This window comes from Falco cherrug, chromosome 7 (genome assembly GCF_023634085.1).
Source record: "Falco cherrug isolate bFalChe1 chromosome 7, bFalChe1.pri, whole genome shotgun sequence".
Taxonomy (NCBI): Eukaryota; Metazoa; Chordata; class Aves; order Falconiformes; family Falconidae; genus Falco; species Falco cherrug.
This window is the reverse complement of record NC_073703.1, coordinates 69,702,722-69,773,803: the sequence shown is the minus strand read 5'-3', so window position 1 is coordinate 69,773,803 and position 71,082 is coordinate 69,702,722. Positions and strand designations below refer to the sequence as shown.

The 71,082-nt window shown below is 40.1% G+C and overlaps 2 protein-coding genes and 1 long non-coding RNA gene across 7 annotated transcripts in view; 2 read left to right on the top strand and 1 right to left on the bottom strand.

Moving 5' to 3' along the window:
- Window positions 1-4,379, top strand: part of LOC114015737 (uncharacterized) — a 4,760-nt gene extending 381 nt beyond the window's left edge. Inside the window, exons 2-3 of the long non-coding RNA XR_008733027.1 lie at window positions 2,642-2,740; window positions 3,376-4,379. This is a non-coding gene — a long non-coding RNA (uncharacterized LOC114015737). The remainder of the gene's footprint in view (window positions 1-2,641; window positions 2,741-3,375) is intronic.
- A 17,093-nt stretch (window positions 4,380-21,472) lies between these two features.
- GPR65 (G protein-coupled receptor 65) lies at window positions 21,473-30,203 on the bottom strand. 3 transcript variants are annotated; one of them, XM_055716682.1, is made up of 3 exons: window positions 30,111-30,160; window positions 27,965-28,054; window positions 21,473-25,069 (listed from the first exon to the last, which is right to left on the bottom strand). In XM_055716682.1, exon 3 carries the CDS (start codon window positions 24,946-24,948, stop codon window positions 23,908-23,910), a length of 1,041 nt encoding a protein of 346 aa, XP_055572657.1. In that variant the 5' UTR covers window positions 24,949-25,069; window positions 27,965-28,054; window positions 30,111-30,160; the 3' UTR covers window positions 21,473-23,907. The 3 variants fall into 3 exon arrangements, with proteins under 3 accessions (XP_055572657.1, XP_005438860.1, XP_055572658.1); XM_005438803.4 differs by lacking the exon at window positions 27,965-28,054 and having other exon boundaries at window positions 30,111-30,203; XM_055716683.1 differs by lacking the exon at window positions 27,965-28,054 and having other exon boundaries at window positions 21,473-25,066; window positions 30,105-30,193.
- Window positions 30,204-33,740: 3,537 nt separating this feature from the next.
- Window positions 33,741-70,737, top strand: GALC (galactosylceramidase). Of its 3 annotated transcripts, none has more exons than XM_055716162.1 (17): window positions 33,742-33,983; window positions 34,966-35,034; window positions 37,601-37,664; window positions 39,079-39,192; window positions 40,585-40,724; window positions 42,972-43,010; window positions 51,404-51,534; window positions 56,519-56,674; window positions 58,458-58,582; window positions 59,792-59,919; window positions 60,392-60,481; window positions 61,743-61,832; window positions 62,175-62,319; window positions 62,813-62,993; window positions 64,398-64,561; window positions 66,298-66,374; window positions 68,112-70,737. In XM_055716162.1, exons 1-17 carry the CDS (start codon window positions 33,816-33,818, stop codon window positions 68,253-68,255), a joined length of 2,025 nt encoding a protein of 674 aa, XP_055572137.1. In that variant the 5' UTR covers window positions 33,742-33,815; the 3' UTR covers window positions 68,256-70,737. The 3 variants fall into 3 exon arrangements, with proteins under 3 accessions (XP_055572140.1, XP_055572137.1, XP_055572138.1); XM_055716163.1 differs by lacking the exon at window positions 51,404-51,534 and adding an exon at window positions 47,539-47,666; XM_055716165.1 differs by lacking the exons at window positions 66,298-66,374; window positions 68,112-70,737 and having other exon boundaries at window positions 33,741-33,983; window positions 64,466-64,561.
- Window positions 70,738-71,082: the final 345 nt, after the last annotated feature.

Here is a 71,082-nt window from a genome sequence, read left to right as displayed (position 1 = left end):
ATAAGCATACTAATGGTGTCTTCCAAGCCATTTGTGTAAAGAGGCTGATAGCAGGCAGTCTTGGCTCTGCACCTTCCCTTTCACTGCATTAGTTCAAATTGTTGATTAACAGCTATTGATAAGGAGGATGAGTAGTAAAGGTTTAAAAGGGTTGGGAAGGATTTTTCACAGCGTTTTTGTTGGCTAGGTTATATCGTAACATTACTGTAACTCTACATTTCAATATTTATATTAAAATAGTCAGGGGCTTTTAGGTTTAGAAGTGATTTTCTGTCTATATATTTGAAAGTTCAAAATGTTTCACATGATGAAATTGTAGTTTTCTGGCCAATCCTAAGTATTATTTGCACGCACACACGGCAGAGGAAGAGAATGAAGTATAAATAGACATTTGTGGGGGGATGTGAGCGGATACAAAAGGGAGCACGCACAAGCATCGCTGTGGATTAAACGGCAGTGCAAGCCATGGGGCTGTGTGGGGGCTGAGAGACATGAAAACACATATGGTGCTCGAAGAAAATTATTAAAATATATATTTGACCATATGACTTTACATGAATTGTCTAGTGTGTCTTAAGTTTCTCCTTCTTCAAAATGGAAGCGATGAATTCACTCTGTGGAGCATGTTGAGGTCTTTAAATATTTGTTCCAGGTAAGGGGAGGGGGAGGGGGGGGGGAAGCAGAACAGGGAGTCTCTCTAGCTGCTATTATTTCCTTCTGTTGATATAAAAATGTAAAGATTCCTTATGACCAAGTCTATAATTTTTAAGTTAGTCTTGTTCACCTTAATAGGCATTCTTACTTAATTATTCTTAAAACATGAACTAAGTATATGCGTTTTGTAAAGCTACAGGTGAGATTTATTTGCCTAAACAGAAGAAAAAAGGAGTAAAGGGGAGAGGCACAGGTATGTGAAGTGATTATTGCATAATAGTTTGGCTGAGAACCCCCACCAGAAACAGAAGAACTTTCTAGACATGTTTTGATATGTAGTCCTGTTTTGGGGTTTTTTTTTTTCCCCTCATTCAAAACAATCCTTACTCATTTGCATGTCATTATACGATGCTGACAGGCTCCTTGGTGACAGGAATTGCATAAGCCCGCAGGTTCAGCAGTAGTTCAGCTACACAGGTAGATGTTTGTTCATTCTTAATAGCATTAGTTTGGGTGACATTTGGCTTCCAGTGCACATTCTTCATGCTCAATTATGCTGGAATAGATAAAGAATTGGAAGACAGTCACATCTGTGTCCCTGAATGAAGAGTCATTGTGTCATGCTTATAGAGAATGAAGTGTCATTCAAGTGAATTAATTATAACAATCTGTTTTCCAATTCAATCTGGCAATTATTCCCTTTTCACAACAGTCAGCTTTGGTTCTCTTTACAGATTTTATACTGGCTTTGCCACAGACCCATGACCATGTCACCAACTCATTGCCCCTTGGAGGGTATAGGAAGAAGCTGTGCAGCTGTGGAGGTGACAGCGGCGCTGAGCCTCGGTGGGGGGTCTCCGTTCCCTGCCTGAGAGCATCAGGGCGAGTCTGTCTCCGACATGGGTCGAATCTGGATATGCATAATGAAGGAGGCACTCCAAATTACTCTGGTTCTCAGTCTTTCCAGTTCTGAAATCTTAATCTGTCTCTCTCATGCATAAGATCTGCTTTATGGAAGTGGTGGTTAATGTAATTGTTTTTCAGAAAGCATTTTGACCCATTTCTGTTGGAGTCTATAGGGTAAAAAAAGTTGAATGTGGCTCACGTCTGTCAGTGTGGATGTATGGAAATAGCAACATCATTTCTTGTTAGACTGATGTTCCTTTTTAAACTCGTAAAAGCGTCTTGTAATGTTTGTTGCTGTAACAGTTGTCTTCAAACTGCAGCTGAGTTTCACACATGGTGCTGCGGTGCTTTTATCCTCAGCTCCCTTAGAATTACATATGTCTGTGCCAATACTTTTTTTTGGCCTCCACATCACGACTTTAGAACAACTCTGTCCCTTTGGACATTTGAAAGTTAATCTCAACTATATTTTTTCCTTCTATAAACCTAAATAATAGTAAAATATAACAATTATTAACATACTTTTCCATTTGTGGGATATCTCCAAATTAATTCCACAAATAACTAGTACTAAACTTTGAAGAGCTGAAGACAAATTCTGATCATGAATAAACAGGATCTGGATTTTCATCTCATTACAGTGAGTCTGAAACTGGCTCTTATATTTCCTTAATGTCCAGCATAGTTTAACTAAGGGTGGTCTTCAATCAAGTGCTGGATGGATGTGTGCCTACACGTGTACGTGTATGAAACTACGTTCTTTCTATCAAAAGAGATTTCACTGGATTTTTCCAGAGGAGTGAAAAACTGCAGGTTGAGGGAGGAATTTTTTTTAATTGAAACATGTTAGGTGTGTCATGGTTGTTGAGTGAGTGAATCCACCATGATAGTGCTGTCTCCAGAGCAACTTTGAAAGCTACTACCTAGAAAGTTGAGCAACCATGTCCTTCCACCTCTGCTTGTACAATATATTTAAAGAATGGCAACTGCATGTAAATGGAAATAGTGGTAAACACTGGGGTTTTTAGCCCTTCAGTATACCAGTCATATTAATCAACTACTTCTTTCTCTCTCCTAATAGATGAATTATGAAAAGAAAGTGCTTTGAATACAAGGAGAGGTGTTGTCTTGCCGGCGTATGTCCCTTTGCTGTATGACGTCCAAGTATCTTTACGAAAAGGTAGGTCTTTGTGCCATCAAGAGCAATCTCAAAGCAAAGAAAGTCCTGGACTAGGTAGGTGCCTAGCACAGAGCAGACCTTCTCTGGTGTGTCTTGGGTTAATCAGCAAGCACTGCTAATTGCCAGCAATGGCAAAGATTCCGAGCCCTCCCTTCAGCCCTGTAAGAGAAGAAAAGATTTTTATAGGTGAAGGAACAGCATGAACTGCTGCAGAAGTGATTCCTTTAATGATTCATGGATCTAATTATTATTTTTATTAATGATGATACTGTGCTTAGAACCAGTAGTACAAATCTTAAACAAATGAAGGGCAAGCATTTTTTATAGCCTGGAATTACGCCGTCTAAGGGTTATTCATAACTAGAGAGCTGCATTACACAAATATGCATTATGATTGTTCTATCAGTAGGTTCTGCTGAATTTGTCTCATTTGTGGATTTGCTTATAAATCTTAATTAGCCACTGTGGAATTGAAAGCAAATAAGGCATTAAAAAAAAAAAAAAGGTTTAGATAAAATCTGTTAAATTATGAGAATGAATTCTGTCACTTATGAAGAATAATAAGTTAATCGACCTTAGGTCTTACCACAGCCATAGTACAAGAGCACTTTTTCATCCTGATTTTCAATGTTCAGGGCAAGCTGGCTTTGTATTTGCATGGAAGCAAGGACCTAAGAATACAGATTCTTCTGGAAATGCCATCAATATATATGGAAAAGAAGCTGTGGGTTTGGCAATGTCCTCTACATCCTCTGAAGTTAGACGGGCAAGTGTCTTCAGAAATCATTTGCTTACGTAAAATGCAAACTGACTTTGCCACTTTCAGCAGGAACGGGTTACGTGCACCAACAAGTAAAGATACAGTAACTGGTTCCTTTAAAAATTTTGGAGTGTTGATGAGAAAAATCCCATCATCAATGAAGACACCAGCAAAGTGACTGAAGGAATGTTTGTCCTCAGCAGAACAGGAAACCTTTTGCTACATTCAGGACGCCCATCTAGATACCAGCAAGTACCCGGCCCCTCGCATCCAGGGGAAACACCAGCTGAAGAGCCCAAGGGGAACCAGCAGCCATCAGTACTGCCGGACAGATGGAAACTCAGAATGAGTGGGAGGCTGGAAGACCCCCGGTGCTCTTGGGTTCTGAAATGCCTCAGGCCTCCTGGATGTTAGCCTGTAATGTATTACAAAAAACACCCCACAGCTCCAAAATAATCTGTTTCTTCTACTATAAATAGTCATAGCTATAGATCACTCACTGCACATGCCAAGCCTTGTGTTCTTTGGTTTTTTTTCCCATCCTCAGTATTGAGTTACTGAATTTCAGCAGTTGCGGCTGTAGCTGTGATGCTGAGGGAGCAGCGGGAATGAAACTTTTCCGAGACACAGTGTGTTCTCCCCTCCACGTCGACCAGAGCAGACAGACTCCCACACTGGCTGTGCAGGAGAAAGGACAGCTTGAGCTCCCACAGCCGCCCTGGAAAAATCTCTTTTTGCATTCAGGATATGTGGTGAGGGTTCACCAACTCAAGGACCAGCAGAGCCTGTCCTGCTTATCTAATTTGCAGCCTTGTATGCAGAATATTTACTGGAAAAAATGGATTATCGCTTTTTTTGAAACCATCTTGCATCATTTTAGAGACTGCTGCCTAGGGAACTTAAGTGATGCTGAAACTCCTCTGTCACAAGGAAACTTGGGCTTTTCCATGTGTGACTGTCAAACTGCACCTTCTAAGCCACTTGGTCCTGCGATGCCTTTCTAGCTAGCCAGGTGGAGAAGCTGCCTCCTGTCACACACAGGTTCTCCATGTCTAAATGTATAAGGAAGTGATCAAAATTACTCCTCAGCTTTCTTTTTGGGTAATCAAATATATTGAATCCTTGTGACATCCAATATGGGTTTCTAGCCCCTGGATAACTTTTGTGAAATTTAGACGGTGCAGCAGAAAGCAATTCACATCTTTTAGAACTTGACACGCAGTTAAGATTTTGTCATACAAAAACAAGCAGCAGAGAGATGCTTTTCTCCTATTGCAGGCTCATCTGTGCTTCACTCCTAATAGATTAAAATCTCTGTTTGCTGGTGTATTGCCAAAATGTCAGAGCTGTTGAACATCCCATTTATTTAGCCTTAGTGTTGCTCGTAAGACTTGCTCTTGCTAGGAATTACCGTGCCACAGTTAGCGGTACTAACAACGGTTTGGATTATACCTCAGGTATTGATTTCTAGGAAAGCCAAGAGGAATGACATTATTCCACAGGCATGCCTCCTCTCGTCTTATTAAAGCAGACTTAGACTTCAGCCTTTTTTACCTGAAAGGTCAGTAATTTAGTAATGTCAGCTCATTGGCTCTTTTCTTATTAACTCGTTAACATAACAAAGGGTGGCTATACACAGAATGGTTATTATGGAATATATATTATGCCCATCTGTTAGAGTAGCATATCGAGAGCCTGGAGAGGATGATTCATAATTCTGAAGCAATTTCCTACAGACCACGTAGAGCATGGTGGCAGATGGAAAAAGACGAATGTGAGCAGATGGATCTGGGTGTGGTTCATCTCGCACATACTGGTTTACACTGGGGCAGAGCACTGGAGTTGATTCCTTCACCAGTGGGAACAGCCTGCGATGTGGCACTCGGAGCAACTGCCAGCCATTGCAAAAATCATCCAGCTGAGAAGGCAGGCGTGCGCATCCCAGCCCCAGCGCCGGCAGCGCAACCACGCAGAAGAGACCAAGGGCAGTGGTTTACTTCCCAAATAGTATGCCAGAGTGACAAACTGCCTAATGTGTTCAGGTATGACTGCTGATGGTAGCTAGCTTTATTTTGGAATGACGGATAGGGCTTCCCAGACGCCCACGGTTACGAGGCAAAAAAAGTCATTCTGCAGTGACAGCGAGGTGACAAGCACGTTGATGGCAGAATGTACGGCACCGTGTTGTCTACTGACATGGTTGTCTAGTACAGAAATGCCAGAATTTGCATGAAGGCAGCAGCTCTTGGTAATGCTAAAGGTTACAGTTAGATTCGCAACACAGTGTTTTCAAAGCAATGGAGTAATACTTGAGAGACTCAAAAAAAAAGCAGCCTAAGCAAATAGAACATTTAGCAACAGCACTGTTTTGGAAAAGCAAACCACACTGATTAAATACTATTGTCTATTTAAAATTTGGACTTGCCGTTACTGATATCACAAGTGCCACGCTTTGTGAGATAGGACATAGCCCAGATCTCACTGAAGTCATTAGGAATCTTTCCTTGCAGTCCAACAGGAGATAGCTTATGCCTTTTGTACACTGATACTGATTTTGGGAAGGAAGCTGCTCCTTGAAAAAGACATTCGCAAGATGGTGAGAACGAGAAATAAGTAACATGCCTTACTACAGTTATTATTAATCACTTCTCTAACCTGATTTCTGTTCAGTTCACAAACTGCACTGAGTCTGGCTTTGAGGGGGAATATTCCCAGTGTACCCTCTGCAGGGGCGTTCAGGCAAAATTCAGTTCTGGATGATGGTGTCCATTGCCACTAAACCGACTTAATTGAGTCTTTCCACTCAGAACTACATTTTTGTGCTTTCCTTGGAGCTGCAGGTGGCAGCCATCAGCATCCATCAAGCATATTTTAATAGTGGGGTTTGGCAGTACAAATATGTGAATGGTCATTTCGACAGCCTTCTGGAGGTTATTCGTTCACCATCATCTGCCTGCAAAGAGGCAGCTTGAGCAAAGAGAGAAATATGTTTGAAATATGCCAAAAAGATACCTGTGCCTAAAGGACGTCCATAGCAGCCTGTGTTGGGCTCCAAGGGTAGACTGTGATTTAAGAGGCATAAGTTTGGTATGGGGCTTGTACATTTTTGACAGCTCTCTCCCCACCATGCCCAGTAAGAACTCCCATGCTCTGCTTTCCTCAGTGCAGGTAGCAAGACCCAGCTTCTGCCAGGTCTGAAGCATCCGACAGGAGCTCAGCAGCCTCCGTTCCCATTAGCGCCATGTCGTCTGGGATCCTGCTCTTCAAAGGTTCTGGATAAGCTGTAATTAATGACTTAACGGGATTTCGAAGACCTCTCAGGATCTTGGCAAATGGACTTTTCAGCTGGCTCAGAACCACTCGAAATCAGCTTGTCATGAAAACCAGCATTCTAAAATAGGCTATATTTAATAACTTTGCACGCGGCTGACAATAGTATAAGGTTCAAGAGAAGCTCAGAGAGCAGGAGGCAATGCATGTTGGTTCTATAGTCACATTTGATACCTCCTTCCCTCTCCTTTCCCTTCAAGTGGATTTGAAAAGCTCCATTTCCCATTCTGTCCCTCCTCCCTTTGTGCCTACATTATAATCCCCATGGCCCCGAGCTGAAGAAATCAGCTGTCTAGCAGCCTTGTCTATTTTAGGAAATCTAATGATTTACCTATAAACAGAAAGGCACATGTCTCCGAGGTTCATCACAGTAAGCCTTGTGCTTCTAATAAAATATTGATTTCCTCTCATCCAATAATTTATGTCTTCAATTGGCTTGATCAGGCACCCTGCTATTTTTTCACCCGATACAGCAATCACCAAGGGAGTTAAGGTCTTTTTAGAATAAGAATGTGCTGTTGTGGGTTTTTTTGAAAGCTGGTGTATTCATATGCAGCTTTGAACAGAGTGTTATTACAGATAGATGAATCCCTGCAAGGCAAGCACTGTTGCCATACCCAAGGGAAACACAATTTTATTTTTACACTCAGCTGAATTAATTTATTGAATTGGTGCACGTTGCAGTTAAAGGTCATTCTGTACACATAATTTCTAATAGCTGCAACTTTTTATGTGAATTCTCAAGCACCATAGATAGAAAAATGAAAGCTGGGTTCAGGATAATGGGGTTTTCCCATTCTGTGCTGAGATGAAGTCTTCGTCAATACCCTCTTTATCAGAATCTCGGTGCCTCAGCCCTCACACTGAACACTCATTACCTTCCACCCATGGCTGGCAGCACGGAAGGGCTGCAATCACCTCAGGACAAAGAGATTATTTTCAGAGCTCTGCGTTGTCTGCTTGGCATCAGTTTTCTATAATACCTGGTATTGGCATGACGTATAAAGCACGTATATAAGGGGACTACTTGCTGCACTGTATTCAGACTCTCATCTTATTTATATCTTTGCTGTAGGAGGTTTATAGCCACGTCTGGTGACTGACCAGCATGGCCGTAGCCTTTTTTTTTTTTTTTTTTTCCGTCCAGTGCAGTCACTGGTAATGCAAATGCTATGGGCAGCAGCAGTTCGTTGATCATGAACATAAAAGAAAAATGGGTATTTGGGAAAGAAAGACCGTTAAAATCTGTATTTTTGTATTCATTAGAAAATAGAGACTGTCGGTGACCTATGTTTAAGATGACATAATACTGGTTGGGTAGGGGTGGCCATGTGATACAGAACCTATCTTGTCATGGTTTCCCATAATTCAGGAAAGGGAATTTTCTTGTCGATGGTGATTCCCCACAAAGCTATTTTCCAGCAGCCTTACGTATCCGTGACTGCGTGTGTATACCTGCACGTGTGCTGCTCCCCTGCATCCTCAAGCAGAAGCGATGCTTGACACAAAAGAGCAAAGCACCATCCCAGAATGACAGCATGGCAGCAGAGGGGACAGCGTGGGCACAGAGGCTCTGGCCCAGCAGATAAGCCTCTACCTTAACCAGGAGTCCTGCATGCGGCTTAGTATGAATGGCAAATACAGCTGCTGATGATGCCAACTACATCAGCACACAGCTCCGTGCAGGATCAGGCCTGCACCTTCCTTTAGTGTCTGTTACCTTTGATCATGTTCCCACAAGACCAGAAATTTCAGATACCTTCCTTATTAACAAAACTTTCCGGCACATATTTTCTCATTCTGTCTTGAATACTACAGAGTGAAAATGATTGGGATGTCTGGTTTTCTTTTGGTGAATTACATAACCACTTGTTCTTGAAAAAGATTGTGTTAGTGGGAAATTCTAATGATAAAAACAATAATAACAATAGTAGCGCTGGTGGGACCTATTGAGAACGTTAGCAAAATATTTCTGAGATTAAAAACTAAATCTGGTTCCAACTCTAAAGAGTCTTGCAGTGACAGAGCCCAAAGCTGAAACTGTGTTTTCTTGCCAAGGATTTGTATTCCCAGAAGCTGAACGTACCACTGGTCCTCCTGACCCAATATTGATCAGTTCTGTTTTTATTCTTGGTATGTGTTGTTGGCATTGTTTACAACTATAGACCATGATAGAGTCAATACTAATTGAAGTGAGAGCATGTATTCTCCCTGCGTTCAGCTCTGGCGCAAATTACCATTCCTTGATTGCGAACGGGAAGGATGAAGAATGTTTTTCAAGTTCTTGAAAGGGAAGTATAAATAGAAGAACTCAAAAAGCCTCCATTTCCTTGTTTTAATTCTTGATTTCCTTACTTTGTCTGATAATGAGAAAATAGATTTAGTCTGTCGGTAGGAATGACAAAACTAAAACAAAATAGCGTGTGCATTTTTAAAGCAACAGCACGCTTTACGGAAAACACAGACACCCCCAAGGAGCTGATGCATTAAAATAACATGAGGACACAGGAATGTGTGGGGTACTGAACGAGGGGCTATTAACACATGATTGTTTCCTCTTTCTCTCGTTTATTGTATTGGCTAGGGAAAATGCTGAGTTTCAAGTTTTCTTTATTCTCAGAAGACTTTGGTAACTATAATTTTGGGAATTTTCAGATGAGCAGTAACAGATTATACACGTACAAACCAGTTCTGGAAACGTCTGTGTTTCTGGTGGTCCTCGGAGACCCTCTGGCAAAACCTGGAGGTGGAGTATTCAGTCCCAGCAATGGGATGTAGAGCTACAGCCTACGCCTCTTCCACCTTTGCTACCTGCATTCTCTCCTGTCATCAAAGAACAAGTTTTGTCACTGCTCGATATGTGAAGTCACGGTGTGGGAGAAGAACGGGTTAGTGGCAGATGTCACTGATGTGTCAGCAGATGAAGCACCCTCAGCACTGGCAGCTCCTAAGCTTTTCGAAAGCTTCCTCTCAATGTCCTCACGACTCCCCCCAGGATGTTTTTCAGCTGTGTGTGCTGTGCTGTACCTGGAGGCTAAGCAAGCACTGACGTGCCACCTCCTGAGGGAGCTGGAAAGGCTTTTTGTGGATCTTCCATCAAGCTCCACACTCAGCAGCTCAGAGAACTGTTAATTAGGTATAGGTCATCTAATCCTTTGAGCAACCGCACTGCAACGCTTGCATAGCTATGAAAACATTTTGAAGCAAATAAATATATTTAATATTTTCCTTGCTGCTACTCATCTGAGAATATGAAGAAAAATTCCCAGTAGTGAAAGCTGATTATAGATTAGCCAACTTGATAGAAATTTCTTCACATGGGACTTTTGAAATGAGACTAGGAAAAGACAGTGGGGAACAATTCCATAGGAGAAAGGAATGACAGTGTTATGTCGTTATTAATTAGTGTGATTGTAACTCGAGTTCTGAAATGTGGATATTTACTTTTATTTTTAAGAGCCTAGATGTAGATTTCATAGTTATATGTTAGGAAAGCATTACTGACTACTTAATTAGGTTTTCATTGGATTAATGGGGGTTTTGCTAGTGAATTTAGCTCATGCATAATTAACTTATACTGGTATCCCCACAGCCTGATTCATGGCTGAATTTCAAAAACATGGTTTCATTTGGTACCATAGCTTTTATGAAGCGTCTTTTACCTTCACGACCGCTGCAGTGATGGATTTGCTAAAAATAGCTTGTGAACTATATATCAGTCTTTGCTGAGTCAACAAGACTAGCGGAAGACTCTCAGCCCAAGAGAATTACACTCAGTAGACGGTGCAGGACAAAGAAATTTATTTTATTTTAACTAACATAAATCTGCCTCATTGTCCAGCAGTTCTTTTTTTCTTGCCTTTGACTGCATAGAGGAAAAAGCATCCTGTTTTAAATAGGCAGTTGTTATTCCTGCCCAGCATAGCATCCTCTAACTGTGGGTTAATTATTCTAACTGTGCTTATTCCCATAGAATTATTAATACGATGTAAGGGCTCAGTGAGATTCTTCTCATTATCCTTCCTAACCAAGAGCAAAATGATCTACCGAGAGCTAAGGCAGCGTGTGGAGAACAGTGTGGGGCTGGAAGGTTAAGGGTGTGTCCTGCTGGTCCTCTGAGGATGCATGTGACAATCTCCCGGTGACGTGCACCACGGCAGTGCTGAGTGACACCCAGTATTTGCAAGCTGGAAGCTTTCCTGAAACAAAAGCCTGAGGTGAGCTGATGGGAAGAGTCAGAGCTCCTCACAGCACCAAGAGGAGGCTTTGCTGTCCCAAAGCCACCTTCATAACAGATGTAAAGCTGCCTGGCTCCACCAAAAATGCTTTCGTCCTTATGCCCAAGATTCTTCATTTTCACTTAAATCCAAAAGCAGATTGCGAGCTTTAGATGGGTTTCCTGGCAGACCACAAAATCGATGGAATAATTTTTTTCCTAATTAAACAGAAAAGCAAAAAGTTGACCTTAATGTTTTTTCTCAAATAGAAATGTCTCATTGTGTCTTTGAGTTTTAAAATATTAACAGCTAGCACCATACTGGTAAAATAGGAACGTCTTTAGCAAATCTTACAAAGAGAACACATTCAAATAATCTGGCATGCTTGTTTTAGAAAATGCCAAAAGAAAGTAGCACTGTTTTTACAGATACTGTCTTCTAAAGTATTTGGCTTAAACTGATATGAATTCATAAATGTGTTCTAGTTATTCGTTTGTGTTTTTTTCTAATAAATACTGGTTTTCTTTTGCCTAGCTCCAAAAAAGGAAACATGTAAGAAACACCAACAGTTACATTGCTTAGGAAAAAAAACCAAACCAAAACAAAAGGTATAAAAATAGGAATTTATGTAAGTGTAGACAGCACATCTCAAGGAACGTTAAACGGCTATAAATTATCTTTTTTTTCTTTTTTTTTTTTTTTTTTTTTTTTGTCCATATGTGCATTTGTGCTATAAGCTATTCTGCATAATGCTTCTCTCTTATCTGGAGATTGGAGACATCAAGCAGACAGTAAATTTAAGACTGGTTCATAATTTGAAACATTATATTACCCCAGAGACATCTAGTATGAGGCTTAGGTACACACAGGGAAAGAAGCCAAGACCTGTGTGTAGAGGATGTGCACCTACAGCCATCATGATTTGTCCTCTGCATGTGCACTGGGGAGAAGAGTTGGGAACTGCACGGCTTGTAGATCTTGGCACCATGATTCTGATTTGGAGGCTGAAAAAAGGGGTATTTACAGGATCCTTAGCCAGCCAGGGTGAAGGGCTGTAGCAGCAGCAAGGTGGGCTTCCCGGGGTAGGCGGTGCGGTGGATGTCACCAGTGGCCGTGGTGACAGCAGTGTGCTGGCAGAAACAGCAGCCACGCTGCTCAGAAGCACAAAGTGCTCTTGCCCGGTTTTGGGGAAAGGCACTTGTGCCAAACTGGAATCGTCGTAAACAACTGCTGCTAAGTGGAGCTGCCTGACCTCCGAGGAGAACCCGTTGGCTTGCTGGGAAAGTGCCTCTGCAGGTCAGCTGGGGTAGGTGGAGGTGGCTGCAGGACCTAGAGACAGCCCAAATGTGAGAGGATGGCAGGTTTGTCAGAAACCACTCAATCCAGTTAGTATTATGTCTGAACTCGTACTTTTCTGAGCAAAGCTGATTTATCTAGCTATAGTAAGTTCTTGAAATTCAACATGAATTTAGATCATAGTCATAGTATTCTCACAGTCATAGTATTTATTCTAATAAGCAACTTTTAATGTTAAAACCACATTTTCTAAGTTACTTCAGTTGTATATTAAGTTCTTCAAAGAAGTAATTAACAGGGGCAAAAATAACACAAATACCAGGAAAAAAAAAAGGGGGGGGGGGGGAGGGGGAAACCCTGAAGGTTGCAGTGAAAAGGAACCTGGATTACATCACATCAGTTTATTTTGTCACGCGATGTGTATGAGACTTCATGGTGGCTGGATCTCGAGTTCATTCAAGCTCTGAGACAATTCTTCTGAATCCTGCTTATGGATTTACCTCATTGCGGTAAATGTGTCCTTTCCAACCCAGCCAAACTACTGGATGCTTAGCGAGCTTTTTTTTGACTTCCCCAAAACCATAACACTTCCCCATACTGTGGAGTGGGTCAGGGTTGCTTATGTTCGTAATAAAGATGTGAGAGGTTGAGCACAGATTATAAGTTTTCCTCTGGACATATAGAGGAGCAAGGTGGAGCAATACAGAAGAATGAACTTGGGAAAAAGATAAAAAAAAAAAGAAGGGAATGGATGGGAAAGACTAGTGTAATGGAGGCAGAAGGAAAAGGAAGAAGAGTTTAATGTTTCCCATTGGATGGCCTTGTACAACATAACATTTAGTTCTTTTCTTTGTTCAATTCAATACTTAAATACATATGATTGAACCAGTAGAATGAGAGTTGATGGTGTACTGCAGGACATTGTTTGAATTTTAGTGGCCAAGTATGTCCTGATGGCAAAAAAGAGAAATACATATAATTCAGTGCAGGGTTTATTAGCTTTAATTCCTTGTTTTAGTTGCAGACATGTGGAATCATGTCAGAATATAATGTTTTTGAAATGTAATATTTTTCATATGAGTAATATAGCTTAGAATAAAAACTGAGCGCACAGGAGCAACATTAATAAAAACTGAGAATTTAATTCATTCCATACTGCTTCCTGAAACACATAAATCACTTTGTAACCAAGATGAAAATTGTGCAAAGAGCTAGCTAATTAATGATGATTTTGAATTCTAGGGTTGAGAAGATTCATAGGTATCACTGCAGTAATGAAAGAAACTTGTGCAGTTGTTCTTCCTGGTCTTAATGAACAGAAAAAAAGAAAACCGTGAATATAGCAAAGGACGAAGGAATATTGATTGTAGTTACGGGGAGGAGAAGAAAGTAGTAGCATCAACTAAAAGTGTAAGTAGCTTGGTGTGCTGGTTTTGGCTGGGGTAGAACTCATTTTCTTCATGGTAACAGCATGGGGCCACGTGTTGGATTTGTGACCAGCGCTGGTCCCCAGGGTGCTGCGGTGCCTGCTGAGCAGGGTGACACAGCGCCAGGGGCTGCTCTGCCCCTCCCCCCTCCCCACCGGCGAGCAGGCTGGGGGGCACCAGGAGCTGGGAGGGGGCACAGCCGGGACAGCCGCCCCCGCTGAGCCCAGGGGTGTCCCACACCCTGTGGCCTCACGCTCAGCACATACCGCGGGGGGAGGAGAGGGAAGGGGGATGCTCGGGGCGATGGCGTTGGTCTTCCCCAGTCCCCATCACATGTGCTGGAGCCCTGCTGCCCTGGGGATGGCTGAGCACCCCCTGCCATGGGCAGCGGGGAAGGAATTCCGGGTCTGGCTTTGCTTGTGTGTGTGGTTTTTGCTTTCCCTGTGAAACTTTTTCTCAACCCACAAGATTTCTCTCCCCGCTCCCACGAGGGCAGAGTGAGCAAGCGGCTGGGTGGGCCTGAGCTGCCCACCAGCTTAACTCACCACAGATGGTAACAGTTAACAGGAGGAGCAAGCCTAGTCCTTCTGGGAGCAGGTATGCTGAGTGTAAAGCACCTGAAAAGCTTTACTCTAATGTAAGCTCCTGGGAGAAACTGGGGAAGAATCAGTACTGCTCGGGACATGAAGCTGGATACTGCAGAGATTAAAGAAGTGATGTGGAAGAACGCGATGCTAGAGCAGCAAGTGAAAGGTCTGATCATCGAGAGAACGTGCAGGTGGAAATGGTTTATTGTACTTTGGGGAAGTGATTGCTTGCAAAGAAATCAAAAGGTAAAGCATGATTTATTTACTTATTTATTTGTTGGGGTTTTTTTTTTTGGGGGGGGGGCGGACGGACGGACGGCGCGACAGTAATTGAGTTGTATTCTGATGTACTTGGAGGCTGCCCAAAAGCGAGCCGTAGCCTGCGGAACTTGCCGCTATAAATGCTCAAGGAGAGGAGCAGACCGACTGAAGGATGAGTTGGACCTGCTGGTGAAACGTGTCATACACTTGCTGGTGCCAACGTGCAGCACGGTGTGGTGGCTGTCACCAGGCAGCATCGCGGGTGCTGGTGGTACCCTGCGGTTGGTGCCAGTCCCAGGAACAGAGCCTGGCTAGGGCATGAGGAGGTGGCCAGCAGGATGAGTTTGGGGATGAGGGGCTCATCAGGCTAGGGGCTGGGAGAGCCTGCTTCGTTCAGCATTATAGATGCCTGTGGCTTGTATGTGTATGTATTTATATTGGGAAGAAGATGACACAATTAAACAAAAAAGTCGTTACAAAGAAAACTTAGCATAAAGCAGCTGTTAATAAATCCAGGGTGGATGAAAGCTCAGTGTTTGACCTTTTGTTTTGAGCTCTGAGTCTGATGATTCCCAGCCCAAGAGCTGGGGCCAGCTGGGAGAGGAGGCTGAGAGGGTTCTGCTGGCTCTGTCCCCAAAGAAAAACGGGATTTTTTTTCTCTTCTGTAAAGCCTGGCTAAACAGACCAGAATCGCCACCTAGTGAGGATAATCTCTCAGCTCACTCCTTTCAGACAAGCCTGCTGTAAATACAGTTGGGACAATCACCTCTGCAATATTTTGCTGTGTTTCTTTGAGTGAAAATGCTACATTACACTTTGCAAGAACAAACCAAGTGTTGAAGCAAAACTGAATTTGTTGAGGTGACAGGAAAGTGGGCATTTTCCAGAAAATATGTATCCAGGTGTCGGAATTGCTACCACCTCTCGCTGCAATCATTAAGGTTCTGGCTTTAATGCCTTTGGAGGGTATTTACAGGGGTCTTGAGTGAAGGGTGAGACTAACACCTGCGCTGGGCACCTTATGCCTCCTGCACAGGTAGTGCTTCACGGGGTCTCCGAGTTCTTGGTCCTGGCCTCTCTGAATGAATTGCTAAAAATAAATAGACTGCATAATTGGCTAAAAACCCAAAGAAGCATTCAGATGTGGTTTCACTTGTGATATGTCTGTAATGAATTAAAATGAATGCAAATGAAAGAAAAGAGAATCCTACACGAACCAAGTAAGCCCCCCCTCCCCCCTTTTTTTTTATTTTTTGGCGAAAGCTTCCAGTTAAATCCATTTTGCAGGTTCCTTTGGCTTGACCTGAGTGACTGAACAGGCATTTGTAGTCTGCAAAACTTTTCATAGCTACCAATTTATTCTTGAAGTTTATACCTTTCTATTGTTTCTACCCCGATGCCCTTTGTGGTTTCCTTCCCGTTACAGTAAAGAAATAAATGGAAAGTTAAGCTTTAAAAAAAATGATGCATAGGAAGTCACTGTTAAGATTTTATTAAAAAATAATGACATTTAAAACATACCATATTTTGGATCCTTTTCCCCACCCCTTTTCCTACATTTAGGTATTTAAAATTCACATTGTTGAAACTCTTTGTGCAGTGATAAACATAAAACACAAGAAAAGGTAAAGGAAAATAATAAACAATAACCTCCAGACACAAGAGCTGTGGCTGTCAACTAACCACAGGAAAAAATTCTGAAGAAATCATGAGTAGAACAGTGAGACAGGAAAAAACTTTCTTTGAGAAAAACAGAACTGTTATTTCCCTTTACTTCCTTTGGTAGAGATGGAGTTGTGATGCTTACTGCTGATAAATTTTGCTATATCTTTTTGAAAGTGCGTATGCCAGGCTCATGAAAAGTAAAATGTTGGCTCTACTAGTGATGTAATAGGGATCAAAAAAACCTTCAGGACTGAATTTTTCCTTTCCAAAAGGAGCTAAATTTAAGCTGGTAAATGCTACTGCCTACATTTATTTCCTGCTTTCCACAAAAATAATCAGCCTCTAAGTGTGAACCCTGAGTGATGAAATGCACTACTCAAAGAGAACATGGGGATATACAACAGCCGCAAATCTCAATGTGAGGCTGAACGTTGAATCATGGCAATGCCTTCAGAATATGTTGTAGTATCTTACTACTTCAGTTATATTATGAGGTCCCATAGTGGCACGTGGAGTGGATTGAGCCACTGCATTGTGCACCATCAGCTGTGCAGCTGGGGCTGGGGGGGGAAGACTTGCACTGATCACATCAAAACAGGTGTCCATGAAGTTACAACCTGTATTTCACCCGCTTCTGGCCCTAGCTCTGTAGCAACTGTCAGTGCAGAATTGTTTCCCTGTACAACATTTCAGTATGAAGCTCTTTCTTGGGTTGGTTACACTGCACAGAACCTGTAGTAGTTTCACAAATGCCGGCTGAGCTGGCAGACAGCCACGTGTGCTCATTCCCTGCATGCCAGGGCAGCAGTCATCTGAAGTTTGACCTTTTCTGGGTTTTTTGGCTGTGCTGCATTCTGAGAAAGTGCAGAATCTGTACTTTACTGAGGATTACTCGTTGTGTGGCGCTCCATGAGGATAAGCAAAGAAAAAGGGTGAAGCCATGTGTTTATTCCCTCATTCTGAGAATACAATGAATTTCAGGAATTACTTCACAGATCTTTGGCATGGTAAGATTTTCTCTTGCCCTCTAAGAATTAGGGCTTTTCACCTTTCTTCCTATTCAGCAGTCCTTGGATCTCCTAAGGTGAAAAGATACCCCAGTAGGTGAGTTGCCATAAGGCAGCCCGCTTTGTGAGACCCTGGAGATGTCATATGTGAGACCTGGCACCTCAAACTGGGATACTAGTAGGAGCAGCGGGGCATCAAGGGAAGGAGAGGACAACAGTGGGAAGAGCTGTGTCCTGAGCCCACTGGCTGCCCACTCTCATGCTCAGTACCATCCGCAGAGAGTCTGGATGGACTGCAGAAAGCTGAAGTGGAAGGGACCATAAGAGCTCTGGAGCCAGGAAGGTGACCTAACGTGGGTGCCATACTGCTTTGGCTCTGTTTTCCATCTGTCATCTAGTGGTCCATTCCAGGGAACACGAGGGGAGGACGCATTGTCACTGGAGTTGTCTCTTCCAACCCTACCTTCTTCCTTTGCATCCACTGGAGTGGAGCCACTAATCTCTGCAGCTTCCCCAGAAGACACAATCTCCCTGGTCATGCCGCCTCAGTCTCACCCGTTATTCCTTTTTCCAGAATAAGGAATTCTGCTTAAGCTGTGTTTATGGGATGAACTGCATGGAAGGTCCCTTCCAGCCCAAACCATTCTGTGATTCTACACAGGGTCAGAAAAATAGCCGTTACTTTGCACAGCTGTTGTTAAAAGGGAGGAACAGTTTGAACAGTGAGAAATGACAGGTAAGGTTCAGTTGGGATGAGGTAAAGCACAAGTCTGGAGATATGAGGACCGGTTCTTGGGAGAAGTTTGTGAAAGTTGTTGTTTATGATAAATGAACTCCAGTATCTCACCTGAAGGGCAACGTGCCCCAGCCAGATCTGAAAAGCCATAGAGAAACTGAAAAAGCACGAGCTGCACCCCTGTCTTGTGTACTTTATCTTCAAGTGTAATGAAGTTAAAACTAAATGTGTTGTTTATACATCTATATGTGTATGGATGTATACACATATAGATGGATATGATATGTACAGCATCTGGGTGTCCTTTTACCCTATCTGCCACCCCCTCAATTATTCATCCAGCAAAAGATCTTGACTTTACTAAGTAAACAAAACTATGGAAAAGCAAAGAATCTTTTGTTCCTAGTATTGAATCTTTAACCAAGTAGTTGCTATAGCAATAACATTTCTCAAAATACTAAATTTAAAGTAACAGCTCCTGAGAGCTACCTCAGCTCTTGTAAGAACATTTTTTTCTTTCCAATTTCTCCCACAAGCCATTTAAAGAAGCTGGGAGTCTGTATTCCCATCACCAAAATACTCAAAGTTAATTTTAAAAAACAGAGAAAAAAAAAAGGAATGACTTATTTTCCCACCTTTTTTTTTTCTTTTTTTTTCCTGGCAGATATTTCACACCTCCCATTGTTTTAGCATTCCCATTCCACATCAGTGATGTGATTACTATGTATGTGTGTGCTCTGATGCTCAGTGAGATGCTATGGCACACGTGCTCTAGCTGTGCTGTACGCAGGCTGCAGGTGACATGCTCTGCTGCCTGTGCCGCTGGCTTGGCACAGCCGAGGATCCGTCAGGCTTGGGCAGTATCCTTGTCATTCGCCTGGATCAGGCTTTTTACATGTCATTTGACACAACATTTTCTTTACTGGTTTCTGTTTAGTAGTTGTTGTTCTGTTTGGTTGGTTTGGTTTTTTTCCCCAAAGCCGCAATCCAGAATGGATTTTATGCCTTACGAGATTTAGGTGAAATAGTTTTAATTCACAGCTGAGGAGCCAAAATCTCCCCGTGTCAGCTTAGGCTAGCAATTTATTGGTAAGGCAGCTTGTGGTGCAGCAATAGAAGAAAAAGCTACAAAACATGCACAAAGTGTTTTGCTCTCTTGCCCCTTATCAGTGCCAGAGCATCACTTATCAGATGCTGCCTTAGGTCCGCACTGTTGGAGGTGCTGCCGGTGCTGCAGAGCAGGCAGCCTGGGGCAGGGGCAAGCTGCATTTTGCAGGGTGCTGAGCACCGCAAGGAGCTGCCATCTCACACGGGAGGAAAACCTGGGCAATAGATAACACTGATCTGGGGGTGCAGCAGCTGCCCCAGCCCTGGCTGAGCTCAGAGCCACGCTTTGCCTTCCCTCCCCGCAGCCTTGCTCCGGGCCAGCAGGTCTCTGCCACTGTGGTCGCGCTGGTCCCAAGCGCCCCGATACTCCCACCTGCGTTACCTTTCTGTTGTGTGGAGGTGGGGAGCACATGAGCAGTTTGCTCCTTTGCCACCTGAGAAAATGGAGAACAAGGCCAATAGTGCTGCTGATAAAACTGGTAAGTAATATGGCAAGTGGCACATGGCTAAGCTACAGCCCAACACCCCCTTCTCTACTGGCATTACGTTCAGCGGGATGCTGCTGAAGACTGTCACTATGCTTATCAGAATTATTTTAGTAGCGTCATTCTCCGTCAATGGAAACAGGAAGTGGAATGTATCAATCTCATTTTTCAAATTCACACTTCACTTTTCTCAGTGGCTCTGATGTTGGCTGTGTTAGAGATTCCCCTCCACCCCCCCCAAAAAAAAAAAAAAGAAATAAAAAAAAGAAAAAAAGGTATGCAAGAGTCTCTGTTAGCATGCAACCATGTAAGACGGGACTGACCCTGCTGACATTAACAAAGCAAAACCGTTGTGTAGCTACATCAGAAAAGAATAATGATCTGCATCGTGAATGTGTGATGCAGGTCGTGGCTAAGATTCTAAGAAGAACAGATTAAATGAAGTCTGAAATTTCACCAGCTAGGTCACTGAGGTTCACTGAAAAGTTCCCAACTTAGGAAGCTGGGCTGTATCTTTGCTGGACTTTTGGCAGACGGATTCTGCTTTAAGTGGATTATTGACATATAAATTCACCTCTGCTGTTATTATGCTGACAGCAACATCATTTTGGCACTGACATTTCATACCCTGTGGATATTAACTAAACGACCATCACAGCCCTTTTAATTATCCATATTCTTATTTTATAGATTGGGAAGTGAGATAGAAACTACAGTGACTCACTGAGTCCATACACTAATGATTTTAGGCATTGCCTGTGAGGAAAATGGAATTTGAATGCACCCATTTCTTCTTGCCATTAAACAGAACAGGTTTTACACAATCTAAATGCCTGTAAGGAATGTCCTTGCTTTGGGAAGAGTTCCTGTAAATTTGCACTTGTTTGTTGCCTGCAGAGCCATCGGGAGTTTTAAGTGGAATATTCAGTAACAATAATACAGTGTGTGGATTAGCGTCTGTGTGAAGACATTTACTTTTCACAACACCAGTTTTGTGTAGTGAAACATACCTCTCCTGTAATGCTGCAACTTTATAGAGAACATAGATGTTCACTTTCATATGGTAAATTTGGTCCAGCTGGGACAAACTAATTTGGAAAGACCATGAAAAAACATGTTAGTTTTCAGCTATGTAAGAATAATGAGGTAAATATACAAGTGATCGAAGTACAGGATGTCGTAATCTCTGCATCTGAAAGTTTCGTTGTTTCTCCAGAGGGCTGTGATTTGAACACCCAACCCGAGCACTTCAGAACAACCTAAGGGATTAGGTACCTACATTTTATTATTATAAAGTGACAGGACCCTGAACTTATCTGAGCTTTGTTGTGAAGGCCAGCCTACGGGCCAGCCATCGCCATTGTTTTCCTTTATGTTGCACTGCATCTTCAGCAATGCAGGGAGGTACTATAGGAAGTGATGCTATGAAAAACATACATGCATACCAATGTAAACTGGTCCAAGCTATGACTTTCACAAACGTTGGTGAAATATTAAAAGGTATGAAATCTCAGGGTCAAATTTTGTGGAAGTTAAGCTCTTTGCACGGAGTCAGGGCATGAGGTCAGATCCCAACCTTGCCTTCCTGACTCAGCTTCCCAGCTTGCCCTCAGACCTCCCCTGTCACTACGGATTTGTCTGGTGATCATGGAGCTGCTGGCCAACGCCGGTTAGCATCACAATATGTGTTCTGTGTGCCTTGCTGGTGTGCCACGGGACTGCCTGGCTTCTTGGTGAGGATGCTGCCCAGCCAGCCTGGCTGTCACCCCCAGCTCCTGCCTCCCCATCCCTTGCACAGCACTCGGCTCTCACTACTCCCTAACACACAAGGTAAATTTGACTCAGTTTTGTTGCTTAGTTTTCATTATTCTTTATTTGAAATAAATTAAAAGTCCAAAAGAATTAACTTTCTAACCTTTCTGGCATATGAAAGGTCTAGAAGTGAACCACTGAGTACTTTTTTTCCATGAAGTTACAGTGAAGCTTGGTTCTGCTTTTATTCCAGTGCTGTAGTGAAATTTCACATTCTGTAGCAAAATATATATATTAGCACAGGAAAAAAAATCTGTGGTGAAGTAACCTGCATGCTGCTTGCATATTTTTTCCTTTGTGATATATAAGAAGGTATTACAGAAAAAAACCCTACATCAAACCAAAGTCCAGCAAATGGAAACAAAGAAGGGAAGCGAAGATGCTTTCTTGGGGAGGATGGCAACAGCCAGAATCGTGACATGCACAGTTCATAGGATCACAGGATAATTCTGGTTGGAAAGGAGCTTAGGAAGTCTCTAGTCAACCTTCTGCTCACAGGAAGGTCAGCTATGTGGCCAAACCAGGTTGCTCAGGGTTTTGTTCAGCTGGGTCTTGAAAACCTGTCAGGATAGAGCATGCAGAACATCTTGGTGCAACCTGCTCTGCTGTTTGGCAGTCCTCATGGTTTGGAAGTTTTTCCTTATATCAACTCTGACCCTTCTTGCTTCAAGTCATGCACATGATTTCTTGTCCTGCTGCTACATGCTCTGGCGAGGAGCTTGGCTCCATCTTCTCAATCCCCTTCTTGCAGGTAGCGCAAGGCTGCCCTTAGGTCGCCCAAAGTCTTCTCTTCTCCTGGTTGAACAAGCCCAGCCTCCTCAGCCTCTCAAATTCCCCTCTCAGAATGTGAAATCAAAGTATAAATAGACATAAAGAGGAACTAATGAAAACAACAAAAGTGGCTTTTCGTAACGGAGATGTTCATAATTTACATGCTAAGGGATCTTCTCAGAAGAATTTCCATGTTGCTTGTGACCACTGTATGCTCCCCCTCTAAGTATACTGCCAGACCTAGAAGCAAGTGCTGGTCAAAAATCTTTCCACTACACAGACTTGCTAGAGGGGGATTTTTTTGGTGGTGGTGGTGAAAAAAATAATTTCCTAGGAAACTAGACAACCACCATACCCAAATATTCTTCCTGGCATGACAAAAGGGAAAAGTGGTGAGAGGATTAAAAAAAAAAAAAAAAAAAAAAAAAAGACTTTCCGTGGTGTTTGAAGTCTTTTCAGAGTTTGGGTGCCCGCCGCTAGCAGCAAACCACACAGCCATTGCAGGGGCTGCGCAGGAGCTGGTCCCTGAATTAAGAGCTGTGCTTTTGATGCATGCTGTCTTCAACCCTTTCAAAATGTGTGTGCTTTTGTTGCCGTTCTTACCATTTGTTGGTACACACATGTTCTTTGCTTGTTTGTCAGTATTGCTTGCAGGTTCGTTGTTTGATATTTTTAAAACTGGCAGACTCAGAACCCTGGAACCTTCAGCCGAGGTTAAGTAAACGGATATAAACCTTCTTGCTCAATTGACTCTGCAAACGTAAGCACACTCCAGATTTCAGTCATAATAAGCAAAGTTAAAGGCTGGTCCTTTATGTTGTGGAGCTGTGAAACCTCACCTTTCAATCCTTCTCTTTCCTCCCTGCATCTATCAGGAAAAATTTCATCTGAGTTAAAGCACTGGTGGCTAGATTCCATTCTTTATAGAGTCTTGCAGTAATGAATCTTGCAACTACCTGAAACCCAATATTGATATTGTAACGAAACTGCATGATATGGTTATACATTAGAATGCTATTTTCAATGACAGCAAAAGCTGAAAAGCTTAAGAGCAGGCAAGTACCCGTCCACATGAGGTAAACAGTTTTAAGAAGTGGTTAATTGCCAGGGTATGCAGAAGGAGAACTCGAGTCATTACTGAAAAACAGGAACCATCATAGCAGCATAAATTACACCACAAAATTAGCGAGAAGATTTACCACCCTCCCTCTGCTCCTTTGTCAATCATTTGAATGATCTCTGTGTGTGTGTGTGTTTTATTCATCTCTATCACAGTACTGATTTTTTTTTTTTTTTAAAAAAAAAAACAACCCTTTTGGGACTCCTTCACAGCTAAGATTTAGGTTTCTACTAAAGCTTGAAAACAAATGACTAGGTTAAGAGGACTCCAGCTGAGCATGCCCAGCACCCAGGCTAGCCAGCAAGCTGTGACAGGGGCAGTGCTGTGGGGGATCCTCAGTCATTTTGTTGTGTGTCACGATCATCTTTGTTGGCTCTGTGTGTGTGTGTTGATGTATGTTTATCTACCACACCTGATTTAAAGATACATGTTGATAGTCCATTGAGTTCATTGATCCTGTGATAAGCTCTCAGTAGCTCCAGCTACTGGTTTCACTTAGATTAGTATCCGTGACTTTTGGGGTATTGTCTAGGTACAGACTGGGGAAGCATTTTTCTTTCTTTCTCCGTTAGGTTATCTGATTTTTCTATGAATGTGCTTGCTCAGTCTCTGTTTCACCTGAAGTTCTGTGGGTGATCAGCACACTGCTCTTTGTAGCAAAACTGCACAGAGCATGGTCTTTTGCTTGGTCTCCCTTCTGCTTTCGTAGGCACAAGCGACACCTGAGCAAATTCAGTATGTCTGTTCGTGCCGTTTCGCTCACGAAGCAGTAAAGAATGGGATCAGCAATGCAATTGAAACTTGTAAAGGCCTGTGTGACTCTGTAAACCTTATACATCAGCTGCAAAAGCTGTGGGTCAGTGCTGTAAGGTTCTTTAATGCTGCGAATAAGCAACATAACGTGATAAGGAGTGAAGCAAACAATGAAAGTAACTGTGATATTCAGAATAAGTTTTCTCACTTTTTTCTTTTCTTCGTCTAGTGTGGCTTGATTACATCTCACTACCTGGTAGATCTTGTGGTAGCAAAACACGATGATTATCAAAGGGACCAGGTACCCTGAACATATCCGGAATAAATTCATCCATGCCTGCCACCATTCTAGGGGGTATTTATCATAGCATAACGTGTGATTAGTGAAATTGCAAGGATCATTGAATACTTCGTTGTTCATCAATATGGCTGAATTCAAGATGCTTTCCAGAAGCCAAACAATTATGCTGACAATCAATGAAAATCTTCTTGTGCGCAAGTGCTGGAGCTTCAAGGGGTGAACTAATGCCAGGTACCTGTCAACAGAGATGCAAGCAAGGAACGCAGTGCTGGTGTAGAAATTCATATACATAAGGAAGGCAGAAATCTGACAAAGCAAGGCAGAGAGCCTCCAGTTATCTCCATTCCAGGCATAATCGATCCATAGGGGCAGAATCAGAGAGTACAAAAGGTCAGCTAGGGACAGGCTGAAGATGTAGACTGCTAACTCATTCTTTTTCCTCACCTGAATGCAAGATGCATACAGGGATATGCAGTTGATGGGAATACTGATCATCATCACAATGCTGTACACACTTGGAAACAAATACTTGTCCAGGGTGTGATCATCATGGCACTTAGCAGTGTTGTTCATCGTTCACCCTGAGTAGTATCTTCCAGCTAATTCCAGCCTGGATGCAGTAAAAAATCCTCTGTACTCTGATGTGTGGTCATCTGTTAGTTCTTCAGGACAGGGTTGGTGAGGTTCCAGCCTTCTGTTACCAAAAAGGAAAAAAGTCAGCTATAACAACATTTTGTTCTTTATTTTTTTTAAATTGTTTTAAAGAACATTTATAAATGTTCTTTAAAGAAGAACATTTTTTATGTTCTTCTTGGTGCATGTCTGGGGTTTTTTTGTTTTTTTGGTTTTTTTTTTAGAAGAAAGAAACTATGTTTCTCGGAGATCAAAGGTTTTAAACACTCCCAGAGTTAGAAGTGCATAGGAAGAGGAACCCAAATGCCTGAGGAGGTCAAGGTCAGTTAGATGCACAGCAAGAGCAGGATGAATAGTTAAGAGACTTTCATAGGGCTAGGGTCCTGCAATCCCAGTTCTCCCCTGTGGGAGAGCCGAATGAGGTCACAGAGTGCACCACAAATAACAGAAGTGCGCTTTTTATTATTCTGGTGAGCAGAATAGGGTTTTGGCCATATGAATATGGCAGATTTCTTATCCCAAATAACCTCCTCCCCTCTAAGTCAGTGGAGACACAAGGCTAGTAAGACAGTGATTCAGGTACCACTAGATGTTGGGATCTGCTCAGAAGAGGAGAAATGTGGTTGGTAGATCTCCCTGTAGTGAATTACTCTCTTGTTGCATTCTCACACTTCCGTGCTTCCCTTCCGCTTCTTTGTATGCAAGCCCCCAAGAACTTCCCATCAACTGTGCCATTCCAGCAAAGCTTGCTGTATGTCCCAGGCACTCTCATGAGTCAGGCTCGTGTGAGGTGGTGACTCTGGGAGTACAATTTTTCATTTACACTTCTTTCCTCTAAGCATTACAGTTGCTGTGCATGAGTTTATAAAGTCATTAGCAATGAAGCTTATCTTAGGCACTATCAGGGCTGTAGGTGTCAACAGCTTCAACATGAAAATACCAGTAAAATGGCAGCCCTGACTAAAGCAGTGGGACTGGAGGAGTCACATGCATGAGCCTTAGAAGCACTCAGGAGAGATGACCTTTTAAGCCTGTACAGCCTTAGCTATGAGACAGCTGGTAGTCACTGATTATATCACAGCTCTAACGCTTGGTAATTCACTTCTCCAAAGATCTAATTGTTAACTTCAGGAGATGCGAGAATAGGGAATATTTATTGTCGTCCAGTTCTACTGCCAAATATACTCACTGCTTCAGAGACTGTCTGCGACAACTCATCTGTGGTTTAAGCCCAGACTGCCGAGGAGGTGAAGAGGTGGTAGAACGATAAGTCTGCAAGATAACACCATCTACAACTGTTCCCACATAGGGAACAGCTTAAACTGAAGACAACTTGGGTGCAGGGAATTTCCCTTGTGGTAGGCAAACTCATTCTGCCTTTTAGGGGTTTGATGCGTGCATGCGTATAGGTTTGTGGGTTTACCAGAGAAACCCAAGTAAGTTTGTTTCTTTTCCATAAAAAAATGCAACCTTAATGCATATTCAGAAAAAAAAAGGAACAATGACAAAAGTAGTCAGAAAGTGCATATTTAATTTTACAAGCCACTGCTTTATTTGAAGTTAGCTAACTTTTCAGTTAGAGCTAAATTCATTCACAGGTTTGAAAGACAAGGAAAATTCTTGAGAAGGACTTGCCAATTTGATCCACTGAGCAGTTTGACTTACATGATGAATAAACAAAAACCTGCAGTGTCTGTATTTAAGAAAAACATAGGATGTCAGCTTTTCAGTGTGGTTTAATAAAACCACACAGTAAATAGGGCATTGTGAGCTTAGCAGTATAGACAGATACCACAAATTAAAAATCTTGCTCTAGAAATTGGACCCAGGGTTTTGCTGACCTACTTCTCACCAAAAGCAAAGTAAACATACGCAGACTGACCAGACAAGGAAAAGATAAAATACCTACCTCTTCCTCTAATGACATTTTAGCAACTTTTTTCCTATGACAGGTCTCTTCATGTCTAACAGGGAAACGTGCCCTTTCAGAAGCATGTGTGTAATGTAGCAAGTGTATGAGGCAATGTTTACTAGTCGCGTGACTGAGAAACTGGAATTCCTTCTTCCTCCCCCACAAACTCTTTTTCCATTGTTATTTGACTTGTATTACAGACTCATCATCCTTATAAGCTCCTGACTTGTCTCCATGCTAGTCACAACAGCTCCTCTCATAGTTACTTTTATCAGATCTTTCACATGTACTCACAGACCAACATGCCAATTTCTTCATACCACCCACCTTTCTTTCTTCAGCTTTCTCTCTTTAGCTGTTTATAAATGTTTTGCTCTGTTGATCTCGCTGATCATAAGGTAAAACACTTGACCTTGTACTGCCCTTGTCTGAATAGACTGCATGTTCTCTGGGGCAAGACCTTGCTTTGTTCTTCTGCCATCTGCCTTAAAGAACTAACACCTTAAGATAAAACTGGGTAATGTCAGGCTGGGACACTGAAGATGGGATTCAAAGATGAGTTGAGACCACACAACATTTGCCACCTCAGCAATTTTTTTCTGTCCTTCATGTTCACGGGTCACCGTACACTGTGGTTTTATTTTTAACCAGTATCATCAATAGCTTCTATGAACAAAGCCCTGGAGGCTGTCTAAAATTCCCCAGGTGATCCACGTCCCAGCTTTGATGGCACAATGATGCTACTTATACAAGGGCATGCTTCCAAAGAGGATAACAACAAGAAGTGTGTCATTCCGGCATGTACTGATGACCTGTCTTGAAGTGTGTCAAAGAGCCAGCAAATGAACTATGCCACAACGTGTGCTGCAGTTCCTCGCACAGAAGCGTAAAAGCAGAAAGCACTGTTTTGGCCCCAATATAACATGCTTCATTACAGTCCCATTCATTACCTGGGGACATATCTCAGGGGAAATGGTCCCTTCCTTGCTTCATTTTTTTTTTTCTGATAATTAGGACTATGGAATGCAAAATGATTTGCCTTACCTGAATGCATGATCTGAAGCATTCCCAGGTTTTCTCTCAGCTACTGAGCGTACTGCTGCTTTTACCCAGGAGGATGGTTTTGGTTTACAGCTAACATAAAAAAGTGTTTCATAATTTTCCCCACTGATTGTTATTTTTTTCTAAAAAAACTCTCGAGGAATTTCTGTTTAACAATATAGTCTATTCACTTGACTTTCATGGTCCAGACCCACTGTGACTAATTTTGTAGACTTGTGACTTATTTTATAGACTTCTTTTGGTATCAGATATATTTCAAATGAAAAAAAAAAAACCAACTCAACAGTAATATTTTCTTTTAGCCACATCATTCAATTATTATCATTGTCCCTGTCTCGTTTCATTTTGCTACAGAAAACCTGCTGTACAAGAACTTTGCAAGAAGTCAGTCAGACATAAAATTTAGAGAAACTGATTAGCAAATGCTACGCTTCAAGTTATGTATGCAAACAAGCCTGTAAAGGAACCTTCAAAAGTTTCTGAAGGAAAGTATCCATTAGAAACTGGTTTTGTATTGATGTATTCCTACTGTATCTTTTTCAGATTCAAAACTAGCTTTATGTTGTCTCTCAATTTATGACATTTTTAAAGCAACAAAGTAAGTGTAAAGTCATGCTTTCATAAGCAAAAATACAACATGATATTCTACACTCTTATCCCTAAAAACTATCTAAGGGAAGAACAAGAGTTTTCTATTTTCCATATAAATGAATGCTACTAGAGTTTGGGAAATTAGGAAAACTAAAGAAGACTGTAAGGATTTTGTTATTAACAGAAAAATTTAGTTGCTAATTAAAAAATATATTATTATTACTACTCTTCCATTAGCTAATAAACACTAGTTTAATTCTGGAAACATCTGCAACTGATACGTTTCACCCTTTATTTCAAACTCAAGGTCATAAAAAGGCAAGTTGCTGTAAACAATTTTCATTATAATGTGGTAAGTTTTTACAAATACTTTGCTTTTTAAGTTAAGTTTCAGGGGAAGAAATGTTGTGCGAGCTAGTGCAGTAGCTGCTACACTGGTCCTATTCTGTATCAGCCATAAGATGGAAGGACAGATGGTTTTCTTGGTTTCTTTTCTCTCTCAAGGCAATTTCAACGAAGTAGATTGCTCTGTGTTCTTAAAGTAACTTATAATGCCCGGTTGATTTCCTCAAGCACAAGGACCTTCCATAGCTGGGATCTTTTTTCTGATGAGCAGATCTCAAAACTTAATTCTGAAAAACTTCACAGTTTAGGAGAGTCAAAATATGCCTTTCAGTAACATGGACGTTTTTACCTAAAGAGCATTTTTCCTCATGCAACACTAAATTTCACTCCAATGTCTCTGGAAGACTTTGTACTCGCAACACTAAATTTCACTCCAATGTCTCCGGAAGACTTTGTACTCTCAAACAGGTCAAAAAGACCTCTGTCTTTTTAGCTTTGAGATACACTTTATGGACTGTTTCATACAGCATAAAAATTTTGTTGACATGAGAAAATAGAAAAAAAAAGATGCTATGTTTTTCTGGTTGTAGGCCACGCAAGAAAGTATTATTTTGCTATATCTTTATGTACATCATGTTTTCTCTACGCACACAGAAAGATGCTGTACAAGATATTTTAATGTACATGATACTTTGTATTCTAAAAAGCTACTTTTAGGACAACATTTTTCTGCTGAATTAAGCATTGTGTATAGTCATATAAATAGCGCTGAGTACCTTGTTAGTGCCATAAAATATTAAAGAACAGTAATAGAAGAGCTACTGGAACCCCCTGTGAGGCCTGAGGCATTTTTCTGCAGTGAAGACAGGACAGCTCAGAATCCTGAAAACTCACCCCCAAATCCTGTTCTTCTCCATCCGCCCCCTTTTCCTATGCAAGATGTATTTTGATCATGGCAATTCCATTACAATAAATCAACCCGGCATGTTTTTCCTAATTCAATCTTTCAATGTCATTTGCCCTTTTGCCTCACATTTCACTTGTGCTGGGAGGGAAATATTCCTTCTCCCAAAGCAAGCTTTTCCAGCCCCTTTTATACCCTTTCTTTTTGTTGTATGATGTGAGCATCACATTAAGAGAGAGCCAGGCTGAAATCTGTACCAATCTGACTCCTCGGATTTTGAACGCTTACCTAGGCAGCCATGTGTCCCCACATTGCAGTTTCGCTGTGATGCCATCGGTAATGTAACGCGTGTCTGCTTCTGAGAAGAAAAACTGTTCCATCAGATAAAGCAACAGGAAGCTGCCCTTGATTACACCAATGAGGCAACAGCTCACACTTCTCTCAATTTTTTTTGACCTTTTTTTTTTTTTTTTAAATGACTTGTTAATCTAAACTTGCCCATGGGAAAAAAGGCAGTTGTGTAGAAGTACGCACAAAGAATGGTACCAACCTTGGTAAATCTAGGAATCTCTTTCGTAAGTTTATGAACTTTTATTGAAAATATTGCCTAATATGGAGCACATTACAAACCTCTTATCTAGGACACAATGCATTTTGCAGACAAACCACTCCACAGAAGTAAAAGACTATGGAGTGTTTATGTATTTTTTTTTGTGTTTACTTATATATGTTCAAAACATACACTTGTTTGTTTTTTTTTCTGACTGAAGGACTTGTCACTTGCCTTTCCTAACAATCACGTAATCAAGTAAGAATCCACCAAAGAAGAGCCCATAAAAATATATCACAATGACTTTAGGAGTTTGTGCAGAAATAATTCATTATTTTCAGAATCTGTATTACTGTTTTTTCCCATTTGCCTACTGAAGGGAGGAAGTTTGTGAACAGATAACAGAATTTTATGCACTGCAACAAGCTGCAATTGATATATTTTTATATAAACTGAATCTGAGGTTAGATGCAGCTTTCAAAGGGGTGATTCTTTTAACAGATAATTCTCTTCAGTTAGACAGGTGGAAAGTTGTTACAAGAGGATAGTTTCTCTTTTCCCACTGTGATCAGAACAATTTATTATGTGCTCTGATTTTTTTATTAAATTCTGTTTGCAATGATTCAATTCTGCTTCTAAGAAAATGGGTACAATTTCACTTTAAATGTACATCTATTGGGCAACACAAAAACTGGCCTGTTTGCTGTTTCAGAAGCTAAGGAGAAATGAAACAGATGAGCAAATTTAAAAGCTCTGAAATAGGACATACTGACTTCCTTGATAACGACATCAAGCAGCTCTATAAGATTTAACCACTGGATGCAGAGATTTGGTTCCTTCTTTTTTTTCCAGCCAGAGCACGACCTTTTCATCCACAGTTTTACTACTGATGTGGTTGTTATATGAAGCCTAAAATTAACTCTGTACTTAGGGTCATTTTTGAACTGGTGTCATAGCCCTCTCCAGTTTGGTGAAAGGGAGGCTTTCTAACCATTTGGTGAGATTAGTTTCTAAAACGAATTTCAGTCAAACCTTTATTTTCACTGAGGGAAAAGTCATTAAGACCTGTTTTAGCACTTTTCACGTGCTCTTTCTTGGTACCTACTGGTGAGCTGGCTCTGTTCTGTTGAGGGTTCCTATACTTAAAAAGCAGTTCTTACCAGTATTAGAAATAGACAAACATAGTTGATACATTTCTGCAGTCCTTCATGCTAAAAATCGATAGTGGGACTGAAAGATCAAAGGAAGCAAGATGGGGGATGATGCATTCTATACATTCTGGAAGTAAAACTATACACAAAAAGAAAATCTTGACTGTGTCCTTATGGAACAGTTTAATTTCTGATGCAAGCAGCACAGTTTTCCAGGTGGGTTTTTTATTATTATTATTTTGAGATCTGGACATACGTAGTATTTCAAATCAGTCATCTTGGAACAAGAGGTGCTCTTTGGGTTGGCTGGCTGAGATTAAAGTACTATTAAGAGTGGAAAACTATCTTATCTACAAAAGAAGCAATGATTAGGTCCTCAATAATTTTATTGGTTATGTTTAGGGTTACAAAGAGTCCAGATCATACATTCTTGGGTCATGGACATAAGTCCAAAGAAAAAAAAAAAGGCAAATCGCAAGGTTGAGATTCCTAATGCAGAATAAAAGTCCTCAGAACCCCACCAAAATATCCTCTTCTTTCCACCAAAACATTCTAAGAATGTTTTTCTATACCAGCTGAACACAGGAGGCACTCAGCACATCATAGGGTGGAAACAGAGTTTTGAAAGCTGGTACTTTTTGGCTCCTATGAGTAAGAGACTGAATTCCACAGCTGAAGCCTTCTACCTGGAATAAACTAATGCATTAACATAAGAAATTATCAAAATTAACCAATTAATAATACATGAAGGTTTTGCAAACCTTCCAGGTATACAGTCTGCTGGAATGAATCTGAATTAGGACTGTGAGCATAATTCTACCTCTGCCACTGACTCATTGTAGCCTTGAGGAAGTCACTCTGTCCTGCATGTAATAATGACATTGTATAGCTCACTTGGGTGTGAGCAGGTTCATTAGTTAATGCTTGATATTGCTGTAAAGTGCAAAATGTTTTGTGTTTGGTATTGTTATTAAAAAAGACATAAACAGGAAACGTTAGTCAGGTATTGTCATCACTGAGACATTAGATCCCTCAATGACCTGGGCAAGACAGGCAGTGGCTCGAATAACAGCATTCTTTATGGACAGAAATGCACAAAACCTGGGCTTTTCCACAGCTCTAACACACTGCCTGCATGATGTCCACCACTGCATTTTGAGGTGCCTCGCTCCTCCTTTAAGCACACAGAGCATTGCCTCTGTAGAACACTGAGGTCAGCAGGCAGACAGTTCCCCTTTAAAGATTTTTATAGGGTATCCAATTTGATTCCTAATCTCTTGATTACTTTTGAGCTGAATGCTTTCATGTGCTGGAGTCTGAGGAGCACCTATCCTCACAGAAACCTTTACTGCATGGCCCAGCACCATCTCAGCTGGTCATGTTTTATGCAGCCGCCTGGCAGCGTGCCCCATGAAGGCTGTCAAACAGAAAGGCTCCTTCAGCCCTGCTAGCGTTGCAGGTCAAAATCCACTTTTAGGATCCCTCTCTGGGGTCCTGCTGACGCAGCTGTGGATCTAACTGGAGCCAACCGTGATCCCCAGGGAAGCCTGCGAGGGAGGCTGCTGTCACCCCTCTCCTTGGCAGGGCCTCTCTGGGCCTGGCCCTGTGCTGCAGGGCCACTCCCTGCCTGTTCCTGTACAGGCGATCAAAGGTCTTTCTCACAGCAACGGGCTCGAGTTTTCTCCTCCAAAGTGCCCATTTTTGCCTGTTTTCCAAGTGATTTGGAGACAGCTGGAGAGCGGACCAAAACCAGGGAAATGGCTGGTGGGTGCTGGCAAGGGCCTGGCAGTTACGAGATTCATAGTGAGAGATTCCCTGCGTTCCTCTCCCAGGAAAACTGCTGTGCCTTGCCACAGACCCCGGAAAAAAAGGTTTGTTTGGCGTAGCTCTTGCCCGCTCACGCTGCGCTAACACTTGCCTCGGTGTTCGCAGGAAAACCCTGCCCAGCCGTGACGCCCACACCCCGCCTCCCCTCGCAGCCAGCCACCTTTCCAACACTCAAGATGGCTCCGCAATAGCTTCACTCGCCGTTCAAGTGCCCAATTCCAGCATGGCGGTACGCTTCCCACCAACCGGAACTTGCCTTGCCCTTTCTCAAAATGGCAACCACTAACTTCATCCCGGGCGTGGGTAAGAGCTGCATGGCTTTCCCGTTACCAAAATGGCGGCGAGGGGCGCTCACGCCCCGCCCCTAGGTGGCTACCAGGTGGTGCGGTCACGTGAGGCGCGGCGGCGGGCGGCGGCGCGGTGCAGCAGGGAGGCTGTCGGCGGAGCGGAGCGGAGCGGAGCGGGATGGGGAGCGCGGCTTTGCTGTGGGGCTGGCTTCTCCTTGGCTGCAGCTGTGCGCCGGGCCCCCCCGGGATCGATGCTGCTGCGCTCTTGACGGCTACCTACGTGCTGGATGATGCCGGCGGGCTGGGCAGGACGTTTGATGGGATCGGGGCTGTCAGCGGCGGCGGGGTGAGCGACGCTGGAGGGCGTGGGGGCATGAGCGCCGGAGGGGGGTCTCCGAGGGGAGCCGTGAGGGCTGGGGGGCGTCTCTGAGGGGAGCCGTGAGGGCTGGGAGGTGTGTGTCTCCCAGGGGAGCCCTGAGGGTTGGGGGGGTGTCTCCTAGGGAGGCCTGAGGGCTGGGAGGGGATTTCCGAGGAAAGCTGTGAGGGCTGGGGGGGTCTCTGAGGGGAGCCGTGAGGGGGAAGGCGGGATGTGTGAGTGGGGCCCTGAGGGGGGCTCCTGGGGGCCCCGAGGGGCGCTGTGTGGGCAGTGGTCCCGGCAGCTTCGTGCCTGCCCTGCGGCCACCTGCGCTGTGGCTCCTGCTCATCAGGCTGCTTGGGGTGCTGAGGGTCGGCCAGGGCCTTGGTGCTGTTGGAGGAGAGCCGAGCCAGGGTGGTTTTTTTCAGTAGAGGGTCTTCCTAGCGACTTGTCCCTGTGAGTTTTAAAATGTGAGACGAACCAACAGCTGGTTGTATGCTTTCCTGGGGTCCAGCCAGCGGAGCCGTGAGATCCTGCAAGTTCTTACCCACTGCAGGACCTGCTGTGCTGCTTGCCTTGCCCTCCTGCCTGTGCACCCCGTGAGCTCCCGTTGCCTTTGGTGTACGGTGAGCCAAAGCAGGGGGGTTCAAGCAGAGTGGGACAAACGGTGCTGGGAGGGAGTTGCATTTTCCTTATTATAAGTCTGTGAGATCTTTTTGTTTCTCTGTTCTTTGGACTCTCTTTCAGTAAATTGCAGGTAACTGGAGTACAAGGCAGATGCAATTTATGAAACCAGGAAGGTACAATTGCAGGGTTAGAAAAGACTTTTTGTAGGGCCTTAGCTGAGATCCTGGTGATATTATTATTTTTGTATGTTTATTAGCTATGTGAAAGTCCTAGATTGACAAACTGGGATGTACTTATATGTTTGAAAGTTAGGTGTTCATATTTTAATATTTTCTTTCCATTTTAGGCCACATCTAGACTCCTGGTGAACTACCAAGAACCTTATCGCTCCCAGATTTTAGATTATCTGTTCAAGGTAAAGTTGGTTTCACTGCTAAAATAATGTCTAATTTCACACAGAATTTCTTGTGTGATCTTGGAACTCCTGTAGTATATTCAGTACTATTTGTAATAAGGCAAAATCCCATCATTTAAAGTGTCAACTTTAATGTTGATTTTTATCAGAACCTTGAAGTATAAGCTGTTGTTTTTGACAGCCTGCATGTTGTTCAGGAGCCTGTTACCCACAGGATGCTTCAGGCTTGGGGCAGAGTGGCTGGAAAGCTGCCCGGTGGGAAAGCACCTGGAGGTGGCTGGCTGACAGCCAGCTGAATATGAGCTGGCAGTGTGACCGGGTGGCCCAGGAGGCCAGCAGCGCCCTGGCTGGTGTCCCACACGGCGCGGCCAGCGGGGCCGGGGCAGTGCCCGTCCCCCTGCGCTCGGCACGGGTGAGGCCGCCCCTCGAGCCCTGGGCTCAGCTCTGGGCCCCTCACGGCCAGAGGGACACTGAGGGGCTGGAGCGTGTCCAGAGCCGGGCGGGGGCTGGGGGGGCTCAGCCTGGAGAGGAGGGGGCTGGGGGGGCCTGGTCGCTCCCTGCAGCTGCCTGACAGGGGCTGTGGGCAGGGGGGGTTGGTCTCTGCTCCCAGGGAACAAGTGACAGGACCAGAGTAAACAGCCTCCAGCTGCCCCAGGGGAGGTTTAGATCAGATATGAGGAACAACTCCTTCACAGGAAGGGTGGTCAAGCACTGGAACAGGCTGCCCAGGGAGTTGTTCAAAAAAACTTGTAGCTGGGGTGCTTGGGGACATGGTTTAGGGGTGGGCTTGGCAGTGCTAGGTTAACAGTTGGTCTTGATGATTTTAAAGGTCTTCTCCAACCAAAATGGTTCTATGCTTCCTCAGATTATTATGAAAATCTCTTTTATGTTTTCACAATATGTTTTAAAAAATGTTTTCAACATATTTGACCATCCCTGTGGGCTTAATGAGGATTGAATAATTTTTGTGTCTAAAGTGGGAGGTTTAGTTGTTCATAGTGATTGCAGGAAGTAGGTCTTTGAGACAGTTTTGAATTTTTTGGAATACAGATAGATTCACATAATATGAAAACAGCTGTGCAAACTGCATCATTTCAGCAGCATATCTATTCCAGATTAGTCTACTAGTTCCAAGTGTAAGTGCAGTTACGCTAGAAGGTGTGTGAACATTACTGGTTTGTAAGTGGCTCTAGTTTAGCAAGTGTGACCTGTGGAGTTACCCAACTTAATATATGGTAAGATTATTGTGCTGGACAGTAATAATTTGCTTTGCTTTTAGCACTGTAAATTACTCTGCTGGAAGAGGATGTCATGTCACTTTCAAGCAGTGTAATCCAGATGGCTGGAGGGGAATAGTTTACTATGTAGTTTAAGGAATTGGTTTTAAAGTGTAGAGTAAGGCATATAACGTGTGACTGGGGAATCAAAACCTATGGATTTTGGATACTGAAACTGTGTTTTACAAATATGAGTTTTCTGAAGGAATCAGTAGGTATGTGGTAAAAGAATCTAGCCAAGAGACTGTGATTTTCAAAGATTTTTTTACATGTTCTTTCACCAAAACTGCTTAAGCTGTCATGAGATGCCTGTGGAGGGGTATACCTTGCCTCACTCTCCTTGTCTTTTAGTGTCAGTCAACTTTCATGATGGAAATGGGAGAGCAAATGTGCTAGAGGTTTAAAATCAGAAATGTCAGGAAGAGAAATGGTGAATTGGGAATACTTGCTTCTTATTTAAAAACAAATAAAACCTGCAAAACTTGTAAGCCAAGCAAACTATTGTCTGTGCAGCATATTTTTTAATCAAACTGCATTCTTACATCTTAGACCTTTTTTTTTTGATACCAAAATTGTACTTAGGTAATTCCATGGAGGGGGCCAGCTCATTAGCGGTTATTAAAATAATGAGTAGTTGTAACTTCTAGCTTGAGTAACTTGTAAGCCACTAATGACTGCAAGAACAAACTAGGAGTAGGATCCACTTGTATGAGCTTGAATTTTATATTCTGCTCCACCAGTCAGATACCAGGGAAAAAGGGTAGTGGACTAGGTGGCCATTTGTTTTCCAGTATGGTAGTTCTTTCTTGCTTTTCCGCCTGTAGTTAGCAGTTTATTAGTTAGCAGACCTGTATGTATGCTCTTTCACATAAGCAGTGTAACCCTTTACACCAAAGAATAAATTATTTATGGAAATAGTAAGTTCAATAATTTGATTTTAAAAGAAAATCCACTTGACTTGTAATAACATTGAAAATACTGTTGTATTGCTCATGTAGCCCATGTTCTAACTAAGAGTGCTTCAGTATTTTCTTGAGCATAACCAATTTGGAATCTGCACAGCTGGGGAGAAATGTGGTTAATGGTGCAAAAGCTGGTGAAACTGACTAAAGATAAGTGTGAGTTATCTCACTCAATTTCCTTTTTGAAGCAGACTTGTACAATTTCTATAATGGGTGTCTAAAAAAAAAAAGTATTGAATTTTTAGCATCCTCAAAATTGTACACGTACTGCATTCTTCTTGTTAACAGCAGGATTCTGTTTGTTTTTCTGTCTCTCTTTTTTTCTAGCCAAATTTTGGTGCTTCTTTACATATCCTCAAAGTAGAGATTGGAGGTGATGGACAATCAACAGGTATGGATTTTGTGAGCAGGGTTTAACTACTTGTTGCAGTGATGCCCTGTGTAACATGTCCTACATGTCCTTTAGCTGAGGCTTGGAGATGCATTCTGTAGTTGTCCTGAAGTTGCAGAAAAACATTAACAATGTCTGTTGACTTGTAGAAGAGAAATTTATACTTAATGTTCTCTAGAGACAGTTCTCACTATCATATGGTTAATAGGTTGCATTCTAGAGAAAGTGTTTTCTTCCCCCCCCCCCCCCCCCCCGTCCAGATTAAGACATCTCTAGTAGCTTTCTGAATTGCAGTGCATTTCTCAAACACCGGTTTTGCAAAACTTGTGTAGGACTAGGTGGTTATGTCTTAAAAGCATGAAAATGCCAAAGACAGCAGGTCAGAAGCAATTATGTTCCTTTGGTTTAGTCAACTGCTACATTTGACTGGAGTGGTGGTGTCTGTAGGCACTGTTTTTTCTTGCCTGGCCACAATTGAAAATGTCTTTGTGTAATTTGCCTAGTTAGGTGTTAGTAAGATAAAAAGTTATCAGTCCTATTTTCTGTAATGAAATGTGCTGTTTCAGCAGTCTTCATTTAAAAAAAAAAGTCTCATCAGAAGAGATGTCTGGAACAATTAAGCATATAGTTTAGTGTAAGTAATTGTTGCAGCTGCATGCACAAATTATTAATTGGCTTTTGTGTGTAGTGACTTCCCATGCAACACTGATTCTTTTCCACCTTTCTGGTTTGTTTACCTTTGCCTGAGGGAATTCAGTGCCATAGCCTTCAGTTTCAGAGACGCTTCCTGCAAGTCATGGAACACCATCGAAATTATAAACTAGATCTTTTACTATTAAAAAAAAAAATATATCTTTCCTGTCACTGGAAAACTTCATGGCAGTTCCTTTCTTTTTTCTCCCTGGACTTGCCTTGCACAGAAGAGACAAACTATTACCTTCTTTTGTTTGCTTTTTGGTTTAGATATAACTTGCTTCTACAAGTGTGGTGGTTTTTTTGTTGTTGTTTTTTTTTTTGTTCTTCCCCGCCCCCTCCAGATCTTAATACTGTAACTTTCCTAGTGGTTTTTGGGACCAAGATAATCATGAATATAGCTTCAGTATTACCATAGCTAGGGATAGAAAATGACCAGTAGCTAATCACATTCTGATGTTAAAAGCAGGCATAGTTCCTTAAAAATAAAAATCACTAAATTAGTGCTAAGTTAATACGCTAAGAACGAAGGGTGGCAAGTCTTGCATGTTCCCTCCTGCTGCTCATTTTGCTTTAAAATACATACGTACCAAAGAACGTGAACCATGTTGGAGGTATGTGCTTGCATACTATGGCAGTGAGCAATACAGAAAACTTTAGAATGTGTAACAGCTTATGACACAGAAGATAATTGTGAGCTATCTGTCTCTTTCCTTCCTAGATGGTACTGAACCCTCCCATATGCACTATGAAAATGACGAGAACTACTTCCGGGGCTATGAATGGTGGCTGATGAAAGAAGCTAAAAAGAGGAACCCCAAAATTAAACTGATTGGTAAATTGCTGCAAGCATTAGGATTTATATGCTTTTTCCCCCCTTAACTAAAGTGCATTTCTTACCCTTAATTAGCATATTATTTTCAATAGGCAAATGTTTTGATGTTGCAGTAGACAAACTAGAATGTCTAATATTTGGTAATGTTGCCTTGATGCTTCACTTAAACTTACTGTGTTTTCCTTTGTTACTTTCTTTTATTGTGCTATAACATAGGATAAGAAATGACTAATAATTTGTTTGTATCAAGTAAAATTAATGCTTAAGCTCTATCACAGCAATGAATTTGATTTATCATGAGAGCTGAATTTTTGAACAACAGAATAAAAAAATCGGGGAGATAAAGTGAAATTACAGGAAGTGTAGATCTGTGAACCTTATACATGCTAAATTCAATGATGTGTTCTTACTACAAACCCATCAGCCCTTCCCCACTATGGTGGTTCTTGTCTTCTGATTTGTCTAACGTATGTAGTTGTGTTATAAGAGGACTTTCCTGTCTCCCTGTTTTGATTGTGGGTTGTGTGTGTGTTGTGACAGTACAAATGTGGAAGCCTAAACTTTAACTGAAGCACTTCACAAAATTTATGTCACATGAAACAAGAAATCTATTGATTGAAGTTTCTAATCCCATCCTCTTCCTGGGATTAGGCTGGGTGGATTTGCTGGTCAGGTTCTTAGACAGGCACTGTGACAAGGAGTAATCTATGACTAATTGTGGTTATTAATAAACCTTCCTCTTCCCTCAGATCAAGCTCTCAACAAAGGAAAGAGGGTTTGCCTTTGAATTAGCTCACGGTATCTTATACAATGCCAGCTGAAAATTTAGCAGAATCTGGTTAGGTTAATTTCTTGTTCTCATTTAAAAGACCCAGTAAACAGCTCAGACGCGGAAATGCTTTCTCATGATCCTAGTCTTTCTTCCTCTATTATGATGAGATCATCACTTCTTCTGAAATTAATATTCAGGAGATTAACAATTTTTGGTGTTCAGTATTGATCCTTTGTCTATAAATCTGTGACTTTTTATCCTAAAATCTTTGAAATTTTAGATTTTTTAGAGCTAATTCCACACAATTGGAAGATTGTACATAGTCAGTTGTATTCTAGTAATGAAGGCTTTCTAGCTTAAAAAAAGGGAAGCTATTAATATATTTGATCACAATTTATATTAGAGCATACTCTCCAGTTTTATTTTCTGTTTCGTAATGAAACAGTTTCAGTTTCATAATGAAAGTTATGTTTCATTGTTTCTCTGGAACAATGTGAATTTGAAGTGCATATGTGCTCCTTCTTTTTAGGTAGAACAAATTACAGCTTGCTGTTGAAGCTTGCTGAATAATGTAAACCAACCGCTTACCCAATTCATTTGTTTTTCTTCTCTCTTTCCAGGATTACCTTGGACATTTCCAGCATGGGTGGGGAAGGGTGAAAACTGGCCCTATGACTATCCAGATGTCACTGCTTACTATGTTGTTTCTTGGATATTAGGAGCTAAACAGTATCATGATTTGGATATTGATTATGTTGGGGTCAGTAAAGCAAAACCTCCTGTGTATTTTATTTATAGTCATTCTTAAGATCTTGGTCTTGCCTCTCCTTGTTGATTACTGGAGGAGGGGGATGGGAGGAGAAATTGTTATGTAATTGCAGTTTTGGCTTTTTCTGTTGCAAGGGGAAATGTTAGTTTACAGTCTTTCTGCAATAATGGCCGTTAAAATAGAATCTGTAAAATAGCTAGTGTCCTGCCTTCCCAGTTCTAGAATGAAGTTACCAGAGAAACTGAGAATTCTGGAATCTGTTTGAGTCTTGGGCTTGCGTGTTCTGCTTGGGTTTCAACAGTTACCAGCTAACAAAAAGCATTAGTTAAGACAGAGTGCGTGAAAGTCTGCTAATGTGACTTCTGGGCATGAAGTATGGTCACTGTTTTGTGGAAGGGCAATCCTCTACAAATTCTTCCATTTTTGCCTGTATCATTTATAGTAGTTAAGGTAAAGCTGCATGTGTTACAGTACATTATAACTACTGTATTGTGGTGCAGTGCAATATATGGAAGTAGTGAATGAATGTCTGTGAAAAGTGTCATGATTTGGAGATGAGAGGGAGAAGCAGACAATCTGGAAAAACACGTTTCAAGTTTACTGTTTGACTGAGAATCAACTTTTTATTTTTGTCTTCTGATTAAGAAAATACATGGCAAGGATTCCTCTAAAATCAGTCCTATACTTACTGAAACAGTTACTTTGGACTTGTGTTTTGATATAAGACAGTTGTTTAACTTTAGAAAAGCTGAAAATCACTTCAGCAGTCCAGAGCAAAGCTGCTAAAACTATGGTTCCGATCCTTCAAAGGAAGCCTGACCTTTCTGCTGTAATGTGGGAAGGTAGATCTGATTTTTCTCCCCTCTGGATTGCACCCCCCTTGGTGGGGGTGACTTATTTCAGCTGTGTCTGTCTTGCATTTGTGGCAATGCAGTGATGCTTCAGCACTTTGGTTGTGGGGGACAGGGAGAACAACTGCTGTTAAATATTCTCCTTGTTATGCTGTTATACTAGAAGGCGAGTTCTGCATTTTATGTGTTTGAGCTATGTCTGGCTGCTGTGTTGTTACTTCACGGTGACTGGCCTTCTGAATTCTGTACTTCTAAGAAAAGGCAATTTTCTGCTTTTGCAGGCAATGTGGTGACATAGCATGTTGTCTGATTTCTTTGTGGGTATAATCTGAAATACAGGAAAGGAGTGAGGTCTGTGAAGGCTCAGAAACAGTCAAAACAATTTTAATGCTGTTCTGATTCTACTTTGTTAGCCTTTGCTGCTGTTTTGGTTTGTAACGTGTTATATGTCATTATTTGCTTTATGGTGAAATGAGCCTTTCAGGAAATAGCTTTTTGGTTGGCTCATTTTTGAAGTCACATATGAGCACTTATGGAAAGATCTAGAAATACCGAAATCAAATGGACATATCTCACCTGCAAGAAACTGCTCGTACACGGTTGGCTAATCTACACCTACAGGGATATACTGTGACTTTTACTGGGGGATGTGAGTCACAGTGTTCGTGTTGTGGTTAGAAAGACAGTAAAAAGGTTTCTGACTGTGCATTTCGTTGGCTAGGGTTATTGGTAGAAAGGAAGACCAGCATTCCAGCTTTTGATTTTTGAGCAGTGTTTAGCTTAAATGCTGTTTCCGTAAAAGACGGGACAATCCAGAGCAACAGAAATTAGATGATGTTGTGTCTGATCTGCTGGATCGAGATCTCTTGTGTTGAAGTATGCATATAGCCCTGTGTAAATTAGAAGGAACTGTAACAGAATTCGCTGTTGTTGAATAACCCCCTGCAGCGGTAGGCAGTTGTTTGATACAGAACTTCCTCTAGCTCTTCTGTGTCAGTGCATGGCAACAGGGCCCCTTCATTAGGACCACACCGTGAGGCCACAATGTGTTTCTCAACGATTCCTAACGAACTGTAGGCCCATTAGCAATTATGTCCTGTGTAATACTGCTACCCTTGTAGAGCTCAAGAACTCTAGAGTTCTTTACAGCAAGAAGGCAGTTAGTAGACCTTAGAGACAGATGAACAAACAGGTATTTTGCACCTTCATACAGAATTGTCTCCTGAAGAGCTGATAACAAAACCAGCCAGAGCAATTTCCTCTAGCAAACTGAAACCATGAAGTTAATTAATGAATTGTATAATCTTCCATATACATAAATAAAATCTTTCATTATGCATTGACATATGCTGATTTTTCTAAATGGCTTTTTATTTTTCCTTTATAGATATGGAATGAAAGGGCATTTAGTAGCAAATACATTAAGGTATGTATTTTTTCCTGTTTATCTAAAGTGAAATGTTTGTTACCATATGTAAACAATTAGCTTTTCGGAATCTCCCTAGAAAAGGGACCTTAATCCTGCAGCTACTTCACTTACTGAACTCCATTTCTTGTAGTTGCAGGCATGGAATGCCCACAAGGTCAGATCTCTAGATCTTTTTTTTTGTGTGTCAGAGACTGTTATTTTGAAGTTTAAGTGTGTCACTGTATCCTAAGCGTTTAGGACCTCTAAATTTTAATGGAAACTCCAGTTGATGCTACTGAAACTGTATAAATTAATCATCTTTATACTGGCTTGGATATAGTTATAAGTCTGAGATCTGTAATTACTTAAAACTCTGTACAGTGTTCCAGTGGATATAATACCCTTAAATTATTGCTATAAAACTAGAGTTTCTGATTTTATGGAAAACATAAGAAAGGCTCTGTGTTTGTAGCAGTGCAACATTTGGTACCTCCTGTTCTAAAAGAGTTGGAGGAATACAGTGTTTCACATAAGCAACCTTGAGATACTTCTAATATCTCACAGCTGCCTGCTCCTGCTGCCCCACGCCCTTTTTTGAAAACCTTTTTTGTTATGTTATGCTGAAGTGGAATCTTAAGTACGAGCTTCTGCTTTGTTAATTTCCTTGTTGCTGCTTTGAGGCTAAGAAGCAATAGCATTGCCACTTCTTAAAAGCAAATAAGAGTTAAATTGAGTGCATAGAAAAACTGCTGATTTTTTTGTTCTTTTAGAACTCAGCAGGGATTGGATCCCGTCTGCTTAAAATTAGTCGATTAGTGGCTATTAGAAAAGTTTCAGTTCTTACAGTTTATGTGCATTGGAAGAGGTTAGTCACATCATTTGTCCTTGGTAACTTCTGCAGTTATTTTGTTCAATGGTTACTTTTAGTACAGGGAATGGCATACAACCGTTAAACTTGACGCTGCAGTAAGAGGAAAAAAAAGTAAGTATCTTTCATGAGGCTGGCATATATAAAATTCTTCCTACTCCTGAAAACTGAGAAAGCTCTCCTATAAAGAATTTCTTTTAAAAATTATATTTCCTAGAATATAGAATTAGATGAATACCCTTACAGCTGTTTCCTGTGATTTGTGCACAGCTTTGATTGAGGGAGAGCAGGAAGCACTGGCAGAAAGCTCTGTGCTGGTCATATACCTTGTACAAAGAAAAAAGAATACCCTATATACAGCTTTATGGGTTTTTTTGTTAACAAATATGTTAATCAACCATGTATTTTAAACTTATTTACTGGGTCCCCTGCCACCACAGTAACTTAGTTTCCAAGTCTTATTGCATCTTAGAGCAAATTCTGTTACGTATACTTCACAGGTAATTTCATTAAAGGTATTTTCTAGACTCTCACTGTTGTAGGCTGCTAAGCCACTAGTTCCTTTTGGACACAAGTTTGGCACTAGAGTTTGAGTGACTTACAAAATCCATTCCAGAGAAAATAAAAATACACTGAAGGGTGAAACAGCAAGATGTCTTTGCATCTGTGTCAGAGTGTCTTATTTCTTTGGGCACGTTAAGTAACAAAACTGGTGGGTGTTTAGATGCTTCAGGTTTTGCTATTGAAGCTACTGAAATCTGTCTAAACTTGTTCAGTGGGTGTGCTTAGTTTCCTCTTAAAATATCCCATCCCAATGTGTGTTCAGCACAAACCATAGCCTAACTTTTTTTAAAGCTAGGAAATGAGTTTATAGGGTACTGTCTTCATTCCAAAAAACACCTCAGGATCTTGAAAATTTCTGTTACATTTGGCCTCAGGCAAAGAGGGTTCCAGATTTTTCTTTTTAAAAACAGAAAAGCATTTTGCTAATTGGGTATAGGCGAATGGAGAAATCATTCTAGTAAGGATACTGGTAGTCTTCCAAAGGATAATCCTAACCATAGGCAAGGTATGCTGGTAGGGGAGGAGTGAGAAAGGGGTGTGTGTGTGGACTTCCAAGTAGAAATCTCTAGTTGTACAGTGTGTGTCATGAAAGCAAGACCAAACAGAACTGAAGTGCTTGTTTGCAGGCTGGAATAAAACAATGCAAGTGAGATAGAAGATAAATAGTGAGAAATCTTTTTTGTTTTTTTTGAGCTGCAAATTTTATTTTTTCACTGACTAGATGTTATGTTGCTTGGAACATCTGAGACTGAATTGTTTGTAAAAAGAATCATCAGGGAGAGAAGGCAGGTATTACTGTAAATAAAATGCTCATTTTTTTCCCTATATCACTTATTGGCTTTTTTTAAGACTGGTTTTCTGGCTTTCTGTATGTCTTGTAGGAAATAAAAATGTTTTACTTTGCTCAGTCCTATGTCATGTCACAAGGAGGCTTTCTCGGCTGTCTTGGCTTCCTAATGTGGGGAGAATGAATGTGGAGAACGAACTGTTGAGTATGTGGCATTCTGTTTGTGAGGGTTTTAACTGCTGTTGAAGTGAGACTAAGCTTTTGGCTTCTAGAGCTAAATGTTTAGTTTAAAATTTGGTCGTAAATTCACCCAGATATTTGCTGAAAAGTGTCAGCCTTCCCTCCACTGTATGTTAGTTCATATAGGGCTTTTTATTTAATACCTGTTTTACCATTCATTCTCTTACACTTTGCAGTGTCACATTGCATCTATTCTCTACTGGCACGATAGTTCTATTTGCAGTCTGCCTTTCGAAAAAGGTCTCTATGCTGAAGTGTGCTGTTGCACACCAAACATTTTGTGTGATGTCTGACATATAGATGACATAGATTTTAGTCGTGACATAATTTTAGTTACTTCATCCCCAAAGGCACTAGTTATGTTTCTTAAGTAGAAAAATGAAAACAGAAATGTTGACTCTGTTGCTTAGGAATTCTTATTCAAGAAGATCCTGTTCTTCCAATTATATTTTAAAATACTGTCGTCTTAAAGTAACATTAAAATTTAATGAGTATTGGTGTATAAATATGAATGCTGAGTATGGGGGAACCATTCTGCATATGTTACTATGGAGTGCATTTTGAGTCTATTCTGTGTCCTTGGTACTCATCTAACAACATGGAAATTCTGTAACCTTTCTAGTAATTTTGTTCTTCTGAACTGTCTCTATGGTTAAGCTATTTTCCCAAATTATAGATAGCTAGAAAGCTTTAAATTGCAAGGACCTACCTGCAAGTATTTCTACCATCATGAATTTTTCTTCTGGTAAACTTTGTGCTTCAAAGGTTTCAAGTAGCTGAACAGAACTTCATTACTACTTTTCTTCTTAATCTTCCTAATAAGCTTTATGTCCTTTAGGTCTAGGCTTTTGTTATCACCAACATTTGGACTTTACTTTGTATCCTTATTTGACTACACATCAGAAGAGAAATGCTTACTATTCTTCAGTTTGCTGGAGGGCTGTTAGAAGCACTTGTTTAAGGATTCATGCCTACTGGTCTTCAAAGGGTTGGAAAAATCTTTCTCATGCATGCATACATACAGCACATAGTACATAATTCCTTTATATCCAAGGTTGAAAAAAGGATTTTGGACTGTGGACTGATGTCCTTTCTCAGAGCAACTGTATGTGGAAGCTGCTGGAAATGCTTTATTATTTTTTTTATTGTTATTCAGTGTTCAAATAAAACATTCTTGTATAATACCAGCCCTCTATAAACCTGGTTCATTCTTAACTGTTAGAGCTGGCTATATTTTGCCTGGGTAGATGTGAGCGGTTGATCATCTTTGACAGTGAAACAGTAAGGAGAAGCTGGAAAGACAGAATAGGAATTCTTTTCTGAGTTGACTGCCCTCAGTTTTGTTGTAAATATGACAATTCCAGTTTTATGCATTATGTTCCTAAAAATTAGACATATGAGAGCCAAGTAGTGTGTAAAGTTAAATATTAGACACCTACAACATCAAGGATTTTTTTTGTTCTGTAAAACAGCCTGTGAAAAGAATGCAGAGGTGTTCTTTGCCTACAGATGTTTGGCAGGCATTTCTGTTCTTGTGGAGAACTGCATGGTTACAAGGTCTTCTCTATTTTAAAACTTCAGTCCCTGTTTTCTCAATATACTTTTTGAGGGATCAGGTTAACTTTCACTTCTGATCACTTGTGGAGGTATGTCCACTTCCACTTTCCATTCAGTCATCATTTTTAGATCAACTTAGCATGACTGACTATGATAAATCCATTAGTCATATGTAGTGTATTACATGCATGTGCTTGATGGAGTCAGTATGTTGAGAGTGTTTGAGAGGAGTACGCATATGGACATGGGGTGTCAAAAGTAATCCAAATGATGAGAAGCCCATTTTTGTGTAATGGCTATCTGAATGCCATAGATAAACCTTCAGTATTAAAAATACCTATCATTAACTTTGTCTTAGTTGTCATTATGGCTCTTCTTTTGAGAAGTGAGAGCTTCTCTTACCCGTCTTGGTCTGAAGAAAAATGCTTCCAATGATTCCCCCTACAGTTCTGAAATGTTTTCAGTCTTAAAGTTTTCATGTTGCCTAGTTGACGAAGGCTGTACTTTAAGTGATGTTATCTGTTACTAAGGTACTTCGACAATCTTTGGACAGACTGGGTCTAAGGAACATTGGCATCATCGCTGCGGATGGAGATTGGAACGTTTCAAAGGAGATGATAGTTGATCCCTATCTTAATGATGCTGTTGAGGTAGTCGGGTAAGTGTGGGAGAAGGGAGGAGTTTTAAATATTGCTTATTGCTTTATTTCTGTAAGTAAGTCTTCATCTCCATTTTGAGAAGTCTTATGTTCTTATTTCATACTTCCTAGCCATTCCCAGCTCTTTCATCATCATGTACAGTGGTGACTGATCGCTCTTCCCCGTCTTCCTCTCTTCTTTCAGTTCAGTACACGTGTTAGGTAACCTTACTGCTCTTCCATCATTTCTTTCAGGTGTTCAGGAGCTATGTCTTAGGCTTCTTATCTGGGCAGTAGTGAATGATGGGAGACTTCTAGCTAATCTGCATGTGCATCTTCAGTCAGAAAAACCTTAGGACTAATTTCTTTGGTCTGCAGTTAGTTTTAATTTCAGGTGAACTTGAACTTTCACACTGGAACTTATCACCCTGGGACTTTCCATGCTTGCAGCATTCACTGTTACATGTCCTTTGCCTGAGATTTTTCTGGTCATGTCCTAAAGCTAGGAGTTTGTTTGTTGCTTATGCCTGATAACAGATAGTATTAGAAGAACACACACAGACAGTAAAATAGAAGTAAAGACATGCATCCAGGGTTTGTTTGTAAACTAATGCAATGTGTATCAATTTTAGCAGCTAGGAACGCCCACTGTTCACACTTTTCTTACTACCTTGCTTCTGTCAAGTGGCTTGATACTTACTATGCTGCTCTTACTTTCTTGTTAGTCTCTGATTTCTCAAAACTATAAATAGGTTTTTAAAACTTAAAGCATGTTCCCACTGGAAATGGCCTATACATGTATAAATTGTTCACTTGTGCTATATTTGTTAACTTTTTTTACCTCTGTTGTTAATGCTACTGTGGTAAGAACATACTTGTAGTCACTAGTGTACCATTTATCCTCATTTATATGTAAGGGGGTGTGGTATGCTCATAATTGTTTGAACTAATGCATGGTCCAAAGGTTATAGCAAGTCAGTTAAGCAGGGATTTTATAAAGAAACTGCTTTCATATGTGGTGAGCTTGTAAACACTGATCACCTGGAAGTGACTGCCTGAGTAATACCAACTACAATGCCAGCATTGGCTAACTCATTTGGTTTAAAAACTTAGATTAGGCAAGACTTGCACCTCAGCAAGTTATAGTGCATTAAGAAATGTCTTAATTATGATTTCCATGCCAATGGAACTTGCAGAATGAGTGCACTGAGTATGTATGGTTCTTACTTGTTGAAGAGCTTGACAGAATCAAGGTTAGGAGTACCTTTTTTTGTTTGTAGCCTTCAGGATCATAAACGTGTTTTCTTTGTTCTTTAAGATGAAAGTTCTTTTTGTCAGAGGTTTTTCCTGAATGTCATACAGATTTTTCCCCAATTTCCCCACTCCTGCTGATCACAAAAAAACCCGAAGAGTTATGAGAATATTTTCTGTTCAGTAGTGTTGTTATCTATCAGAAATTAAGGTTAGTACAAAATGAGAACACCGTGTTTCTCAGCCAATGCTGACTTTAAGGCACCAACTATGAGAGTTCTTGCTGACCTAGAAGAAAGTAATAGCATTTAGGTGTCTGTTCTTCAAATGCTCAGGTTCAGAAAGCTGCTGAAAGTACACTGTATCCATATGTCTCTTAGATAACAGTGTCTAGTTGTTTGCAAAATCTGCTAGACAGATATCTTTTCCTAAACAGTCTTAAATTCTATTCTCAGAAACCCTTTCCTGTACATTATTCTATAATCTTTTTTCAAGTATAACCCTCTCTGTGGCTTTTTCTTAGTTCTTCTATTTTGGAATTGGAACCTGGAATAAAATTTACATTGTTTTATTTGGAAATTATCAAGACAATTGAGGTGATTACTTTGGCATCCAGCCACAAAAAGTAACTGACTTTTCATTGTGTTTCCTTTAATTTTCCTTTCTTTCCTTTCTCACATCAGGTAAATTTTACCTTGATACCATGGCTCCCCATGATGCTTTGTCCCTGCCTAAAATACCGTTTGCAATTTGAAGCATATATAAGGTAGATTTAAGGTTTCTATGTCCGTTTTCTCCCTTGTACTTTTGCTGTCATCTAGCTTGATTGTCTGGCTTGAGACTTGAAAGATAGAGGACTATCTTAACAGGAGGCTGCACAGCCACTTGTTCACTCCCCTCTGTGGGGTGGGAGGGGGAGAGTCAGAAGGGTAAAAGTGAAAAAACTCACAAGTTGAGGTAAAGACAGCTTAACAGGGAAAACAAAAGCTGTGTGTGCAAGCAAAGCAAAATGTGAACTTTCTGAGTACTGGACCTGATACCATCTTACGGGGACATCGCTTGCAGTCTTGCACCCTGCTTGGACTTTTCTGTCCACCTTGGTGGGAGACTTTACTAAAATCAAGATATATCTACTGATTTCACCTTGCCTGCACAAGTAGTCATCTTGCCGTAGAAAGCAGTTGTTTGTCAGGCATGACTGGCCCTTGGTAAATCCATGCTGCCATTCCCAAGCATCCTCCTATCCTTCTTGTGCTTGGAAATGACTGCCAGGAAGAGTTGCTCTGTAACCTCCCTGGGGACTGAGGCTAGATTGTTGGGCCTGTAGTTTCTTAGATCATCATTCTTGAAGACTGTCATTAAAACTGCTTCTCTGTAATCATCAGGAACTTCCCCTAACCGCTAAACGCTTTAGCCTTTGTATGTATGCTAAGTCTGCATATCTATTCTAATGCAAGATGTAACAGGAAAATACAGTGCAGCAGTAATACTAACATAGTGTTCAGACAAATTTCTGAGGACTTGAAGGCAAAAAATTTTCATGTTTCAGGCTACCGTCAAACTGCACATCAGCAAGTTCAGATACTGACCTGTGTGTATGTAAATAAGATATCTTGCAGCACTGTTTCCTGCAGATCGTGTTCCCTGTTAGGGAAGATTATGTATGGTAGAAATAGACAGAATGATTTAAAGATAGTTAGGCACTTGATGTTATCTGAATTTGCAAGTACAGCAAACACTGTTTAGGGCACCTGTGGACTTCAAGAAAAGACATCATTAGACTCAGTCTTACGTGACGCTTTAAATTTGTTGCATTGACTTTCAAGGCCTTAAAATGTCCCTAGGGAAAAGTACAGTGGTTGCAATTTTAAAATTTGAAATAAAGTGCAGTTGAATAATAAGGTGTGTATGTGTCTGAGTTTTTTCTTGCTTCTTGTGTTGGCTGTGTTTAGAAAGAGCTGATCTCATTTGTTTTGCTTCACTGTTAAACTGAAATAGTTGATTATCAGAGAGAATAAGGGGAATCAACTCCTTAATTAAATGTTTACTGTACTTTCACAAGGTTTCTAAGTTGTACTTCAGTTGTCCTTGCCTTGGATGTGATCCTTGTAGCCGTAACCTTAACACTGTAACATCTAAGTGGCTGATCTGTAAATAGAGTATCTTGCATGAAATGTGATATACTTTGCCTTTATCTGCAGTTTTAAGTAAGAAAATAAGAACCAGACATTTTTAATTTTTCCTTTTGTGATGTATTTTGAGGTTTGGCATGATAGAGGAAGAAGGTGTCCTCTTTTGAAGGCACTTTTGTTCTTCACAACCTATTCTGTTTTTTTTGGTGTAACAGTTGTAAAAACAAGAATTGGAATATGATTTGTTTTTGAAATATGCTCAAATAGTGCTGAAGAAGATGCTGCCTTTCCCAATATAAATTTTAGACAATCTGAAAAACATTTTTTTATTTGTCCCTTCTCTCTCTTCTTTGCTCTTTTTTTTCCCTCCCAAAGCTGTTGAGATACACATTGGATAAGCATGGTCTGCAGCAGGTGAGGATCATAGCCAGCGATAGACTGTGGGAGCCCATTTCCTTTGTCTTGCTGCTTGACTCTGAGCTCCACGGAGTGGTCGATGTGATTGGGTAGGGGGTTCTCTCTGTTTTTCTTTCTTGGTAGTCTGTTCATAGTTTGACTTCATCTTGCTTGTCTATAACACAGCCAAAACTTTACCTCTGTACTCTGACTTGCAATGAAGGGATTGATACTATAATATTTTTTTTTTTACTAACACCATCAAATCACACGGGTGACAACTTGAACCCTTGATAGAATACTCACGATTCAATTATAATGGAGAAGATTCCTGTTGGCTGTGGTTGCACTTTGGGTGGATTGAAGGTTTTTTGGACAACCCTGTTTATTCTGAGGGTTGTTTTGGTTCAGTAGTTGGTATGCAAAAAGTGCTTTACCTTTACAGCTTTGTATACAGCCTTGTATTACTGACTTCTGCTAGTCTCTTACAGAAATGGGTGTGATCCAGTAATGAATTTGGGCTGTGATTCTTTTTTTAGTTAAAATAATGTCTTGATTATTAGTTCCCATTTTGTTTTGATGAGAAGGTTGTGTTTGGAAAGCATACAGCCAGCTGACTTGTGTTTCTAGTTCTGGGTTTCATCATATGATGCTGATATTTTGCAAAAGCAGTAGTCTAAATTTGGGATTGATTACTGACTTTGCTGAATGGAATTGTGTGTATGTGTAATGTGTAATGACTTGCTCATTACCTTTCTTTTTACAGTAGCTCTAAATTTTAATTATTAGGTTCCATAAACTTGCCTGACCCAATCACGTGCTTCAAATGTGGGTGTTCCTCGCTTCAACTTGAGTCTTGTTCATTCATTTTTATAGATCTGACCCACAGGAGATGTAGAAATGAAAGCTTTCCCTCCACATATGGATAGGCAGTTAGTTCTCCACCCCCCGCCCCCCACCCCCCCCCAATCAATTCCTCCTCCTGTTCTGAACAACAAAAAGTATCCTGACAGTTTTTTGCAAGTGGAGCCTTGGATCATGTGTGGATCAACAAGTGAACACAACTGGGAACTCACTGACCAGACACAAATCCACTGTGATTACCATCATCCCAACGCAGGGACCAGGGACTGTGCTTCCTTTCTGTTTTTTGGCAGCTACAAATATGCACCCAGAGTCCTGAAGTTCAGCTGTTTTTACACAATCTCAGTAAGCTGTAGTTGCTTAACTTTTTGCAAGTGTAAGTTTTACGTCCCTAATCTGATTCAATCTTAATAGGGAGATGAAATACTCTCTTGTGTAATGAATAATCAGTTGGCTACTGGACATTTAGTGGTGCACATCTCATCATGGTATTTTAAAAAAAGAATTGTTGGCTTTCTTTTTTATTTGAAACCATAAAAAGTATTTCAGATAGCCATACTTTTACATAAATGTACATTAAATCAATTTTGGACTTGGTAATGTACTTTTTGATCTGTGACATTTCTCATCAGAGGAGCTAGATGGCAGATTAGTTAAAGCTGCTGCTTTTGTTTTATTTTGCACTATATGCATCCAGGCTTCATCTGAAAGATATTGTAATGGCTAGAAATTAGAGGGAACCCTGAAGATGCACTGTAAAACTATTAATGGAAGTTCACCCGCGTAGGAATGACCCAGGTCACCAAAGCTCTTTCTTTATAATGTGTATTTCCAAACAAACTTTTCAGAGCTATTACTATTGCATCAATTTTAGTAGTGAAATTAAATATGATTAATTATAAACAAGCATTACTCTTACTTTGAACGCATTTAAATTATATTGTAGCTCTTGAAAACAGTGTTTTTCAAGGATGGGCTTGCAAATTCCATGGCCACTCATAGGGATACTTTAGATGTGCTACTTGTTTGTAACACAGTTAAACCAGTTAGATTTTTGCATGCTGTAGGGTTAGAGACCAAGCAATTCTGTGTTGAAAATCCTTATCCTCCGTGCCCCCCCTGCTGTTAATTGAAAGAAAACAGCAAGTCTTTAGAAAGAGTCAGTGGGATTAAGTGTAACAACTTCAATTTTCACCTAATATAAATTTAGTATGCCATTAGGTGGCAGCCCAGTCTTCTTGGTTAGAAGCATCTTAATCAGATCTATTCTAAACGCACATCTGGCTGGCTGAAAGTGTTGCAGAAAACCAAGACTTTTAAAGAATTTTTTTAGACCTAATTATGCCCAAGTTAACAACCTAAGAAAAACAAGATGAAGTTGTGACATTACCACATGATGGAATCGTGATGTGGTGCCTGTACTAGTGGGAATTTAAACTGTCCCAAGTCCCTCTCGGGCCTGTGTGCCAATACAGAATGAGAAGTAGGAAAGACAGGGTTGTTTAGCTGGTGATTTCTGTTTTCTAGAGGTATTTTTGAGAACTATATTTTGAGAGTTTCACAAGTAGTGCTTTCCTGCAAAGCTTCATTGGAGTGATGGTATAGTACAGGATGATCTTTTTTAAAGATTTATTTAGTTGCTGCTGCCTTGTACTGATGCATGAGAGAGAAGTTGTGGAAAACCTTGCTATTTCTATCCTGATTTTCCCCTTCTACCCCTTTGGGCCATTGCTATATGGAAAACAAAAAATAACACAGTTAGTTAACTGACTTGAAGTCACTGTGGGCAACTGTGTGAAACAACATTTGCAATCCATAAGTAGAAAAGCTTTTCTAATTTAATGCCACTTTCTTAACATCTGATTCAGTTCAGTTGCCCTACACAGGCAACTATGAATTTTTTTTCCCCATTGAAGTCATATTGCTTCATCATCTACTGTGTAAAGCACACGTAATCTTGTGATAGTTAATATTGCAAAAATCCTTTCTTACCACTCTTAACAGATAGAGGCCCTGATGATGAATCAAGCATCTGCTGGTTCCAGAGAGATTGAAAGGAAGAGGGAACAATGAAAATGCTTTTTCAGTAAATGACAGTGATTTGCAGAATTACTATCACTACAGCAGTGATAGTAAATAGGTGTTGGTAAATTCCCTTGCAGTGATAAGAGGTTTAAACTTCTGTGTCACTTCTATTGTAATTCTGTTCCCACTATTCCTTTCATTACCTTTTTTCCACCAAGATCCATTCCTTTTCCCCCTTTTGCGATATACGTCACTTTCCTCTCTCTTTGCAATGGTCTTCTGTTATAGTGTGCCAGTCTCTGCTTTTTGAGCAGAGAATCCAAAATCCCACTGCTTCTGCTGAATTCTCTAAGAATGATGCTGCCTGAAAACTGGAGTAGAGTTTATGCAAGAAGGAAAGGTGTTTAGGAGTCTGTTTTTTCCTGAAATTTTGACCAGGATACTTGAGTCTCTCCAAATGGTAGTGGTCCTTGAGTGGACCAATTACTTCCTGAGGGTAATTGCACTAAGAAAGTAAAGCAGAACCCCTTGGTTAACAGCAATATAAGTGAAAAGCAAAGGCAGTGTAAATTGTGTTCAGTAACAGTAATTGAAATTGCATCGAAGAGCAAAATGATTCATTTCTCAACTGGCAGTGAGACTGCTTTACCTGATTGCTTATTAGTGGGAAAAAATGAGAATTAAGTGTGTGGGCTTTAAGTGGAGCAAAGCTGCTGGTAAAGGTTCTCTTCCTTTAGAACCCGATTGTTCTCCCTGTAACTTTAATCCTGTTTGTCATCCCTATTTTCCAATATAAATTTTTACAATTTATTTCTACAGCTTTAGTGTCTTTGCACTGAATTATTTCTCTTTCCTCTAATGCTGATAAAGGCAGCCCTCTGTCTTGGTGCAGGAAATCAGAGCTCTTTAGATCTTATTACTGTGTAATCTTAACGTAAAGCTCTCTATAGCATCTCCCTGCTTCCCTCCTGCCCACCCCCCAACCCCCCTTGTTGTAAAGTGCGGTTTGTATTTGGCAGGAATGTTGACTCCTAATATTTAAGAAAGAGCTCTTCAGGATATGGAGTGTAGAGAGACAAATTATTCCTTCTTTGTAAGCTACATGCTTTACGCCGTTACAAAAACCTCTGCTTGGTATTGGTGTTTCCAAGCCAGAGGGGAAATACACAGTAACCTGTGTGGTAGAGAAGAATGCAGCTAAAATCTCTGCTCTCTGTTACATTATCAGTAGTGAAGCTATCATATGAATGACTACAGCACATGACCCGTTGTCCAGTATGGGGAAAATAATGAGAAAAAACCCCCACCCCAACAGTCAGCCTAGAAAAACGGGTATTTCTTGTATCCTTGTCACAAATGTATCAGCTGGTCAAGTTTCAGGCTGATAGTAAAGGAAATATTGATGTCTTCCTGCCCAGTGCTGACCGTTTCATTTTAGTCTATGTATTTGGTTTGTTCAATGAGTGTGCTAAGTGAGGGGAAAATCATGGCCCTGTTTTCTGCTCTTGATTTGAAAAGATTTGTTTTCAGTTAGACTAATCTGGTACAGTGAATCAGTGTTGCGATTGAGTGTAATCAGTTGTCTTTATTTGGGAGAAAGCATATCATCATATTGAGGAAGATCTTGGAAAGAAAATTAGCTTTCATTGTATGTTTCAACTATTTTCATTTTACACCTCTGTAACTTTTATAGTCCAGCTAGCGTGCCTTTTTGAAATCTGAGTTTATTAAAAAGGTGTGCAGAATTAGCCAGGTTCATGTTTAGGTCCCAAGACAGTCATGCAGTTAAGTTCTTAGAATAATTTCTAGTACTGTATATTACTATTGATTTTATAATTATTTAAGTTTGTTTTTTTTAAGATAGTACATTTATTTCGCACATTTATGAAAATCTTTAAGCTCAGTTTCAGGATGAAGTTTTGCTTTAGCAAGCTGCAGAATTCCATGCTGTATTTAAAGCTAGGTTTGCTTATATGCTTGGCATGTAACAGAAGAAATAATCTTCTACTGATGCAAATACAATAAGCTACAGGATTTATAGTGCTCTGTCTTCCCATTTTCTTCTATTCTATTAGTACTATTCAAAAGAAAGCTTGTTTTTCATTTTCAATTTGGGGGAGGTGAATAATTTCTGCTGTATGTACTTTTCAGGCTTTGATTTTTCGTTCTGTGGTAAGTGCTCGCTCTTTTCATAATATTGTGTAGGGCTCACTATCCTGGAACAAAAACAGTGCCAAACGCCATATTAACTAAGAAGAAACTGTGGTCTTCAGAAGATTACAGTACTTTCAATGATGAAGGAGGTGCAGGCTGCTGGGCTCGGATCCTGAACCAAAACTACGTGAATGGAAACATGACCTCGTAAGTGTTGTGTTGCTTGCTTTCACAGCTTCTTTAAAACAGTTCTTACATATGTACTATATGACACATCCATCTGCTATGGTAAGGTAGTAAATAAACTGAAACCACTGTCACTCTGAATTCAAATATAATAGGTTATGAAGTCTATTGTCCTTAGTTTTTTCTGGGGTGGAAGTCCCACAAGTTTTAGTGTATTCTTGAATTACTGTTCCACAGTATCCAGTGGCTTAGGCAGCTGAATTCAGATGCCTTTGAGACTCTGATATTTGTTAAAAAGGGCATGTTCTTAAGAAGAACTAACAACATGAAAAACATTGGAGGAGAATAACAATAAAGCTGATTTATCTGTATTTTTCTTAAGGTCTTAATCAGGTGGTTAGTCTTCAGTAGTAGGTATGTATGTAATTATCTAGTTTTTCCATACAACTTCTTTCTCAGAGTGCATTCTAAAACATATTGTGGTCTTTTGATATGTTTACTGTCTATTGTAGATGTTCTTTCCAAACTGAGATCTGGAAGAAAGCTGTTCTATAAATTTTCTGTCTCCATCTCTGCAAGCTGAAATTTTTTGACAGATTAGTATTTCCTACACGGATACTTGGCCATTCTGGTTGCCTCTTGATCCTCATATGCTTTAATATCTTACTTCAGGGTCTTTCTTTTCCCATCATTTTTCTTTTTTACAAGGCCTTTGTAATTATATATGCCCCATTTGTTTAACAACCTGACAGACAGACCTATGTATCATATTTAGAAATTCTTGTCAAATACTTTCAAGTCCATGTATTCAATATTGAAGTTACCTTGGCTTTTATATTGAGAACAGAGTCTTCCTGATGAAAGGCAGGATACCTTTCTGCTAAGCTTGTTTCCTTTGAACGTGAGTTCCCTACATTCCTTTTCTAAGTTTGAACGTCTGCAGAACAATTTTAATGTGAGCAAGCTGAGTTTATAACCCAAGAGCTGTTTATTTTTTTGGGCACCTTTTTTGTAGGATTTCTTTATCTTTTCTGAAATGCATGTATAGTGTGATAGATCTATGGCAATGGCTTTGGAATGAGGCCTTTTTCTCATTTATATGCAATAGCGGAACAGCCTGCCAGCTTTTGCTTTCTACATAACTGCCTTATTAAGCTGTATTTGCATACTTATGGCACACAGGTCTTAAGTTTAAAGTCCTAGTGAAACATTTTCATTGAGGACCAAATCAAAAGTTCTGAAGTAATGAACCTTGTCAGTATCCTGACAACTTCTTGAAATAACAGTAACTCCTGGAGGATGGGTGGTTTTCTGTTCATTATTTACAAGGATAAAGGAAGGATATTTTTTTTTGTAGTGGTGCATAACTGCTTCCCCAAACCCTTTCCCCAAATAAACCTACTGCCCATACCAACCAACCAACCAACCAAACCGCATCTCAAACAGCATCCCATCAGAAAGCTGTAAATCTTGATAACTTAATTTTTTCCCCTTCAATACAGGGAAAAAACTCCATCAAATGAGGTGATTGCCCTCAGAACACATTTCCTTTCATGTGTGACTTTTAATGGTGATATAGCTGGAGAATGTCTCATCAGTTTCTTAAGAGTTCTCTCAACATTGGAGGTTAATTTGTTTTATTTTCCTCTCCTGTGGTTTTTTTCCTTTAGTGGGGAAGATTTTTTTTTTCCTTAAACTTCCTTTCATTGTATGCTGAAAGAAAAAAAAGAGGAATAAATTCTTGTACTAAATTAATCTAATCCCACCCATATGAATGGAACAAATAGACCTGTTTTTCTTCCAGAACCATCGCATGGAACTTGGTGGCTAGTTATTATGAAGAGTTGCCCTTTGGTCGATGTGGATTAATGACAGCGCAAGAGCCATGGAGTGGCCACTACAAAGTAGAAGCTCCTATTTGGATTACAGGTAAAAAGTTTGCAGTTAAAAGAAAGTTTGGTGATCAAGCACAGGGCGTAACTGTATTTTCTGAGTCCTTTATTTAGTGGTTTTATTCAAGTAGATTTGTGGAAAATTTTGTGAATGCTTTAAAGAAAGAGGGGGGAAAATGCTCCTTGTAATAGAAATTGGAAAGATCTAGTAGCAAGCGAAATCTTAATACTTGGTCATTAGATACAGCAGAAATGAATAAGCTACTGTCTTTTATAGTTGTTACTATTAAAATATTTTGACATGCGGTACCCGTGAAGGTTAGTGTGCTTTCCTTGTTCCTTTCCCTCTTCTTTTTTTAAATCCTTAAGTAGACATTTGATGCCTCTCAATTTGAGAAAATGGAACAAAGAACCTCTGTGTTCTTGTCCTGCTTGAGTTGCTTGGCCTATGTAAGTCAGAATTTCTTTGCGCTTGGGGAAAGCGGAGCATGCTCACATAGTGTCTATGGACATGTGGTTTCACTGGCCGCTCTGTAGTCCTTCTGTAATATTTTACTGACTTTGCCACAGTTCAGTAGAGCAGGTAGCATATGCAATGTCATGGAGGAGGAACAAGGCAAATGCCTTCGTTTTTATTCTTCTGCTAGTTAGCTGTACATGTAAAAGCATTAAAAATCCCTGAAGGCCATACTGTCATATGAACCATTCTGAATAACTGAGCAGTTGTTCCTGCTTCCACGTTGCTCAGGGCTTTCATGATCCATTTCTTTTTCTTCTTTCATACTCTCTCATATGCTGAAAACCCTACTTATTTTGTTATTCCTCGTGGAGATACCCATATATACTTACTGTGGCTCAACTGTTTATTTAAGAAAAAAGAAAAAAAAAAAGGTCTGGGAAAATCTAAACTGTGATGAATGTTCATATTGCATGTAATGATTGACTTGTATAGTAGCATAACAGCTTTTTCTTCCTGTCTAAATAATCGTTATAATTTTAACTGTTTTGTCTGCCACAGAGCTGATGTTCTTAATTGTGCCATAGTATAATTCTGTAATCTTTCTTCTTGTATAGGTAGAATTTATTTTGGAAGTTCCATTACTTTGTTCCCAAAATCAAGTTTTTGTTGTGTAAACATGCATGAGAGAGAAATTTAATTCAGACTACAAATGGTGGTATTTTTCATGAGGACAATTATTTTCTTCTGATATTTTTTTTCCTCTTTTTTTTTTCTGTTTTGTCTCAGCACACACAACGCAGTTTACTCAGCCAGGCTGGTCATACTTGCAAGTGGATGGGCACTTAGAAGGAGGTGGCAGTTTTGTAGCTTTAACAGATGGCCTAGGAAACCTTACCATCATTGTTGAAACTATGGTATGTGCATCTACATTTCCAGTGAACTAGGAAAGATAAAGGAAATGTTTTGTTATGAAGAACCTGACTTGGTTTATGTAGTTTAACACCTGTGAATATGTTCTGTGATGCTTGTAGATTTGTTAGTGAGACTACTAGAGGTCCTTTTTTCTAGCTAAACTTTAAATAGCTAGTTGAATCTTCCTGGAGACCAACGCATGTGTCATCTTTAGATCACAAATTACCTTGAATTTGTTGACACACTCTTGGAGGAAATTAAATCATATGCTTTATTAAACAGTATTCAAAATAAATTTTTTAAGCTAGTATAATTGCAGTTAGTAGATAGAAGTGAAATAAATAGTTGCAAATTGATCCTATGTTGCTTTTTTATTTTCAGTTTATGCTGTATGTTTTTCATGAACCATTGCCATGTGATGCATTCCAGTAACGTATGTATGTTCCTTCTGTTACATTTACTTTTTTTCTTCAGACTCATAATCACTCTCAGTGTATCAGGCCTCCGCTGCCTCATTTTGATGTGAAACCTCAGAGAGCAACTTTCTACCTCAAAGGGTCATTTGTAAGTAGATCTTGAATACCTTTGATTATTCTGGTAAAATTAGTTTAATCAAATACCTGCAAAACAACGTCACAAGTTAGGAGGAAACTGGAATTCTTTACCTCCAATACTAGAGGCTGTTATACATCTGGCAGTTTGAAGCATTCTAGTTCTGCTTTTAGCATGAGATGTGATGCCATAACTGAATTTGTAGAATTACTACATCCCAGTCTAATCATCAAAGAAGAAATTCCCAAGAACAGAAATGCAGTCGGATTTTTTTTTTTAGGATTTATTCCAAGGCTGGGTGCTGTGACATGCTGACATAGTCTGAGCAGCCAGCATGGCTGTGACCTTTCTAGTTGGTACCAGCTCCTTGCCAGGGCAGTAACTGCAGTTGATTGTATCCTGTAGGTTATGTTCTTCCATCCTGTGAAGAGATATTCTGAGAATCTCCCAGTTTTGTTTTTTTTTTTGTAATCTTGCTGAATTGAATTTCCCTCTGAAATGTGAACATTACTTTGACATTGTAAACTGGAGTGAGTCTTTGTTAGTTGATTTGGATGATTGCTTCTCAGAAGCTGAAAGTGTTTACTTATTTGGAATTTGATTTTTGGTAGCATTAATTTAATTTTGGAGGTGGTAGTTTGGACAATACTTTTGACAATATAATGTTTTGCTTTGGAAAAGTAGTTCAGTGTAATACACAGCTACCTTTGAGGAAGTATCAAACTGCTTATCCAAACCAAACTCTAGCTTGCTTTCTTTGTTGTTCATCTGGGTAACTAAAAAAATTATAGGGGTTAGATATGATTAAAATCTGTAACTGATGTAGTTGATATAACATAGTATTGCAGAAGTTTGGAGGTCTGTAAGCAAAGTACTTTGGTCAGGAATGGATATCAAAGAATCAGCAACTAAACTAAAGGTCCCATTAAAGCAAAATTAGCAGGAGGTTATTTCAGCCTTGTTGCTCCTAGGCAGAGAGCTTCTAGTAAAGAGATACTGTGTTAGTAATTGAGAAGCTAAATATTGTATATGTGATTGCAATGCTTTCTGTCTTTATAAGCAACATTACTGCATGTTAGGACAATGGCTTATTGACATAAAATCTGTAGAAGGATAAGCTGTATGTAACGGCTAGCTGAACAGGGTGGTGGCCTTTAATGTGATAAACAGTCTAAAATAACAAAAATGGACACCCTTAGAGGATTGATATATCTTAAGGTGAATATTCAAGGTGAGGGGGTTTTTTTGTTTTAAATATTGTGTTTCTTTATAGTATATGGTGGAAACCCTTCAAGTGTGGCATTCTAGACTTGGTTTTGAATCTGGAAACACTAGTCTGTTCCAGCAACTCTGTCCTGTAAAGGTAAGTTGATTGATTTTAATTATAGTCTCAGCAATTTCAGGTGTTTCTTCCCCCTTTGCTGGAAATCCTGGACTTTCATGCCTAAACTACATAATTAGGGCATATTTTACTAGCTCCATTTGACTACAATTTTACTAGCTGTATAGAAGCTTACCTGGAGGTAATAAAGAGTTTGGGGGAAAGGGGTTTTCAATGTAGCTCAGAGATACTATATGCTGAGGCAAGATGACAAGATTTTGGCCTTAAATCAGGACTTTAGAGGATCTTCTTTAATTCAGGAAATTGGGTATTTTGTTATTTAGTTGTTTGATTTTTTGCAGCTTGAGCTTTCTTCAATTCCAGGTGTGGAAGGGAAGTTTTTCTTTAGATCTAAATGTGGATGAAGTCTACACTTTAACCACACTCAAGACAGGGCAGAAATGTGGTTGCCCAAAGCCTCCACCACCTCATCCCTTTCCTTCAAATTACAAAGATGATTTCAATATTCGTAAGTCAGAATTCTCTCATCCAAAAACTTAATTCACACACAAATGTAGTCTTAATGTAGGAAGGCAATAACAATTATGTTGAGTCCTTTAATGTAAGTGACATGAAGTAGTCTGAATATGTGTTTTATTTTTATTTATAACTACTTCTCTTGTAACTTACACCTGTATACTTAGTTGCAGTGAGGTATATTTAATTCTATGTTTTAACTGGGCGGTCACTAACAGTCTTAAAATTCTTGATGGAAATGCTATAGCTCATAATTATAGTGAACTAGTTTTTAGAAGGAAGGTAGAGAAGAAGGTAATTTACTGGGGTCTGCTTAAAAACAAAAGCAAAACTAAAACCTCCTTCCAACTCCCAAAACTTCAGTTTTGGAGACTGTGCTTTGATAGTCAAAATTCTGGAGATTATTTTCAGAGGAAATTTCTGAAAACAAGTACACAGAAGAAAATTAATGTTTTGGTGTTATTTGTATTTTACTTTCTGAACAGGTAATCCACCTTTCAGTGAAGCCCCAAATTTTGCGGATCAGACAGGTGTGTTTGAATACTTCATAAATGCTTCTGACCCAGGAGATCATGTGTTCACACTCCGCCAGGTGGTGGTTCAGCGACCCATCACTTGGGCTTCTGATGCAGACCAGACCATCAGCGTCATAGGAAATTTTCAGTGGTATGTAAATACTATTTTCTAGTGACATGTGGGGAAACGTCCTCCTTACCAGTGTGAATTATAACCAGTTTATCTGTCTCAAGTCTCATTTCTCTTGGACAGAAGGATTTTCCGTTCAGACTCTGTAGAAATTATGACTTAAAGGGGCTTAGAGAAGTCATTGAGCCCTGCTTAGAACTATTGCCAGCTCTAGGAGATCACCTTTGTCTTTATCTAAATGAGTTTTAAAAGCATCCAAGGGTGGAGAGTCTGCCACATCTCTTGGTAGCCTGGCCTACTGCTGCATTAGTCTTGGAAATTTCTTTTCCCCTAATGTCCTGCTGGGCATATTTATTCAAGCTGATTTTTCAGAATAATGGATCTGGGTTAGAGTACTGGAAAGACAGAGTCAGAATCCTAATTCCAAGTGTGCACTGAGTTTCATTGTGTTTTTAAATGGGACAAAAAAATTGATTCCGTTTGAATCACTTGGTTTTGAGTTGTCTGATTGCTAGCAAGTTGATCAGTCTCTTATCAGTGAAATAGTCTGGGAGTTAATGCAGTTACCGCTGTTGCAGACTGCCACCTTCTGAGCCGTTCCTAGAATTGTGTGGATCTGGTTCAACTGCTACTTAAAACAGTTTCATTTCTGGGTAAATGTAACAGATTGGCAGGTTTGATAAGAGTATGGTTAGGACTGAAGATCTTTCTAGGAGATATAATGATGGTAATTTGGAATCAAGCAACATATTTTAGCATAAAGTTTATTTAAAACTAAAAAACATTTGGGAGAGATCATGTTGACTAATTGGTTCAGTACTAGTAAGTAATAATAAACGTTATGCTTAATTTTTTTTCTTGTCTTTGGAAGTCTAGCTTAAATCTTTTGATAGAACAGGCATTTTAAAGAATATATCATTTTTTTTTTCACTTTGATTAGATGATTGATCACCCAAATGCTTTTTCAGAACATGCTTCTAATTTCTGGCTTGGATGAGTGAGTGAATCACTTAGCTCTGAAGGCCGGAATGCCACTTTATGTAACTGGAGGTTGTTCTTCAGTTACCTGATGTTTTCTTCTGTAGCCCTCTGTTAAGCAGTCCTTTGTAGTGTTGTTTTTTGGTTTGGTTTTTTATTATTTTTTAGGAATTGAAAGTTGCTGACCATACATTTCATTTTGTTGTTGGTTTCTGGGAAGAATTGCTCTTCCTAAAAAAAAACATAAAAAAAAATATCTATGAACTCACAGGTGGGAAACAACCAGTCTAGACAAATCCTGTGCATCTGGCACCTGTAGGTCACAATTTGGATTGCTAAATCTTTCCTTTAAAAAGTTGCTGTACTACATAGGGAATACTCTTCTACCTACTGCCTCCTCAAAAAAACCAATTCCTTGCTTGTTAAAACGCTGAACTTGCCTTATAGGGTAAACATGACAGTCACTTGTGACATCTACATAGAAAAACAACGTGATGGGGGCGTGTTTATTGCAGGAAGAGTTGACAATGGTGGGATATACGTTCGACGTACCAAAGGAGTTTTCTTCTGGGTTTTTGCAGATGGCACCTACAGAGTCACTGGAGACCTAGGTAAGCAGCTCTGCTACAGTGGATGCTGACATATGGATGTGTCATTTTGATAGTCTTCCAAATATGACTAACATTCAGATTTTGTAATTCACTTCTCATCGCTATGAATTTAATCTATTCTGCTCTAATGGTGGCCACATTTTGTATATGAAGAGAGCATCTGAAGGCTACTGGCTTGTCCACTTCTCAGATTTCTGGATATTTTTTTTTCTGCTGTCAAAACCTATTTTACACTAGCAAATATAAATTATTTTGCTTTTCATAAATACTCTGATACAATATTAATTACACAAAGGTTTGATCTGTATTCTTATACTACATCTAAAAAGAAAATTCTGTCTGAAATGCAGTGGCTGTCTTGTAGAAAAGTGCAAGTCAATGTACGTACATCTGGCTCAGGTGATGCTGATGAGTGGCCTGCTGTTTCCACAAATTATGCATTGTTAGTGGTCTAGCTCAGTGGAGTGAGAGCAAATTCTGCTTGTGATGCTAACACTCGTATGTGTTCATCTATAGAGCACACAAAAGTGTGTTATAATGCTTCAATAGCTAGAAGTTAATTTGCTTTGAAATAGTGGCAGGTTTTGTTGTTTAAATGCATTTTCTCTCACTTCATGAATATAAATTAAAATTTTCAATGGTTTCTGATGAGTCAAGTGCAACTTCTAGATCTACAGTATATCTAATACGAAAACAGCCTATAATGACCCATTTTACTCTACTGGACCTTAAAAATAGTCTCAATTTCTATGTTGTACCTGTAGCTTCTCATTTCTCCTAATTTTTGGGGGTGGGTGTAGAGGCGTTGGTTTTTTGTTTGTTTTTTTTAATTATTATTTTATTTTCCATTTTTACCATGGATGGGTAGCATAAAGTAGGCTTTACATGAGCTTCTCTTAACGTAGTGGTGCTCCCTACAGAAACTTTGCAATGTCTAACTCCATAACAACTTAAGTTTCAGCTGTATGTAAAAACATACTGATGTTCAGAATCAGTTCCAATATTTATTTTTAATAAGACATAACAACACTACCCAATTAGTTTCTCAGGCTGTCAGAAGTAGTTTTTCCTAGATGAAATGAGAGGATTTTGATTAACCACCTCATTATTTCAGACTGAGATACTTGTTACACAATATGGTAATTTTTTCTGTACAGATATTTTTAGTGGTCTTTATATTTTTCTAGAAGGGAGCCTGAATGTTAAATTAACTTGCAGCTAAAGCTGTCTACTGAATAATTGAAGATTCTACTTGTTGCACTTCATTTTTAAATCTTTTTTCAGGTCTTCCATCCAGGTGTCGGTCACACCCAATTTTTGCTTAGTTTAAATTTTCACTAGAACAAAGCAACATGATGATGTGGCAGTTGAAACCCTCTGATTTAAAAAATATCCAATACATAAAGAAGCAGATCTATAGAACAAGCAGAGCAATAGCTACTGTCACACTTCATGAACCCATATGTTTATTAGAGAGGGAATCCTTATCTCAGGCCAGATACCCAAGAGCATTGGAGATTTCAGTGGAGAAGCAGTCCTGGCAAAACAGGATAATGCACTGATAATGTAGAGACCAGGCTTGTGTGTTAAGGCTTCCATGGTGCAGTTGAAATTGGTAAGATGTCAGTCCTGAATACTTCTGAAAAATAGGTATTATGTTCCTTTGGCTTGGTGTATTTATCAGTCTCAGCAAAGGGGTGAAGTAACACTTTGCTAACTTTAAGTGTGTTTTGCAGCTGGAGAAGAAATATTAATGAAAGGACTTTCTGGTGTCCGGGATAACGTGTGGCACACGCTTACTCTCAACATCCAGGTAAAGACACAAGCAAAAAGCTAGAAAACCAGTTATGAAACTTCCAGTCTTAAGTTGCTTAGACAAAACTGTGCTATAGTATTGACTGTCTACTTGGATTAGTTTGCCCTATCTAAAACATAAATAATATCTATGTTATTTTAAACCAATATTAAAATACCATGCCAAGTTCTGCTGCCTGTATTTTTAAAGACATCTCGAGAAACTGGAGAGGATATAGAAAATAACTGGAAAGATGAGTTGACAGCTGGAGGGAGGTAAGAGGGCTAGAGAGGCAAATCTTTTGTTTAATCTAATGAAGAGATCATGACCTGACTTCCTGATCTGAAGACTGTCAGTAAACTAATAAATAGCCTGTTTTACAAGTCTGGCTCCCACAGATTCCTTTTGCATGCTAAGGCCTTGTATGGGAGCTAGTTAAGGACTGGGGAACTCAAGATGAGCTGCCACCCCTCTTTCCTATACTGAAAAAGCATGGGCATAGTGCTATAAAAATGGGCCACAGTTAATAAGAAGCCTGTCCACATTCCGCCCCCACCCCTCGCTGCTGGCAGTCGTCATTTGGTGAGGAAAGTAGTCCCAAGCTCTACTTTAAATATACCTGTGCACTTAGCTGGGTGTGACATTAGTGCAAGTCACTAAACGGCTTTAAGTTCCTCCGCTGAATGCCTAATCCTTTTGCTTAACATAACCCTTGCAACTGTAATGTGGCCTGAAGTGTGGGGAAGCTTGAATCTTAGCTGGAGAGATCTGCGGAAGCAAACTGTCTTAAAATTATGCACGGAGTCTTTCCCTCATCCTGAAATGTCAGTGAGTATTAGCAGCTGTCATTTGTGCTTTCACGTTGGGAGACAAAGGGACGCTCACACCTGAGGCATTCACTGGAATGGACATAGGTTGCCTTTGGCTTCTCTACACCCATGCTTATGACAGTGATTGCCATCTTTAAAACGGGCCAAGACATTTGCTAACCTGAATGGGGTGCTGAAGATGAACATAAATCATTTAAAACACAAAACGTTGGTGGCGATTTAAAAATGACGCAACAAACTTCCATCTGTGCTGTTAAAGTATTTTGTACCAAATATGCCTGTGATGTCATGAGAAGAATGTGGAGCTCTCTTTAAAGAATTCTTGTGCTGACTCCTTCTTGAAAGGCATTCTTTGCTTTTACCTGTGCCTGTCTTTCAGATTAAGAAATACAAGTAAAAACACTTTTTTTCTAAATTTGTTTAGTGGAACACTGGCAAGATAAATCATAACTTTTCCTGACGCAGTGTTTAATTTTAATGGCTTGAATGATACTTGAAAGTTCTGCTGTCCCTTCTTCCTCTCAGCTTAACGACTAAAATACATCTCTCTCCTTTTGACTTTTGCCTAATTTTGCAGAATCAGTACCAGGTTGGCACTGATAGTTGGCTTGTTTGAGGGAGCCTGACACAAAGAGAAGAGGAAAACCAGTTTACCTTTCAGATTCTACACTGAGTTTGCAAAGCTGTGAGTTAGATGAGCCTTTTATATATTCACTGTAAAGGCATCAGATCTGTTTCACAGGGCTGATAGGCACTGGAGGTTTCTATGCAGTATTTAAATGTGCTCCTGCATGGAAAATGCATGAAATGTAGTTGAAAGCTGATTTGACATCTTTCTGCCCTGTCTCTTCTCCCATGTGAATAGGCTCAGTGTCAACACAATCACTGGATTTTACAAAGCTAACTTTCTCCTTTTTTTTGACAGGGCACTTCTGCCTCAGGACTGTTAAATGGTTATCCACTCTGGGAGAATGTCACCGTTTCTGAACCAAGTAACGGCTGGGCTGCTATGGGAACTCGCTCGTTTGAGTTTGCACAGTTTGACAACTTTCACGTTGAAGCTAGCTGAGGTGGCTTTTGTATTTGGAGAGCCCGCTTCTCATATTACTTTGAATAAGAGCCAGTTCAGACTTTGAGGACAACTTAATGCTATGCTGAGATTGATCTGTTGGCAAGGAATCTGAATTCTGTCCTTGTTACTTGTTAAAGGTTTACTTGAATAGGTGTCAACCTGACTGTAACTTTATCCCCTGATTCCTATGGGATTTTTGCCCTTTGAGTTTTGGGGGGTAAAATTTAGTTCAAGGTAATGATGAAAACAAAATAATGCATTTAAATCTCTTTTAATAACATCTTAACTTCCCAGCTCACTTTTAAGATAACTTCAGAAGTTAACAGAAAACAGAGCATCTGAAGCTGCATTTTTAAGTTACATGATTGTGTCCATTCCTTTCACTCTGAAAGAAAGAATTAAATGCCATTAAACCCTATGAGCCAGTGGCCCCAGAGTGTTGCAGGTCTGTCATTCTCAAATTTCATTTGAAGTACCAAGTTTTTCTATAGGGATATAAAAAAAATATTTTTTGGTCAGATTTTCTGCTACAGTCTGAGGCTAGACGTTACATTTGATTATTTCTTCCTGATTGCTTCTTCCAGCTTCCATTGCGAGCCCTAAAATAGATCATATCTTCTGTGGAACGGAAATGTGCCTTGTGGCTGGTTAGGCAGTGCAGGTTGTGCCTTACTTCGAAACTACCTCCTCTTTCCGATGAAAGGGTTGAAATGGACGTAGAGATACCGTAAGTTGCTCGTTAATGATAGTTTTGTGGGTTTCTTTGGTGTTACAAAGAATAAAAACTTTGCGTGGTGGATGCTCCAAGTGAGGTCACATGTGGAAAAACTGGCCTTTTTTTCCTAGAAACTTGGGCAAAGACCTCTCGCTTTTGATGGGTCTAAAGCTTAGAGCAGAAAATAATGAAAGCATAACAATGTTGTTTAGCCTGTTATTACTGTAGCACAGAGGAGATGTGGATACTGTCACATCCTGTTATAAAAGAAAATAAAAAATAGCCTTTGCCCTTAAGAGCTTGCAGTCTGTTCATGAGGTGAGTGACAGCAGGTGGATGCAGACAGAATTGTTTAGTGTGCCAGGCGGTAGTAAGGACACAATAGCAGCTGTTCTTAAACTTTTCTTAGGTGTTACAGAGTAAAGTTCAGAGGCGATTTCAGATCCTTGGGAAAGGAGGGATTCTGTTTTGCTGTTGCTTCATTATTTTTTTTCCCAAGTGCAACCCCCCAAAAAATAATAATTGAGAATATAATGAGGTACTGAATGGGATTTTCGTCACACACATTCCAAACTCGGTTGGTTTCTGATTTTTTCTTGTTTGCTGTTGGTTGGAATGAAGATGATGTCTGTTAGCGTAATGAAACACTCCCTCTGTGTCCGTCTACTTTTCACATTCACATCCAATTTAATTGACAAGCAAGTAGTCCCACAGACTTGATAAGGCCTCTGTAGCAGGTGATATCTTGAGAAACAGATTTGCAGGGTACTTTGATTTATACAGATTATTACTTTGATCCACTGTATTTTGGAGGCTGTTTCAAGTGTGAACTTCAGTCATTGAAGTTGTCATCTAATACAGAGTTAGAGTAATACGAATCATTATTGGAAAACTTTTATAAAGGTTATCTTCCAAAGTAGCTTTTGGAGAAGAGTTATCAAAATTCCATCTCTAATAAGTAAAGTATTTTTTATCTTTTAGCTATTATACTGATATTGCTATTGACTGGTTAGGAGTCAGTCATACGTGCAAGTTCCATACATGCTAGTAACCTTGAAAAATGGTCCAAACCACTAAACTTTAACACTCCTGTGGAAGGCTTCCAAATATTAAGTAACTATTTACTTAGCTGGGTGAAAAATGAAAGCCATTTTTCCACTGCAGTTTCATTTGATGGTTGAAGCATGGATGCAAATCTGTCATTACTTGCTTGATTTCTGAAGGGATGTCACTGGTAACTCCAGATGTGAAGGAATCTAACTTTAGGTCCTCATATTCAAGTAATATGAGTATAGGAGAAGTATTTCTCAGAATAAGCTTATTTTAGCTGTGATGGATTTTTCCCAGTAGGATACTTCTTGGACTTCCTGGTAGCTTGTGTGGCTGCAAGCAGTGTTTGTGTAAGAGAGAGATCAGCAATGATGCAGTTATTCCAAAGGAGCTGTCCAGGTGTTTTTTACTTTTTAATGCACTAGTGTAATAAACTGCACTGTTTAAACACAATGTACTTTATCACTGGAAGTGTTGATTTTTTTTCCTAATCTTTTAATTTATAATGTTAGAGGATTAAACTGTTATGAACAGTGTGATTTAATGCTGATATAATGTTATTCATCTTTATATGTCTGTAATTCTTCACCCTTCAGCTGGCTGCAATATGTTTGGCAATAACAAGCTGTCAGGTCTTTCACTGAGGGGTGGATTTATGTTGTTGATTATAAATACTAATCATTCCAAATGGACAAATAAAACACTTAAACCCCCTTTATTTGTGCAGAATCCTTCTCTAAATGCGTCTTGGTTTTCTCCAGTAAGAAAGCTGACAGTTTTTCCATTGTGATTCTTGATAAATATGCTTGGCATTAACTTAATTGGCTTGGAAGAGTTTTTCTGACACTGTATAGCCAAACAGTCCTCATTAACAAATATCTCAAAATCCATATGCATTATCACTTGTGCTGTTGATAAAATGAATTTTTTTTTATAGCGCTCAATATATGTTTTGCTGCTTTGTTTGTTTTTTGGTTTTTTTTGGGGTTTTTTTTTTTTGTTTGTTTTTTGCATTTAGTTAAGGGAATTCAATTGTATTTGAGGGCCAGTCATGCAAAA

Excerpts from the sequence above, each read along its gene's own strand:
- GALC (XM_055716162.1), top strand. The coding sequence starts at position 33,816 with ATGGGGAGCGCGGCTTTGCTGTGGGGCTGGCTTCTCCTTGGCTGCAGC. Across the intron at positions 33,984-34,965 it reads GGGCTGTCAGCGGCGGCGGG|GCCACATCTAGACTCCTGGT; the intron begins GTGAGCGACGCT and ends TTTCCATTTTAG. Across the intron at positions 62,320-62,812 it reads CAAAGATGATTTCAATATTC|GTAATCCACCTTTCAGTGAA; the intron begins GTAAGTCAGAAT and ends CTTTCTGAACAG.
- GPR65 (XM_005438803.4), bottom strand. The coding sequence starts at position 24,948 with ATGAACAACACTGCTAAGTGCCATGATGATCACACCCTGGACAAGTAT.